We start from the raw sequence: 72089 nt of genomic DNA on the forward strand, positions 1-72089 counted from the left end.
AACAAAACAGGAGATGGCATTTGGGTTAGACATTACAGGATGACAAAAGGAAGGGGACTGACTTTGTGCAAGAAAACACTGTGTTAAGTCACTTGAATATGATACTTTGAAGGTCTAAATATCAAGAGCCAAGGACACAAAAAATGACTCAATACTGGAAGGAACAAAAACAGGAAATTATTTTTGCTCTGAAGAGGAAGAGAGAGAAAAAGGAGGGAAGGGGCAGAGAAATGAGGGAGAAGAGGAAGAAAAGAGAAAGAAGGAAAAGGAGACAGGAAGACGCTAAGGCAATATGTAATTAAGGGGACATGACTAAAGGACTTTGAAGAAGAGACACTCTTGAGTAATCCAAAGATATTTGTCTTCTTGGGATGAAGAGCTTAGTTTCACATATGAATGTACATTATGCTTTAAAAAACGAGATACTGAAATGATTTGTAACAATTCATATGAATGAATTTAGCAGACACAGAAGCTAACTGTGACAGTGAGAATATGGGCCTTAAGAAACTTAGAGAAATCTTGGGGCAGGCTTTACTCAAAGTACAAAAGGGTCCATTTGATTTAACCCTCTCAAGGAAAAGACTCCTACTGACATCCAGATGTTGCCCACAGCAATAGAAGAGGAAACAGCTCTAGTGTGCAAAGGAGGTTGTCCAGAGTCACATAACCAGTTAGTGAGACTTGGGCCAGTGTGATGTGCAAAGTCCTCCTGGAAGGGTGTTCTCATGGTAGTTCAAAGCACAGGTTCTAGAGTTAGACTAGATTCAAATGCTGGCTCTGCCACTGATTAGCTCTGTGATCTTGTGCAAACAACCTTTCTGTAGTTTAGTATCTTAATCTCCAAAATAAGTAAAAGTATATTTTCACATACCTTTGAGACAATATATGAGTCAACACATTTCAGTAATAGGTTCACAGTCCCTTATGATATCCAAAAAGCTCTGAAAACCAAAAGTTTTCTCATAAATTTGCAGGGAATTATTCAGTAGCAAACTCTGACAAGAGGGTATCCATCATCATTATTCCACTTGATGGGATGCAGAAATATTAGGGTGATTGATAGTAGGTGCTTCCTGAGACCCTGCAGAGAGGGTTATGTAATATATAACATAAACATTATATTTACTCTTCAAAATCTGAAAAATTCTGATTTCCCAAACATGTATAGTCTCAAGGTTTTTAGATAATGAATTGTAGACCTTTCCTTAGTACAATATCTGCCACAATTCTAGAGTAGCAGATAAACTGCCCATGTTCAATAGACCCTGGTGGGGGGCGGGAGCTCATGCAATGTTACTAAGTCCCTAAGTCCATTTCTAAAAAGGATGAATTAAGAGACAGTAGTAGGGGTTTCAAGATGGCGAACTAGAGGGTGGCTGCATTTCATGTTGCTCCAGGACTCAGGATTCAAAAGAGGAGATATTGAGAGACTTGGGACCAACTCAAAGCCGCCGGGTGAGTCTCTCCCGTTGGGGAGGTGTCCCGGATGGGGCGGTAGTCCCAGAACGCAGGGAACTTTGTGAAGTAGAGTTGCTCAGTGAGACACCCCTCCCCCCACTGGAGCAGTGAACTCAGACAACTGGGAGCATCGTAGAAGAGGCCACTCAGCACAGCGCTTGGACTCGGAGCAACCCACCGGGGGTCCGGGCGGCTGCCCAGAGGAGGAGGTGTGTGGGGAGCTGTTTGGACTCAGAGCAACTGCTCCTGAACACCGGGGGGCTGCCCGGAGGAGGAGGAGGAGTGCAGCGGGTCACTTGGACTTGGAGTGACGGCACCAGAGCTACAGGCAGTTGCCCAGAGGAGGAGCTGCGCGGGGAGCTCTTTAGACTCAGAGTGACCGATTCTGAGCACCGGGGGGCTGCCCGGAGGAGGAGGAGGAGTGCGGTGGGTCGCTTAGACTCGGAGGGACTGCATCAGAGCTCCGGGCAACTGCTCAGAGGAGGAGGCGAGTGGTGAGTTGTTTGGACTCAAAACGACTGCTCCTGAACACCGGGGGGCTGCCCGGTGGAGGAGCATGGTGGGTCACTTGGTCTCGGAGTGGCTGCACCAGAGCTCCAGGCGGCTGCCCGGAGGAGGCGTGCGGCGGGTCGCTTGGACTCAGAGCGACCGCTCCTGAACACCCGGGGGGGCTGCCCAGAGGAGGAGGAGGAACGGGGCGGGTCACTTGGACTCGGAATGACCGTACCAGGGCTACGGGCAGTTGCTGGGAGGAGGAGGTGCGCAGTGAGTTGCTTGGACTCCTAGTGACTGCACTGGAACACCGGGCGGCTGTCCAGAGGAAGAGGCATGCGGCGGGCCGCTGGGACTCGGAGCAACTGTACGGGGCTCCAGGTGGCTGCTCAGAAGAGGGGCCACACAGCCAGGTGATTAGGTGCAGAGCAGGGTCCCAGGACCTAGGAGGCTTCTTGGTGGAAGAGCCACACAGAGACATGCTTAGGGGCGGAGCGAAGGTTCCAGGACTGTGGGCAGCTTCTCTGAGGAGGGGCAGCCTAAGGAAACTCACCTGCGAAGGGTGAGGCTCCCAGGCCCAGGAGGTAGGTCTGGGCCCCTGGGAACGTTGCAGAGGAAGGCAGCCCAGCCAAGGCGGTAGTTGTAGATTGAGGGGAACCTCTAGGAGGGGAACTGACCAGCAAGACCTCCCCACCGGGTGAGTCTTCCCTGCCGGGTGAGGTTTTCCCACAAGGACAGTAAAACCAGAGACACAGGCCCAAACAGGCCTTGCCTCAGCCTGCAGCCAGTTCCCCTTTGGATGACCATTGGTCAACAAGTGGAGGCACCTCTGCCCACTAGCAGGGAATATACCCCACCTGAAGGCCACCACCCCTAGAGAGGCAGCTTCCTTGTGGAACACCGCATTATCAACTTCCTCCAAGACTTCAGGCTACTGAAGAATAAAAGGGGATATACTAGAAATCTTCAGGGACATTATAAGTCAATAGAGGAAATATGCAATATCTTAGTGGTCCACTGATACCTGAACAATATGAGAAAACAAGGGAAGAAAATGCCCCAAACAAATCTAGATGATACATCAATAAAATCCAATGACAGCATGGCAGAAGAAATGACAGAAAGGGAGTTCAGAATGTACATAATTAAAATGATCAGGGAAGCAAACAATGAGATGAAAGAGCAAATGCAGGCATTGAATGATTGCACCAATCGACAGTTAAAAGAGCAAATACAGGAAGCAAAAGATCATTTCAATAAAGAGTTAGAGATATTGAAAAAAAACCAAACAGAAGTCCTTGAAATGAAGGAAACAATAAACCAAATTAAGAACTCCATAGAAAGCATAACCAATAGGATAGAACACCTGGAAGACAGACCTCAGATATTGAAGAAAAAATATTTAACCTTGAAAACAAAGTTGACCAAACAGAGAAGATGGCAAGAAATCATGAACAGAATGTCCAAGAATTATGGGATATCATGAAAAGGCCAAATTTGAGAATTATTGGGATTGAGGAAGGCTTAGAGAAAAAACCAAAGGAATGAACAATCTATTCAATGAAATAATATCAGAAAATTTCCCAAATCTGAAGAATGAAATGGAAAATCAAGTTCAAGAGGCTTATAGGACTCCAAATACACAAAATTACAACAGACCCACACCAAGGCACATTATAATGAAAATACTGAACATACAAAATAAAGACAGAATTTTAAAGGCTATGAGAGAAAAGAACCAAATTACATTCAGGAGGAAACCAATACGGATATTAGCAGATTTTTCAATCCAGACCCTAAAAGCTAGAAGGGCCTGGAACAACGTTTTTCAAGCTCTGAAAGAAAATGGATGCCAACCAAGAATCTTATACCCAGCAAAACTTACCTTCAAATTTGACGATAAAATAAAATCCTTCCATGATAAACAAAAACTAAAAGAATTTACAAAAAGAAAGCCAGCATTACAGAACATTCTCAGCAAAATGTTCCATGAGGAAGAGATGAAAAACAAAGAAGCAAATCAGCAAAGGGAGGAATTATCCTAAAGGAATTGTCAAATAAAGGAGGAATCAAGTCGTGTCAAAAAAATAAATAAATAAATAAAATTAAGAAAATGAACCAAATGACCGGGAATACAAATCATATCCCAATAATAACCCTGAATGTTAATGGCCTGAATTCATCAATCAAAAGACATATACTGGCAGATTGGATTAAAAAGAAAGATCCAACAATATGTTGCCTGCAAGAGAATCACCTCATAGAAAAAGATACCCATAGACTAAAGGTGAAAGGACGGGAAGAACATACCATGCACATGGACTTAGCAAAAAAGCTGGAGTATCCATCCTCATTTCAGATAATGTGGACTTCAAGCCAAAGTTAGTCAGAAGGGATAAAGAAGGACATTTCATACTGCTTAAGGGAAGCATAAATCAGCAAGACATAACAATCATAAATATCTATGCCCCAAACAGTGGCTCATCCATGTATGTCAAACAGATCCTTCTCAATTTCAGAAACCAAATAGACCATAACACAATAATACTAGGTAATTTTAACACACCTCTCTCACCACTGGACAGATCTTCCAAACAAAAATTGAACAAAGAAACCATAGATCTCAATAACACAATCAATAATTTAGACTTAACATTTATAGAATATACCATCCAACCAAGAGTGAATACACTTTCTTCTCAGCAGCTCATGGATCCTTCTCTAAAATAGACCATATATTATGCCACAAAGCTAATGTTAGCAAATACAAGAAGATAGAGACACTATCTTGTATTCTATCAGATCATAATGGATTGAAGTTAGAAATAAATGAAAGAGTAAAAAACAGAAACTACTCCAACAACTGGAGATTAAACAATATGCTATTATATGAAGAATGGATAACAGAAGATATTAGGAAGGAAATTAAAAAATTCTTAGAGGTAAATGAGAACAAAGAAACATCATATCAAAATCTCTGGGACACTATGAAAGCAGTACTTAGAGGAAAATTTATTTCATGGAGCACATTCAATAAAAGAAGTAAAAACCAACAAATAAATGACCTAACACTACAGCTCAAAGCCCTAGAAAAAGAAGAACAGACCAACATCAAAAGTAGTAGAAGACAGAAATAGCTAAACTCAGAGCTGAAATCAATGAAATTGAAACAAAAGAAACAATACAAAAAATTGACAAAATAAATAGTTGGTTCTTTGAAAAAATAAACAAAATTGATAAACGTTTAGCCACAGTAACAAAGAAAAGATGAGAGAAAACCCAAATCACTAAAATTCGGAATGAACAAGGAAATATCACAACAGACACGATTGAAATACAAAACATAATTAGAAGCTATTTTGAAAATCTATACTCCAACAAAACAGAAAACCTCGAAGACATCAACAGGTTTCTAGAGACACATGAATTGCCTAAACTGAACGAGGAGCACATACACAATTTAAATAGACCAATTTCAAGTAATGAAATAGAAGTCATCAAAAGTCTACCAACAAAGAAAAGTCCGGGACCAGATGGGTTCTCAGCTGAGTTCTACAAAACGTTTAGAGAAGAGCTCATTCCAATACTTCTCAAAGTATTCCATAAAATAAAAGAGGAGGGAACCCTCCCAAACTCATTATATGAAGCCAATATTACTCTGATACCTAAACCAGACAGAGATACATCGAGGAAAGAAAATTCCAGACCAATATCCTTAATGAACATCGACGCAAAAATGCTCAACAAAATTTTAGCAAATCGCATACAAAAACATATTAAAAAGATAGTGCACATGATCAAGTGGGTTTCATCCCAGGGATGCAAGGTTGGTTCAACATCAGGAAATCAATAAATGTAACTCACCATATCAATAGACTTAAAGTCATGAATCACATGATTATTTCAATAGATGCAGAAAAAGCATTTGATAAAATACAGCACCCCTTCATGCTCAAAACACTAGAAAAAATAGGGATAGTGGGAACATTCCTTAACATTGTAATGGCCATCTATGCTAAGCCCATGGCTAATATCACTCTAAATGGTGAAAAACTGAAAGCATTCCCCCTAAAAACTGGAAAAAGGCAGGGATGCCCTCTTTCACCACTTCTTTTCAATATCGTCCTTGAAACTCTAGCCAGAGCAATTAGACAGACCAAAGAAATTAAAGGGATATGAATAGGAAAAGAAGAACTCAAACTATCCATATTTGCTGATGATATGATTATATACTTAGAGGAACCAGGACATTCCACCAGAAAACTTTTAGAACTCATAAGTGAATTCAGTAAAGTAGCGGGATATAAGATCAATGCACATAAATCTAAGGCATTTTTATACATAAGTGATGAATCTTCAGAAAGAGAAATTAGGAAAACTAACCCATTCAGAATAGCCTCAAAAAAAAAAAAATAAAATACTTGGGAATCAATCTCACAAAAGAGGTGAAAGACCTCTACAATGAGAACTACAGAACACTAAAGAAAGAATTTAAAGAAAACCTTAGAAGATGGAAAGATCTCCCATGTTCTTGGATAGGCAGAATTAATATTGTCAAAATCACAATACTACCAAAAGTGCTATACAGATTCAATGCGATTCCAATTAAAATCCCAATGACGTACCTTACAGAAATAGAGCAAGAAATTATGAAATTCATCTGGAAGAATAAGAAACCCAGAATAGCTAAAGCAATCCTTAGCAGAAAGAACGAAGCAGGGGGTATCGCAAAACCAGATCTTCAACTCTACTATAAAGCAATAGTAACAAGAACAGCATGGTATTGGTACCAAAATAGAAAGGTGGATCAATGGTACAGAATAGAGGACATGGACACAAACCCAAATAAATACAATTTTCTCACACTAGACAAAGGGGCCAAAAATATGAAATGGAGAAAAGACAGCCTCTTCAACAAATGGTGCTGGGAGAATTGGAAATCCATATGCAACAGAATGAAACTAAACCCATATCTCTCATCATGCACGAAACTAAACTCAAAATGGATTAAGACCAGACCTCAGAATCAGACCAGAGACTCTGCAGATTATAGAAAAAAAAGTAGGTCCAGATCTTCAACATGTCGGCTTAGGACCAGACTTCCTCAACAGAATTCCCATAGCACAAGAAATAAAAGCAAGAATCAATAACTGGGATAGATTCAAACTAAAAAGCTTTCTCTCAGCAAAGGAAACTATCAGCAATGCAAAGAAAGAGCCTATAGAGTGGGAGAAAATCTTTGCCAATCATACTTCAGATAGAGCGCTAATCTCCAGAATCTATAAAGAACTCAAAAAACTCTACACCAAGAATGCAAATAATCCAATCAACAAATGGTCTAAGGAAATGAATAGACACTTCACAGAAGATCTACAAGCAATCAACAAACATATGGAAAAATGTTCAACATCTCTAGTAATAAGAGAAATGCAAATCAAAACCACCCTAAGATTCCATCTCACCCCAATTAGAATGGCGATTATCAAGAATACAAGCAACAACAGGTGTTGGCGAGGATGTGGGGAGAAAGGTACACTCATACATTTCTGGTGGGGCTGCAAATTAGTGCAGCCACTCTGGAAAGCAGTGTGGAGATTCCTTAGAAAACTTGGAATGGAACCATTTGACCCAGCTATCCCATTCCTTGGCCTATACCCAAAGGACTTCAAATCAGCATACTTCAGAGATACAGCCACATCAATGTTCATTGCTGCTCAATTCACAATAGCCAGATTGTGGAACCAACGTAGATGTCCTTCAATTGATGAATGGATAAAGAAACAGTGGTATATATATACAATGGAATATTACTCAGCCATAAAGAATGATAAAATTATGGCATTTTTAGGCAAATGGATGAAATTGGAGAATATCATGCTAAGTGAGATAAGCCAATCTCAAAAAACCAAAGGACGAATGATATTGGTAATAAGTGGATGATGACACATGGGGGGGTGGGAGGGGTTAGAGTTAGGGTTAGAGTTAGGGTTAGGGAGGGGGCCAAGAATGGAGAAAGGAAGGACTGTATAGAGGGAAAAGAGGGGTGGGAGGGGTGGGAGGGGTTGGGGGAAGGGAAAAAATAACAGAATGTGTCAAACAACATTACCCTATGTAACGTTATGATTACACAAATGGTCTGCCTTTATGCCATGTACAAACAGAGAAACATGTATCCCATTTGTTTACAATAAAAAAAAAAAAAGAGACAGTAGTAATGTAAAACTCAACACAGCCAGTCACAGCTCTTTTCCAGTACTCAAACAAACATGATTTTCTGGTTCCAACAGTCTGTACTAGGCTTCTTGAAATAGTATAACTACTCAGTACTGGACATCAGTATACATGAATATACATAAAAGTCATTCAACAAATATTCATTCAGCACCTACTGTATGCTCAGTGTTGTAAGCATACTGCATGGTCCTTACAGGCTCACTATTGAGATGGGGAAGACAAGGATACAGTTAAGAAACAAAGTAGTATACAATAATGTGTTAAATTATGGTGACACATTCTAGCTGCTGAGATCCAAAGGGAAGGGATTCTTTATAGAGGTAGGATAATGAACTGCAGGCAGCTGACTACAGGTTATATGATCTTGGTAAAGTCTCTCTGAGCCTCTTCCTACATCTGTAAAACAGTATGGTTGGGAGGGCTAGCAATAATTGATTATATAATGCCACATATATAGTGAATAAATATATTTTTCCTGTCAGCCAACTCTTGAAGATTGGTCGTCACTTAAGTGGGAATGAATGTGAACCATCTGTGTCCTGACTAGAGTATAGACTATATCTGTTGAGGGAACTGCAGGAGATTAGTCTAGAATGTCGAAGTCAAGTGCAGTAGAATGAGAGGGTGGTGGGTTGGGAAAGGATATTTTGAAAACTTTTGAAGTGATGAGAAACAGAGAACTATGGATGATTTTTAAGGAAAAAAAATGACATGAGTATTCCTGAAAATTACTTTCAGAAAGTAGAGGCCCAGTAGGAAAATAAGAGCCAGGTAAACGTCTAACAAGCCAGTAAGGTCTGGACTGTCTATGGTGGGTGAGTAGACATGGCATCTTCAGAAAACAATTAACTCTCCTTATCAGCAGTCATATGACACCCCAATAGTCTCTATTTATGCTGATAGGCAAAGCACTAGGGACAAATAAAAGCTCAAAATTTGTCTTCACATAGTTTTCAAAAAGGGACTTACATGCACAGTCCTTTGAATACTGTGGCACATGAAAAATAGGGCATGTTCTAAACATAGCACAAATTCTGGCAGTGTAAGACAGTCAGGGTTAGGCTGTAGCTCAAGGTCTCAAGTGTCAAGAGAAAGCCACGCTGCCTTCCTGAGATCTTGAAACTCAAGGCATATTTCTGCAGCCACTTCCAACTCTTGCTTGTCCTGCCTGTTTGCCCCTTGGGGAATTTACAAAAGAAATCAGAGTATACCTCTTGGTTCCAGGGATGTAATGACTGTCATGTGAAGCGGAGACTTATCTTACTGGACTGACATGAGAAACCTGTTCTTCAAAGCATGGTTCCTGGACAGGTAACAACACAGGCAGAGGCACACACCATGTTTTATTTGTGCAAAATGTATAGCTCATTGAAACTCAGTGTTTTGGAAATTTAGGTGATTTTTCTCCAATCTTTTACTGTATGTATTATATATAGGATGCTGTTCATTCTGTTAATCTCCTTGAGGATAAAGGGCTGTCAATGCAACTGTGCATTTTATACTTACAGAAAATACTTAGCATATGGCAGGTACTTTTGATACACGGTAGTTGAACTTATAACAGCTGTTCACATGTCTTATAGAAATGACCTTAATAAAAAAGAAAACAATCAGCCATGCCCACCAAGGCCACAATACACTTCTCAAGGAAGCAAAGAAGGAACATCACAGGCACCTGATACTGTTTTGGAACAGTAACTTTAAAATGATTGAATATCTGAACTAGATTTTAAAAGTTGCAATTTATTCTGCAAGCAAATACTATGCCCAACTGTGTATGTTGTATGTGACAGACTGGTTGATGACATGCTCCCTTAGGAAGACAGATGAATGTGTTGCTAATAAAAATTACAAATAAATGAAATATTATAGTGGTTTCCAGTCTTTTTGCCACCAGATTCCTTTTACCTGCTCATATAAAATTTTATCTGCTAAACAATAATTTTTCATTTACTTAAACCCTACTTTCTTTTCAAAATTGTTCCATGTTAATTCCCAGAAGGAATTTGAGTGATTCCATCAAGTTCATAGTATTGTACTTCGACTAGGCTCTAAATAAAACCCCAAGCTCTCCCCAGGTTTTTTTTTTTCATTCCACTTCCATGCTCCCCAATTGCTTCTTCAACCTTTTAATTTTGACAAGGCCCCAACTCTACCCCACACCACATCCAGCACATTTCCTTCCCTCACTCTCCAAACTTATTTTTTAAAAAATGGATCCCCTCAGGTGAATTCAATTTCATCTCTGGCACAAGACTCTAAATCTGTTCTTTTCCTTTTCTCCCAAATTGAGGAAGATGGTTTCCAAATGCTAGGACCATTAATGCTAGGATTCATTTTTAGCTCATCCAGTAACTTAAATCAGTTATCAACCTGATCTTTATCCTCCACTCTCCTTCAACTGGTTATATTTTCAGATCATAAAAACATCAATTTTTCCCTAATCTCAATCTACAGCCCTCTTTTTAAATTTAATTTCTAATTGGCAAATAATAATCATATACATTTATGGAGTAGAGTGTGATGTAGCCCTCTTTATTTTCACAGTCTAATCATCTACTTTTATTGCTTTTTACAGATCAACATGAATAAAAAGAATTTCAAATAAAGGGTTGCCATTTGCTTTTTCAACTAAGATGTACTTTAAACAATGTATCCCCCAATCACTATTATTCATAAAAAGGGCTTAATAGGGCATAATTTCAGAATAAAGGTCTTTAACCTTTTAGCTTTACAAAGATACTATATTTTTCTTACATTCACCACTTAAATGTAGTAAAATTTTTGTCTGAATTGGCAGATTTAGGAGCTGATGACCTATACTCTCCAGATACTACTTAACCCTCTGAAAATGGTTTTTATCCCAGCTCTAGAAAGTGCTCTCGTAGAAACTCATTACTGACTTTCTAATGGACAAGTCCAGAGGACACTCTTCCACGTCACTTTCCTATAGCAGTTATCACTACATGCTGGGCCTTCCATGCTTCTGCTGTTCTTCCCTCAGATCCCTTTGTATCTTGCACATTCACTAAATAAGAGTGGTCCCTGGGATTCGTTCAGTCTGGACTTCTTTTCCAGTTTTATTCTTTCCTTGAAATTTAATCTTTCTCTTTCCAGTTCTGGTGAATTCCTAAATCAACTTTTAGCCCAGATCTCTTCGGTAAGCACCACATCCTTATCTCCAATTGGCTCTCGAGGCTGTCTCCTGGACAGATCAACAGACCACGTTCAAACAACTTCAACAATCACCTCATTCTATACTGTGGTCCCCAACCCCATTTCATCAGATAAGAGCATGAACCACCCAAACACACTCTAAACTTCTAATTTTTCTTTACCTTTACGTTTCAATTACCAACTGTTAATACTTTTGAAATCTGTCTCCTCACATTCCCACTGGCTTGGCTGAAGCACCATAACCTCTCAACTGTTCTATAAGGGCCTGTTGAGTATCTTCACATGGAAACCATAAATTCTTGAACAATTATTTTGCAGGTACAGTTTTCTGAGAGTAAGATCCACAGATCTAAGAAAGGTCAAGGGTATGGTCCCAAATCTCTTCCCTCCCATTAACCTCTATAATACCTGTGAGTTAAAATGCAGAACAGTCTCCTTGGCACAACTCTCTCCATCTGCCTCCATTAAGCACTGCATTTCCTCCCCTTCACATTCCTGAGACCCTAGGCTACCATCCTACTCTGTGGCTACCATGTTATCTCACAGACACTATTTATTATCTTCACTGGTTCTCATCTTCTAGATTCATCCCAAGCAACTCCTCTTGAAAGACAACATTTTCCTTCCCTCCTTTTCTAGTCTCTGCATTCTTCAATCATTTTCCTGAGAAACAAAACCACTTTTTAAAAAATTTTGGTTTTGTTGTTGTTGTTTGTTTGTTCTTGTTTGTTTTTTGAGATGGGTCTTGTCATCTTCCCCAGGTTAATCTCAAACTCCTGGGTGCAACTGATGCTCCCACTTCACTTGGTCACTTGCTATTTTTAAAAAGCAACGAATTGTACATATAATCAAGAATTGTCCATTGCTACAGTTTTGTCACTTCAGAGTCATAGCCAAGGATGTTAAAAACTATGCAAATCTAGTAGGACTATCTCATACAACCATGGTCCAGAATTACAACGAGGAAAATGTAAACAGCCAGGGCTTATAATTTCAGTGAAAAAGTAATGTTTTAGTGTACCTTCCATGAAAACACAATTTGCACTAGGTTTTTAAAAATACTGAGTACAGGTCTAAGAATCTCATTATTGGTTGAGATCCCATTAGCAGTCTGGGAACCACTGGTATAAAATAAAGAAAACTGACTATCCAGGAAAGGAGGATAATTCTGTGGAATCATGTGCAATTTGTTACTTTTTCATACTTTCCATTAGGTGACAAGTACTTAATGGCCATGGTATAGGAAAAAGGGTATTTGCTCAAACTGTTGGGAAGTTTAAGTTAGGGAGTTTTGATAATTTGGAATTCTATATTCAGAAATTAAAGAACCTGGACTTAACCTTATTTTGACCTAATCCAGAAAAAGTTAACTAGCCACAGGCAGAATGAGTTCCTTCAAATCCTTGATTCTTAAATTAAAAAAAAAAAAAAAAAAAAGAAAGAAAGTAATGTAATTGACAGGACTGGTTTTACACTAAAGTAACAAAAACTCCTACACAAAGCAAAAAACAAAACTGGTTTTAATGATTAAAACGATGACTTAACAGGTTTATAAAACAACCATTAACTAGGGGAAACCCTAGAACCAGAAATAAGAATTTTAAAATTGCATGCAAAATCTAGATACCATAAAACCCAAAGCAATACCAAAATATCTCGAGCTTCCTAGCATAAACTCCAGGTCTTTTTATTTCCAATTCTTGGTAATCAAAATATGTACACTTTCACATGCTCCTGGTTGTGCAGGAATAAGCTTATTCATATAGTATTACAAATATCTTTCACAGATGGGACAGCACAAAAGATCAATTATCTTCTTCCACTTTTTAGGCCCATCTTGGTGGGAAAAAAGGCACTCCCAAAGATTGCTTGGTAACACCTTTGCTAGGCTAGGTTTGTTAATTACTCACATGATCTTTGCATGTAAACTTAATGGTTCACTCACTTCACTGATCTGGGAATAACCAGGCACTGTAACAGCCTTCCATTAACTCACATGCCAAACAATTAACTCTCTTATTAAACAAATGACAAAAACTTTGTATACTGGTTTCAAAAACATCTGGGCTTTGTTTGACAACTTACATATGCTATCACTAGGCTTTGGCATGCACAGCCAAACATAATGGAATTGAAGGGACCACCATGAGATGGTGGCAAAAGATTCTCTGAATCATTATTCTCAGTTTTCTAACTCAGCTGCTCCCAGTTCCCTGGCACTCATTCCAACTTTGTCCTTCAGAGCACCTCCTTGTTCACCTGGGTTCAACTTCTCTGCTGAAAGATTTGTTAAAAGATACTTAGATAAATTAGTGAGTCTTTGTCCATGATCATGAAAACAGAGTAATTAGAAGTCAATTGCGCACGGGCACACGTCCACTATTCACAGGATCTTCAGAAACCATTTGCCTGAAGCCAAGGACAACTTGCTTTATCAGAAAATCTGACCCATATTGGGCCATACTAAAACTGCACTTGGGTAGCTAGTCTCAAATTAAACTGAGCCTACATATTTCTCTACATTTACTGCATCCATGCAGTATGCAATTTTTGATGCTGAATAAGAGAAATATGGCAATTGAAGGCTTCACCACAAGCATCACATTCATGGGTTTCTTGGGTTTTCACCTCTGCATGGATCTTCTGATGGTTGACAAGGCTGCGCTGTTGACTGAAACTTTTGTCACACTTCTCACATTTGTACGGTTTCTCTCCTGTGTGTATTCTCTGGTGTTGAATCAGACCTGAGTTCCGGCTAAAGGCCTTTCCACATTCCTCACATTTATGGGGCTTATTACCTGTGTGAACACCCTGATGTCGAATAAGATTACAAAGCTGACTGAAGCTTTTGCCACACTGTCTGCAGAGATAGGGTCTCTCACCAGTGTGGATTCTCTGGTGTTCTATGAGAAATGAACTCCGACTAAAGCTTTTCCCACAAACAGTACACAGATAGGGCTTTTCGCCAGTGTGGATTCTTTGATGCTGTACAAGATGAGCACTAACACTAAAAGTTTTCCCACATTCATCACATTTGTAAGACTTTTCTTTAGGGTAGACCTCCTGCTGTATAACAAGACTGCAATTTGGATCAAAAGTGTCCTTAGTTTCGCTATATGGATAAGTCTTCTCTCTGGTATGGATTCTCTGATGCTGAATAAGACCTGAGCTTCTACTAAAGGCTTTTCCACATTCCTCACATTTATGAGGTTTGTCTCCTGTGTGAATTCTCTGATGACGAGTAAGATTGCAAAGCTGACTGAAACTTTTCCCACACTCTTTGCACTGATAAGGCCGTTCACCTGTATGGATCCTCTGATGTTCAATAAGAAATGAGCTCCGACTGAAGCTTTTTCCACATTCTATACAAAGAAAAGGTTTCTCACCAGTGTGGATTTTTTGGTGTTGTATAAGGTATGTACTTAATCTAAAGGCTTTCCCACATTCACCACATTTATGGGGTCTTTCCCCAGTGTGAATTCTCTGATGTTCAACGAGCAATGAATTTCGGCTAAAGCTTTTCTTACATTTGGTACAGTGATAGGGTTTCTCACCAGTGTGAGTTCTCTGATGCTCAATAAGGTGTGACTTCCAACTGAAGGCCTTCCCACAGTCACTACATTTATGGGGTTTCTCACCTGTATGAATCCTTTGATGTTTAACAAGGCTCCTTCTCTGGCTGAAGCTCTGTTTGCATTGATTACACTGGTAGGGTCTTTCTCCAGTGTGGATTCTCTGATGTCTAATAAGGGTTGAACTCACACTAAAGGTTTTTCCACAGTAATTACACTCATAGGGCCTTTCCCCGGTGTGAATTCTCTGATGTTCAATAACAAATGAACTGCGACTGAAACTCTTCCCACATTCATTGCACTGAAAAGGTTTCTCACCAGTATGGACCCTTTGATGTTGAATGAAATGGGCCTTGCGGACAAAACCCTTTCCACATTCTTCACATTTATGGCATTTTTCTTCTGAGTTTTGTTTCTTATGGATAATATTAGTATTTCCTCTGAATATTTTCTGTTCCTGGGTTAAAGATTCCCGTGGTATTTCCCATAAGAAGATCCCTCTCTGTTTATCTAACCTACCAACAAGTTCAAAGGTTTCTCTACCCATGGGATCCTGGTCAATTTCACTTTTGATTCTTGTAACTATTACACCCTGTGGCTCCACTTCTTCCTCAATTTCTTCAATTTCTTGTTTTACAGTTGGTTCTTCATCCTTATCTCTGTTCAAAACATCTGGAATAATAAATAATAAATGTAATCCAAACATCAGCCACGCTCTTTAATGGCAAACAGAAACTATCAGAAAAATAAGAAAATCAAGCTAGATATGGTGGTGCATGTCTGTAATCCCAGCTACTTAGGGAGCTATGGCAAGAGGATTTCAAGTCTGAGGCCAGCCTGGACAACTTAGCGAGACTCTTGTCTCTAATAAAAAATAAAAAGGGTTGGGGATGTGGCTGTTATAGAGTGCTCCTGGGTTCAATCCTCAGTACAAAAAAAGAGTAATCAAGATAAATTAATCTACTGCACTATAAAACATAGTTTATTGCCTCAGAGTGTTACCGTGAAGATTAAATTAGCCCACATGAAAAACCATTTAGAACAGTATATGACAAAGAATATAACGTATATAAATATTACTCTTTCTTCTTATTTTTAGGAGGCAAGATCTTGCTAAGTTGCCCAGGTTGGTCTCAAACTCCTGGGCTCAAGAGATCCTCTTGCCTCAGTCTCCCAAATAGCTGGGATGACAGCTTGACTTAATATTATTATTTAATGGTGTTATCTGATGAAATAAACTGGCTCTTTTGGAGATAGGTACCAAGACTGTTCAGGTGGCAAAGAATGAGACAGTAGGAGCCAAGCAGAGTTGGGGTAAAGAGCTGTCAAATCAATACTGATACAAAGTAAGATGGGTAAACAAAGAAGACAAGTAGGGGTGGGATTAACCAGTCTAAGGAAGAAAGGATATCAAGGAAAGAAAACAGTAAGGTCAGAAAAATGTAGGATGAGAAAGCATCTGAGCAGAATAAATAGACCAATTGATAGGAGGAACACATAAAAGATTCTGGGAAAGATAAAAAAGATGAAGAACCAGGGGAAAGCTACAATTTATTCATTAATAAGAATTACTGACTAGCATGATGTAGTGAGCCAGGGTTCAAAGATAAGTCATATAGCCTCATACAAGATCAAATGGACATTGAGTAAAAATGGGAAAATAATATTGAGTAAAAATGGGGAAATAAAGAAGAAAATTTTAAGCAATAAATAGCTCCTATATAGATAAATGGGTCTTTTTTTTAAAAAAAAAGGTTGAAATGACATGAAGTTTTTTTTGTTTGTTTTCTTTAAAGTCTATGGTCTAGAAAGAAGAAATAAAGTATACAGGAACATGTTCAGAGAAATGGATGAAAAAAGTATGCAGCAGTTTATGACTTCACTTACCACAAATCATAACACATTCTTCCAAGTACAAATGATTCTCAACCTTCTGAATATATAAGACTCAAGGTTCATCACCTTATTTTCAGCTGACAATCTGTATTACATCTGAGAAATAAAAATCCTGCAGATGTTGAAGAAAATATAGCATAATAATCTAATAACACAGTGGTCTATAGGACCATTAATCCTGCCTCTGACTTATTTTCTGATTTTTCATCTTTCTTGCTGCCTGATAATGCCACCAGAAGATTCAATCACTATAAAATTTATTTTGACCTTAAATTTTTCATAAACCTCTTCTATTTTTTTATTACCAATTCTACATTACTGTCCATAACTCCACAGTGTTGCCAATAGATGCCACTATTAACATTTTTAACTGTTTGTTATGTGTTGGTCTCTTTCACTGATTCATAAAATCCTTGTGGGAAGGAAAGTCTCTGTAATATTTATCCAGTGGGGTATTGTTCTAGGGGTTTTACTCAAAGAAATAAGACAAAGTCAACATTAAAGATGATATTAATGTCTACCTAAACTTTCTGAATCAAATGAAAATATAATACCAAAAACAAGATTATAAAAATTAGTTATTATCAAGAAAACCAGTCAATATTCTTATCTTTTAAATGTGAAGCCATCTCTGAATTTTCTTTTGACTTACTTCAAAGCAGTTATTAAGCTATTTTATTGAAAGCAAAACAAACTTACTTCTCTTACTCTCCTAAGCAACTACTGGAACCTCAACTTCGCTACTTACAATGTTCCTTCTAGAATTCACTTTCAGTGGACACTAAAAGTCCTAGATTTCTCCTTTCTTATTGTTAACCAATCACCAAAATCATGGAGTCCTTTCTAGTATCCACCATGGCTTTTAACCCTCACAATCATGGAGCTATGTAATAATCTGTGGCCCTGAACTTTACGCTGCCCTCACATTATATTTGCCTGATTCCAGAGATGTTTAAGAAATGGTATTCTATTCATGTCATCACTTAGAGAGCCAGCAGTAACATATCACATTAAGATCAAATCAAAGCTCTTTATTATGAGACTGAGAACTGTTCATGACATGGTCTCTAATTCCAAACTCAACCCTCCTACCTACTTATCATACTTTTTGTAGGTAAACTGCTTGTGTTAGTTCTTCATGCCCTATCTTTGCATTTCCTATTTACTCAGTGTCCCTCAGCACTGCTTACTGAGCAACTCTTGGTTCTTTAAGATTTAGCTCAAAGCAACTTTCTCTAGAAGGTCTTTGCTAAGTCCACTAGACACATTTAGGTGTTCTATTTTTTTTTATTACCAATTCTGTATTACTGTCCATAACTACACAGTGTTGCCAATAGATGCCACTATTAACATTTTTAACTGTTTGTTATGTGTTGGTCTCTTTCACTGGTTCATAAAATCCTTGTGGGAAGGAAAATCTCTGTAATATTTATCCAGTGGGTTGTTCTAGGGGTTTTACTCAAAGAAATAAGACAAAGTTAACATTACTTAAAGATGATATTAATGTCTACCTAAACTTTCTGAATCAAATGAAAATATAAGAGCAAAAACAAGATCATAAATATTAGTTATTATCAAGAAAACCAGTCAGTAAACACTATAGAAATATAAAATGTTCTTCACAGTAGTTACAAAAAATATAAAACCTAGGGAATAAATATAGCAAGGAATGTTCTACTGAGGCATGGTGGTATACCCCTGTAGACCCAGCTACCCAGGTAGCTGAAACAAGAGGACTACTTGAGCCCAGGAGTTTGTGGCCACCCTGGGCAATACAGTGGGAATCTACTTCAAAAAACAAAGAGACAAAAATTAAGTAAAAACAAACAAATAAAACAACTAGTAAGTAAAAAATGTATGAGACCTGTAAAAATAATCTGTAAAATTTTTCTGAAAGACAAAAGGACAGTTAAATAGTCAACCAAGTGCTAAAGAGATTCAATATTATAAGAACTGCAATTCTTCCCAAATTAATCTATGAAACTAATAACATTACAATCAAAATCACATGAATCAATTAAAAAACCAATATATCTAAATTTCAATTGAAAGAATGTATGCAACTAGCTTGTTAAGCACACCCTTAAAAAAAAACTGAAGACTGACTTATGAAACATAAAATACAATATATTGCTAAAGTAAAGGAAATAATACACTGGCATAGAAACAAATAGGTTAACAGGACAGGAAGATGAAGAAAATAAGTGTAGGCTTCCATACAGAGTAGACTTGGAATGATTATCTATTACATCCAGCTTGGTGATTATGTGCTGTGCTTGTATATCTTCCCATCTTGTGGTCATTGATCATTTATCCACAGTAGGCATCTGACTCAAAGTGAATCTCTCTCCAGGAATGTGGAAACTGAAATTAAAATAGCTAATCTAAATGTGGCTAGAACTGTAAACTCAACTTGGAAACTAAAAGGGCAGAAGCATGTGGACAAATGACAAAAGACTATTCTGCTAAGGGGAAAGAAATAAAGCAAGAAGAGTGTTATGGACAAAATGGTATATACCCTTTGAAAATTCAGATGTTGAAACCATAAGCCCCAAGGTAATAATATTTGGAGGTGAAGCCTTTTGTAGGTAATTAAGTTTAGATGAGGTCATGAGGGTAGAGTACCCATGATGGGTTTACAGTGTCTTCAGAAACAGAAGAAAGGCAAGTGGCTCTCTCCCTTTCTTCTATTCTATAGAGTGGAAGCCATCTAAGTCAGAAAGAGGGCCCTCACCAGAAACTGAGTTGGCCAGTACATTGATCTTGGACTTCCCAGTCTGCAGAACTGTGAGATAAGTGACTTGTTACTGCAGCCTAATCTAAGACAAAATAATTCTTTATTTCTTGAGATTGATTCAATTTCTGCTTTCAGTCCTTTGAAGATATTCAGTTATAATCATGCTCATATATTATATAAAACATATCCCTATAATAATTCCCTTGTAGGTTTATGCTAGCTTGATTAATTTTAACAATTTTTAACTCAACAGTTCTAATAATACGGTTGCTGAGGGTAGAGAAAGAGAAGGTAAGAAGATGGTAAATGGGCAAACTTTAGGTCAGAAGAAAGGTTTCTTATGAAAGGTCAGAACAATAAATATTTTTCATTTTGTGAACTATATTGTCTGTGCTATTGTAGCATGAAAGTAATTAAAGACAATAAAGGAATAAGTATGTCTGTGTCAAAAAGAGGCCACAGGCCACAGCTGACCTGTGGGCCATATTTGCCAACCTTACTATCCAATGGAGTATAAAATGAACAGTTTTTCTGGTTAACAGAGTGGGAGAATGGGGAAGAACTGGAATTTCTAGGACCTACCACAGGTTCAATAACAATTAATTGAATGACTAATTTAACAAATAACTGGGGAAAGAATATAATTAAAGAAAAAAACCCAATGAGTTCAAGGTCTTGTAAATTCAGCAATTCTTAGTTCTGTCCAGTGTGACTCAAGTAGTCTAAAGAGTCAACTTATAGATAAACTGGCAGTGACTCAGAGACACCATGGCATAAAAAAAAAAAAAATTAACAGTTGAAGATTCAAGTGGTATGCAGGAAATCACAGAGGAGACAAGAAAGTTGGGCAGAAACTACATTAGGGAGGTCCTAGAAATGGTAAGAAATTAAGATTTTTGTCCTTTAAGCTATCCGGAACCATCAAAAGTTTTAAGTAGTTAACACAAATTCACTTTGGTGACAATACATAAAATATATTTAAAAAAAAGAGATTGGTAGCCATGGACTAGTTTAGGGCTATGGCAATAATCCAGTTAAGAGATGCAAAGTCTTAAATGAACTGTACTTATTCAGTCACACAAACATTTAAGAAGCATATAACATAGGCCTGGCTTTGTGATAAGAGCTGGAGAAATCAAATGAAAAAGGTAAAATTATTGTCCTTATGATGGTTAGAGAAATAACAAAGAATGATTATAGGATAATACGTTAAATACTGGAAATACAGAGAAAATAAGGCCCAGGAGATCTTAATGGACTTTTTGAGACTTGTCCAGTGTGAGTTACCAACATGGTCTTCAAAATACAGGGAAGATGATGATGAGAGTAATGTTAAATACTTATACTATGCTTCCTACGTGCGACTCAGTATTTTAAGTGCTTAAAACATATACCATCTCAGTAAATACTCACAATAACTATAAGAGGTGGGTGCTAGTTTAATTTCTATTAAAAAAAAAAAAAAAAAAAAGAACTGAGGTACCGAGATGTCAAGTAAGTCACCAATAGCCACAAGACTAGTAAGTGGTGGAACCAGGAGTTGAATCAGACAATTACGTTCCATCTTACTTTTGAGGTGGAGATAAAAGATTAGGGATGTATCACATAATGGCAGCTGATGCCTGAGTGTAGATAATATTATCCAAGCAAAGTGTTCAGAGAGGAAGTCAGAATATAAGTCAAAGGAGGCAAGCAATAAAGAATTTCAAATATTCATAAAGAGGTGAATAGAATAAGGTTCAGAAAAGAGCCTACTTCATTTGACAATGAGGTTATTATAAATCCCTGCTACACAACTTAAAGGGTGTGCTAGAGGCAAGACAACAGGTGTGGAGATAATGGAAGGTAAAATAGTACAGAATTCACATTAACTACTCTTAAAAAACTGGGCTATGAAGAGGACAAGTAGCAAGTTATAGGGAGCAGTAAAAAAGGGACTCTGGTTCAAAGATTTTTTTTTTTTTCTTTCTTCCCCCTTCTTCCTCAATTGAATAAGCCAAGAACAGACCTATCATGAGAATAAAGGTACCGAGAGAGAAGGACTAGAGACTGAAGGCTATTTAGGGGAAAAAAGATGATTGATAAGTTTTTGGAGAAAAGACAGGACTAGTTTTAAGTGTGAAATGAGGGCAGAGAGGATGAGGGTTCAGGTTTAGTGGCTTCTATTTTCTCTGTGAAATAGAAGGTGAGGTCCAGAAAATGATAGAAAACTTAACTTTTTGAAGTAGTCACAAAAGGAACAGGGAACTAGGCCTATGGAGGACAAGAACAACAACAAAACCCCAAAAAACAAAAACAGAAAAACACTAAAATCAAAACCAACCAACCAACCCTGCTGAAATGTAAACCAAGTGGGAACTAGGGGAAAAAAAACGCCGTGGGTGTGTGTGTGCGCACACATATACATACATATACATACACAAGTATACATATACACGTATACATACATACGCACACACACACACTCACAGACATCAATCCTTTTGGTTAGAGACTGTTCCCTTGAGTTTAGTAACTCAAACAGAAGAGGGGGAAAAAGTATATTTTTATAACAAATAATAGGATTTGAAGTTTTCAAATGGACATAATTTATTACCAAGGAGATAAGAGAGCATGCTGTTAATCAGATGAGAAGGTAGTATGGAAAGAACTGACAAATATCATGGTAAAGAAGAGGACACATAACGGGACAGGAAACACTACTATTAACAATGAAAAGATACAGAAGGGAAGGTGTAGGAGAGAGTGAAGGTAAGAAGTTGCAGTGAGCTCTATAAGGGCAGGAAGTATGTGCTTTAGTCACCATTGTTTAGCTGCAGTCAATATGCATCTAGTGATTGAATATGTGGTCAGAAAAAAGGGTGCTGGGGTTTAATACCTGCCTGTTATGAAAAATTTAAGGATATGATCAATGATATGAGTAGCTGAGTAAATGTGGAAAACAGGGTCTGTAAAGACAACACATGGTTCAGATCCACTGAGGTTCAAGTATTGACTGGGTCCTCAATGATGTGGGTTAAATAGAGAAGACTGGAATAGGTGACAAAATTGTATGTGAAGAACCAAAGAAAAAGTTGACAGAGGATAAGGAAGAAATTGAATGGTTAGGACAAGAGTGCTGAGGCCTCAAAGGAGGAGAGTTTGCTTGAAGGTAGAAGGCTAGTGCTTTGGGAACAGCACTGAAAAGTAGGAAGAACAGTAACTTCTCCCTTCCAGACTCCAGACAAAGGACAGAGAGGAGAAGTGGGAGAATAAGCAGCCCCCACTCAAAGGACTGCCAGAGAAGTGGTGTTCCTGGGCAAGTGCCAGGTTTCAGTTAAGGCAGGGATGGGTAAGGAACATTATGTGAAGAAGAACAGGGGCTCCAGAAGGCGCAGTGAAAAGGGGTGGGAGGAAAGCAGTGGGAGGATGAGCCAGGAGGGAAAGTACAGAGCAATATGGGAATAAGATTATGAAGTCAGGAAGCCAGAAAAGCTTGCATTTTGGTCACTGCAAGGAAGTTAAGGATAAGAGTCTCAAGGAAACAACTAAAAAAGGTTTGAATCAGAACTTTGGAACAGAGTTTTGGTACTGGTACTGGTCCAAACATTCTGAGTCTGATTTCCAGTACCTTCTTAGATGTTTTTGTTACAGAAACAACAGATTCTTACCCAGTGAGACCAGGTTCCCATAATTCTCCATCATGACATCTTTATAGAGGCTTCTCTGAGCTGGGTCCAGATAATCCCACTCCTCCTGGGTAAAAAACACAGCCACATCCTCAAATGACAGCAACCCCTGAAATAGTATGATTTCTGTAGTCAGTTCCTGTTGTCTCAAGGACAATTCTACCACCGAAAGTGGCAGAAGCAATTACTTATCAGGGCCAGGTGGTCTGGAAAGAACATAGTAACTCAGAATGCCCAAAAGTACCCAATTCTGGGAACTGACAGCAACAAACAGGCCCCTAGGACTAGGGGGTAGGTGGGGCTGGATTCTTGTCCTAGGAAGTGAAGGACCTAAGGAAAAGGCATTTTCTACTTTAATAAGTATACCCTAATATTTTAATTTAGAAAAATGCCCCAAGGCCTCTCCAAGCTTCCCTTACCTCACTGTCCCGCTCCAATTCTCTACTCGCATTCGCTTGTGACCCTATTGAATTCAATTCAATTCCATCAGGTTCTTTAAGCATCTACCTTGGGTCCAGGCATCGTGCCAGGTGCAGAAGACACAGAAGAAGGTCAAAAATGGTGCCTTACCTATAAGAACTCAAAAATGAGAGAGCTAGCTAGGAGCATTCCTAATTTTCTCCAGCCGATTTATCAAGTTGCTCAAGAAAGAAAAGGAGCCAGTGAGCAGTTTTTAAGTGAACCGCGCCCCAGAGCACCGGCGGGAGCTGGGGGGCTCCTTGCACGACAATGGCGGTCAGCAAGTTGGGGGGAGGGCGGGGGAAAGGCCCAGCTGGGGTCAAGGCGAAACAAACGGGATCCCTGGAAAGGGCAACTTACCTTTGGCTCCAGCGGGGGACTGGGGGAGGCCATTCTCCCTGCCAGAGAAGAGCAGGGGCCTCACGGAAAGGCTCTGGTGAGGCCTAGCCAGCTGCTGGAAATTAGGCCCAACGAAGATGAGGTTCCCTGGCTGGGTCTGGCAAGGTCCTGCCTCGGTCCCTGAGCGGTCACGTCCCCAGCGGCATATCGGACACGCACCCTGGCTGTCCCCGCAACCTCGAATCCCCTCCCCTGCCTGGCTGCGCAGTCTTTCAGATCTCGCTAGAGCCTCCCCTCGGTTGCCAATTCCTCTGCCTCACAGCCAAGCAGCTGTACGACCGCCCGCCCCCGGATCAGAAGGCGTCACCCGGAACCTTCCCGGGACGCCCCCGTAACTACAACTCCCATCATGCTTCGAGAGTTCACCGCGACCCAGCCTCCGGCGGCCACGACTATCGGACTACATTTCCCGGCGTGCAACAGGCGGGGCAACGACAGAGAAAAGGAAACACCGGTCACTAAACTTGCATCCGATTGGCTGGTTTGTGTGCGTCACGGCCAGCAGAGAGCAGCATTTAGGTAGCAGGCATTCCGCGAAAATGGCGGCGTTGTGCGTGCCCGGCGTTTCCAGAAGAGGCTTGACGTGGATAGTCTTTGGGACAACACGCAGAGAATTTTGGTCTGGATCCAGGTAAAATTGAAGTTTGAACGGAGGGTTACGTTCCTGAAAAGTAAGGAAAGAAACTGAGGAGAGTAAAGGGACGAATTCGGGAGGTAGTGCCATGCCATTAAGACGGGGCCCTGTACCTGAGCCGCATCAGGTTAAGGACCCAGAAAGGGCGTTAGGGTTCCGAGCTCAGAATCTTCAGTGCGGGTCTCCGCGAGGGGTGGGCCTAGTCACTTCCCCTCTCTGTCTTGGTTTTCCAGTAACGAAAATATTGTCCCCTTCCCTTTCCACCACACTCTTGTTTAAGCAGAGTATTAACCACGTGTGCTGGGCACCGAGTGCGGGGTCAGCAAATAGACGGCTCGTTAGGAATAACCAACTTCGACCCGAACGTGAAAGTCGGTGTATATCTAATGGGAGTCAAAACCTACCCCACACATGAAGATGAAAGTGCTTGGTAAACAAATCATGTTGCTTCACAAGCAGATTCAGAAACGAAGTGCCGTCTCCTGTGTTGTTCGTTTGTTGATTCACTGATTCTCTCAACAAATAGTTATTAAATTCCTTTCCTGATCTGGCATTTGTCTAAGCGTGTAGGATATAGTAGCAGAAGCAAATTTCCTTTTCCGCCCCAAAGTACTCTTGACACATGAGGAAATTGAAACCCACAAAAAGGAATTATTTTTCCCACAGTCACAATGCAAGTTAATGGCAGAGCCGGATCTAGAACCCTGGTCTCCTAACTGCCCATCTACTGTTTTTCCCACTGCACTGTGTGGAATCCCATGAAAGTAAATCTGACCTAGATCATGTTTGAGGCATTGAAATTTAAGGTGGTCCCCTCCTTCTTGTCCCACTCCTGTAATTCAGTGTCTCAGGAGGTTGAAGAAGGAGCATTGAAAGCTTTCTTTCAATGGAGTTTGTAGAGTTTTCTACTTACAAGACAATGTCGTCTCCAAACAGAAGCAATTTTACTTCTTCTTGATTTGGATGCTCGCTATTTTTTTTTTTTTTTTTCTATCCTAATATCTCTTGGTAGGATTTCCAGTACTATGTTCAATAGAAGTGGTGAGAGTAAGCATCCTTGCTTTTTACTAAATCTTGGGGGAAAAAAAAAAAACTTATTTTTTTCTGTTGTTTATAATGTTAACTGTGGTCTTCCCTAAATGATGTGTTTTGTGTCCAGGTAGGTTCTAACTAATTTTCTTCTTCTTTTTTTTTTTTAATCATGAATGAGCATTAAAAATATGTCAGATGATTTTTCTGCATCTATTGAGAAGATCATGTGGATTTTTACTTTCATTCTGTTAATGCAGTATATCACATTTATTGATTTGCACATGTTGAAGGAACTGCATTCCAGAGATAAATCCTACTTAGTCATAGTGTAGTCTTTGATGTGATGTTGAATTTGGTTTGTTAATATTTAATTCTGATTTTTTTCATCCATATTCATAGATGTATCATCTTGCAGTCTTTCCCCTTTATAGTTTTCTTGTAGTATCTTTGTTTGGCTTTCATAACTTATTTTTATAAAATAAATTTCAAAGTGTTCTATTTTTTAAGTTTTGCAAGAGTTTAAGAAGGTTAGTAACTGGGCTTGGTTACTCATGCCTGTAATCCCAGTAACTTGAGAGAATGAAGCAGGAGGCTCAAGTTTGGGGCCAGTTTGGGCAATTTAGCAAGACTCTGTCTAAAAATAAAAGGGATTGGGGATATAGCTCAGTGGTACAGCACCCCTGGGCTCACTTACTAGTAACAAAAAGAAGAAGATAGGCACTAAATTTTCTTCTTTGAATGTTTGGTAGAATTAACCCATGAAGCCATCTGGCTCCAGGCTTTTTATTTGTTGGGAGTTTTTTGATTACTACTTTAACCTCCTTATTGGTTATTGGTCTGTTTAGGCTTTCAATTCTTTCTTGATTTTGTCTTGGTGGGTTGCATGTTTCTAGGAATTTAATCATTTCTTCTGGATTTTCCATTTGTTGATGTGTAATTATTTTTTTTCAACTTTCCAGTAATTTTTTAAAATTTTTTTTATTTTTACAGACTGCATTTTGATTCATTGTACACAAATAGGGTACAGTTTTTCCTTTCTATGGTTGTACACAGTGTAGATTTGCACCATTCATGTAATCATACATAGGGTAATACTGTTTCATTCTGCTATCTTTCCATCCCCCACCCCTCCCACGCCATTTTTCTCTACAGCATCCAAAGTTCCTTCATCCCCCCCCCCCATTATATATCATCATCCACATATCAGAGAAAACATTTGGACTTTGATTTTTTGGGCTTGGCCTATTTCACTTAGCATAATATTTTCCACCTTCATCCATCTATCAGCAAATGCCATAATTTTATTCTTTATGGCCAAGTAATATTTCGTTGTGTATATATACCACAGTTTCTTTATCCATTCATCAATTGAAGGGCATCTAGGTTGGTTTCACAATCTAGCTATTGTGAATTGATCTGCTATGACAATGATGTGGCTACATCACTGAAGTATGCTGATTTTTAAGTCCTTTGGTATAGACCAAGCAGTGGAATAGCTGGGTCAAAGGGTGGGTCCATTCCAGGTTTTCTGAGGAATCTCCATAATCTCCATACTGTTTTCCAGAGCAGCTGCACCAATTTGCAATACCACCAGCAAAGTATGAGTGTGCCTTTTTCCCCACATCCATGCCAACACTTACTATTGCTTGTGTTCTTGATAATAGTCATTCTAATTGGAGTTAGTTGAAATCTTAAGGTGGTTTTAATTTGCATTTCTCAAATTACTAGGGATGATGAGCACTTTTTCTTATATTTGTTGATCACCTGTATATCTTCTCCTGTGAAGTGTCTGCCCAGTTCCTTAGCCCATTTATTGATTGGGTTCTTTGTATTTTTGGTGTAAAGTTTTCTAAGTTCTTTATAAACTTTGGAGATTAATGCTCTGTCTGAGGCGTGTGTGGAAAAGATTTTCTCCCACTCTGTAGGCTCTCTTCACATTATTGACTGTTTCCTTTGCTAATAAAAAAACTTTTTAGTTTGTATCTATCCCATTTATTGATTCTTGCTTTTATTTCTTGTGCTATGGTGTCCTTGTTAAGGAAGTCTGGTCCTAAGGCAACATGATGGAGATTCAGGCTTACTTTTTCTTCTATTTGGTGAAGGTTCTCAGGTCTAATTCCTAAGTCCTTGATCCATTTTGAGTTAAGTTTTGTACAGGGTGAGAGATAGGGGTTTAATTTTATTGTATATGGATTTCCAGTTTTGTAAGCATCATTTGTTGAAGAGGCTATCTTTTCTCCATTGTAAGTTTTTGGCACCTTTGTCTAGTATGAGATAATAGTACTTCTGTGGGTATGTCTCTATGTCTTCTCTCCTGTACCATTAGTCTACCTGTCTATTTGGTGCCAATACTATGCCATTTTTGTTACTATTGCTCTATAGTAGAGTTTAAGGTCTGGTATTGTGATACCTCCTATATCACTCTTCCTGCCCAGCATTGCTTTGGCTATTCTGGGTCTTTTGTTCTTCCAGATGAACTTTATGATTGCTTTATCTATTTCTATGAGAAATGTCATTGGGATTTTAATTGGAATTGCGTTAAATCTGTATAGCACCTTTGGAAGTATGACCATTTTCGTAATATTAATTCTGCCTATCCAAGAACATGGGAGATCTTTCCATCTTCTAAGGTCTTCTTCAATTTCTTTCTTTAATGTTCTATAGTTTTCATTGTATAGATCTTTTTCTTTGGTTAAATTGATTCCCAAGTATTTTATTTATTTTATTTTTTTGAGGCTATTGTGAAAGAGTTGTTTTCTTCATTTCCCTTTCAGTTGTTTCATCGCTTATAAATAAAAATGCTTTAGATTTATGCATGTTTATTTTATACCCTGCTATTTTGCTGAATTCATTTATGAGGTCTAGAAGTTTTCTGTGGAGTTTTTTTGATCCTCTAAATACAGAATCATGTCATCAGCAAACAGTGACAACTTGAGTTCTTTTCCTATTCGTATCCTTTAACTTCTTTGTTCTGTCTAATTGCTGTGGCTAGTATTTCAAGGACGATGTTGAATAGAAGTGATGAAAGAGGGCATCCCTGTCTTGTTCCAGTTTTTAGAGGGAATGCTTTCAGTTTTTCACCATTAAAAATGATGTTGGCCGTGCGTTTAGTTTAAATAGCCTTTACAGTGTTGAGGTATGTTCCTACTATCCCTATTTTTTCTACTGCTTTGAGCATGAAAGGGTGTTGTATTTTGTTGAATGCTTTCTCTACGTCAATTGAAATAATCATATGATTCTGACCCTTAAGTCTATTGATGTGATGAATTCCATTTATTGATTTCCGGATGTTGAACCAACCTTGCATCCCCAGGATGAACCCCACTTGATCGTGGCGCACTATCTTCTTAATACGTTTTTGTATGCCTTTTGCCAGAATTTTATTAAGGATTTTTGCATCTATATTCATCAGAGATATCAGTCTAAAATTTTATTTCCTTGATGTGTCTTTGTCTGATTTGTGTATGAGGGTGATACTAGCTTCATAAAATGAGTTTGGAAGGGTTCCCTTCTTTTCTGTTTCCTGGAATACTTTGAGGAGTATTGGAATGAGTTCTTTGACGGTCTTGTAGAACTCGACTGAGATTCCATCTGGTCCTGGGCTTTTCTTGGTTGGTAGGCTTTTGATGGCTTCTTCTGTTTCGTTGCTTGAAATTGATCTGTTTAAATTGTGTATGTCGTGGTTCAGTTTGGGAGGATCATATGTCTCTAGAAATTTTTTGATGTCTTCAATATTTTCTGTTTTCTTGGAGTATAGACTTTCAAAGTAGCTTCTCATTATGTTATGTATTTCAGTGGTGTCTGTCGTGGCATTTACTTTTTTATCGTGAATTTTAGTAATTTGAGTTTTCTCTCTCCTCTTTGTTAGTGGTAAGGATTTGTCTATTTTGTTTAGTTTTTCAAAGGACCAACTTTTCGTTTTGTCAATTTTTTGAATTGTTTCTTTTGTTTCAATTTCATTGATTTCAGCTCTGATTTTAATTATTTCCTGTCTTCCTCTACTTTTGGTTGTTCTATTCTTTTTCTAGGGCTTTGAGATGTAATGTTAGGTCATTTAGTTGTTGACTTTTTATTCTTTTCTTGAATGCACTCCATGCAATGAATTTTCCTCTTAGTACTGCTTTCATAGTGTCCCAGAGATTTTGATATATCGTCATTCTCATTTACCTCTAAGAATTTTTTTATCTCCTCCCTGATGTTTTCTGTCATCTATGCTTCATTCAATAGCATATTATTTAGTCTCCAGGTTTTGGAGTAATTTGTTTTTTATTTTGTCATTGATTTCTAATTTCATTCCATTATGATCTGATCGAACACAAGGTAGTATCTCTATTTTTTTGTATTTACTAAGGGCTGCTTTGTGGTATAACATATGGTCTATTTTAGAGAAGGATCTATGTACTGCTGAGAAGAAAGTGTATTCCCTTGTTGATGGATGGAATATTCTATATATATGCCTGTAATTATTTATAATGGTCCCATATGATACTTTCTGGATTTGAGGCATCTATTATTATATCTCCTCTTAAATTTCTGATTTTACTTATGTGAGTCTTCTCTCTTGCCTTTTCTTTTTCTCTTTTTTTCCTTTAGTAAGGGTTTTTCAATTTTTGGTTGTGTTTTCAAAATACCACCTCTTGGTTCCTTATAGTTTTAATATCAGGTCGTTTGAAATCTTTTTTTAATGTTGGTGTTTATTGCTGTAAATTTCTCTCTTAGTACTGCTTTTTCTGCATCTTGTAACTGTGTCACATTTCATTTTCATTTATTGTGAGATTTTTTTTTCATTTTTTTTTATTGTAAACAAATGGGATACATGTTGTTTCTCTGTACATGTTGTTTGATTCATTCTGTTATTTTTTCCCTCCCCCCCACCCTCCCACCCCTCTTTTCCCTCTGTACAGTCCCTCCTTCCTCCATTCTTGCCCCCCTCCCACCCCCCATAATGTGTCATCATCCGCTTATCAGCAAGATCATTCGTCCTTTGGTTTTTTGAGATTGGCTTATCTCACTTAGCATGATATTCTCCAATTTCATCCATTTGCCTGCAAATGCCATCATTTTATCATTCTTTATGGCTGAGTAATATTCCATTGTATATATATGCCACAGTTTCTTTATCCATTCATCAACTGAAGGGCATCTAGGTTGGTTCCACAATCTGGCTATGGTGAATTGAGCAGCAATGAACATTGATATGGCTGTATCTCTGTAGTGTGCTGATTGTAAGTCCTTTGGGTATAGGCCAAGGAGTGGGATAGCTGGGTCAAAAAAATTTCTATTGATTTACTCTTTGACCCACTGGTTGTTCAAATGTGTGTTGCTCGATTTCCACATATTTGTGGAATATTTGTTTGCTGATTTCTAGTTTTATTCATTTGTGGTCCAGAAAAGTTGGTATGATTTTGATCTTAAATTTGTTAAGACTTTGTGACCTAATGTGATTGATACTAATAATGTTCTGTGTACACTTAAGAAGAATGTGTATTCTTCTGTTGTTGAATAGAAAGTTGGGCATGTGTCTGTTAGAGCTATTTGGAATATAGTATTATTCAGTTTCTTTTTTTATTGATTTTCTGTATGGATGTTCTATCCATTATTGAAAACGAATTATTGAATTCTTCTATTGTTTTGTAGTCACCTACTCCTTTCAGGTTTGCCAATATTTGCTTTATTTGCTTAGGTTCTTTGATGTTGGGTGCATATAAATTATATCTTCCTGTTGAATTGACCATTTTATCATTATATAATAACCTTATTTTATCATTCTTATAATGACCTTATTTATCTCTAAAGAAAGTTTTTGACTTGAAGGTTTATTTTGTCTGATAGAAATATAACCATGCCTGCTTTCTTTTGGTTTCCAGTTGCATGCAGTATCTTTTTTCACTTTCAGACTGTATGTGTCCTTGAATCTAAAATGAATTTCTTATAGACAGCATATAGTTGGATCTTGATTTTAAATCCATTTAACCACTTACTCTTTGTTTTGCAATAAAATTTGTTTTTAGTTATGTAAATACAAAGTTTTGTATTTGCAGAAAACTTGGGAGGTACTACAGAGACTTCTATATAGCCAATAGTTTTCCCTACTAACAACTTATATAATTATTGTACTATTAACAAACCAATACTATTAGTGTATACATTGCATACTTTATTAATATTTATTTAAGTACTACTTAATGATCTTTTAGTCTTCTCCTTGTTGTGACAGTTTCTTAGACTTGTTTTTGATTGTTGTGAGAGTTTCTCAAACTTTTCTTGTTTTTGATTATCTTGACTATGTCTTGTTTGGGCTGTTTAGTCCATTCACATGAACTACATTTCATTCTGAGTATGATGAGGTGTGATTTAAGGACAATATGGAGCTAAGGGTATAGAGACTAAGTATAAACATCTCTTGAGAATTTTTGTTGAAAGGTGAGTGGTATAGCTGGAGGGCAGCATAGAATCTAGGATGAATTTTTTCTTTAAAAATGTGGGATATCATATCATATTCTTTACCCTGGCATTACTTTAGTAGGACCTTAGTCTGTTTTCTGTTGCTGAGAATAGGTAATTTATAAAGAATAGAAATTGATTATAATCATGGTTCTGGAAGCTGGAAAGTCAAAGGATATGGTGCCATCATCTGCCCTGCAACTGGCAAGGCCTTCTTGCTGCCTCAGAACATGGCAGTAGGTCTCATGTAGCAAGACAAAGCAAGCATGCTACCTTGGGTCTCTCTTCTTTCCACAAAGCCACTGATGTCATCATGGGATCCCCTACCCTCATGACCTGATTTAATTCTAATTACCTCCCAAAGGCCCCACATCCAAACACCATTAATATATGAATTTGGGGATTCATTGTCTTAAGACGTGAACTTCAGAGGGAACATCAGGGTAACTACTTTTCATATAAAGTAGGTAGTGAGGTTGATGAGCAATATGTAGAAAAAGGGATTAGTTGCTGAAAGAGAGTCTTTTAAGTAGGCAAAGAGGAATTATATTAAAAAACATTTTCTTCATGATTTCATTTTTGGTGCTCCTGCTTTCTGTGGGAATCAATCCCAGTCAGATGCTAACTCCATGAGAAACAGGATTCCCTAGGTAGTTCACAAACAAATCTTATATTAAGCATGTAAGTGGTATGTCAGGCAGATTCACTTCTATTGACCTATTTACTCAGAACTTATTTAAATAGCTATTGTGTTTTCAAAGAACCCCCAAATCAATTAAACAGATAGTCTGTATTAAGGAATTCATGGTTTGGTATAGTGATTCCCATCCACTGGGGACACATGGCAGTACCTTTGGTTGTCATGACTGGGGGCAGGCATACTACTAAAAATACTACAATGAACAGGGTTCATGTCCCCCAGCCCCAACAACAAAGAATTATCTAGTCCAAAATGTAAATATAGTTGAGATGGGGAAACTCTGATCTCGTTAGAAAAGTAGAATGTAAAGAAAACGAAAACTTGGGTGTGACAAACCTGTGAGAGCAATATAAAGTGCTGAGAAGATGAGAGGAACTTAATTACATTTGGGGAAATCAAGTTAAAGTTTCTTAAAAGACAACAGTTTTGTCCTAGAACTTATAGGATAAGTAAGATTTCTATAAGTAAAACATAATGAGAAAGGATATAACTTGAGCTAATACATAATGTCAGAAAAGTCGGAGTGTATTTAGTTTGAGATTAGTGGGAGGTAGGGTTAGAGAGGTAGATTGAGGTTAGATCTTCGAGGACTAGGAATCCCAGACAGAATGATTTCCCTTACTTCTTTACCCATTCCTAGGAATTTTTAGAGTATATAAAAATGTACTTAGCTTTTGTTTTCTGTTCGTGTCAACTCATTCAACTATAAGCATTCCAAGGGTAGGAACTTATTCTTTTTTGGTCAACACCAGTCCCAGAAAGTAGTAAGTATGCAAATTACTTGTTGATTTGGATTGGTGAACAAGATTCAGTCAGGTGTTTGTTAACTTCATTAATGCAGTGAACCAAAGATTCATATATTTGTTTTTGATCATTCCAGAAAAGAAAAAGAGCCAGTGGAGACTGAGACGGTAGAAGAGGTGAAAAAAGAGCCTATTCTGGTGTGTCCTCCCTTACCAAGCCGAACATACATACCTCCTGAAGATCTTCAGAGTCGTTTGGAATCTCATGTGAAAGAAGTTTTTGGTTCATCCCTCCCTAGTAATTGGCAAGATATCTCACTGGAAGATTGTCATATGAAGTTCAGTCTCTTGGCACATTTAGCTGATGACTTAGGCCATGCAGTGCCTAACTCCAGGCTTTACCAGATGTGCAGGGTTAGAGATGTTCTTGATTTCTATAACGTCCCTGTTCAAGATAGATCTAAATTTGATGAACTTATTGCTAGTGATTTGCCTCCCAATTTGAAAATCACTTGGAGTTACTGAGCAGTTCAGAAGATCAGCACATTGAAGTCATAGTTGTTGCCCTGAGCAAGGGGACTGCTTTTAGACTTTTTGTTACTTTACTTATCAGAACTCTTCTCCAAATCTATTTTTTCCATAGAGGAATGCATTATTTCCATCCTTCCAATATCATGAATTAACAAAGAAATGGTAGGATTTTCTTTTCACATTTGCTGAAACCATTTTTTTTTTTTTTTAAATGGAATCAGGTCATTAAGAATTTATGGAGTTTCTTCAGAGGACACTAACGGGCTTTAGATAGGAGGTCTTTACAAGTTCAGATGTGTTCTTTACCCTTCATAGGCATAAAGCAATAATTGCAAGAAAATGTTATAATCCTATTAGGATTCTTAAATCTAAGCTGTAATTATCATATGTAAAATGCATAAATAAGGAAACTTAATACATGTTTATAAAAGAAACCAGTCTATGTTGTATATTACAGAAAGTTGTTACTTTCACTGTTTTACTGCATGAGTAGAAATAGTAGAAAATATATAGTGCATTCTGGATTAATCTCTTGAAATTAAAGTAGATTTCTTCAAGTGTGTTGTATCTTTAAAATTTTTTAAGTGAATTTGCTTTTGTTCTTTACCTTATCATTCCCTTAAAATAAATATTATAACTTTGAAAAATCAGAACATGTGGCAACTATTAAGTGTTATGACTTTTTAAAAATAAGAGATATGCTAGATTTTATATTTAATTGCATACTCTCTTCAGAGGAGATGAGCTTACTTCAAACCTTTTTTCTGTAACTTTTAAAAAGTGTCATTAGAGTAAGAATCCACTGGTGGCTAATCTTTGTACTTTGATGTACTTAATTTATGGAACATACTCAAATAAAAAATTACCCGATGGTTCTAAGTGACAGAATTAAATGATTGAATTAGGAATTGTTTTCTGACTTTAGATAGGATTAAAGAAGATTGAGGCAGGAAGAAGAAATGTCTTATATTGTTTTATTTTGACTAATGACAATTCTGAAATAAAAATGATAGAAAAGGAAGTTGCATGTATTCTCTCCCTGAATGACTTCTTTGAAGAGGGAAAAATCAGTTGGGTATATAAATTTTAGCAGATTCATTTGAAAAATTATCTAACAGTAGAGTCATGCCCTATAAAATCAGCACAGGCACTACTACAGCATTCAAGAACTTGAAAAGTGTCAGTGTCTGGAGTTGAGACATTATAACTCATATAGTCATGTCTTCTCTGCTTCAGCTATGTGATAGAGTGATTCAGCATGAAAACATTTGAGTTTTTAAAAATTTTTTATTTTTAATTTTTCGTTGTAGATGGACACAATACCTTTATTTTATTTATTTTTATGTGGTGCTAATGACCGAACCCAGTGCCTCACACATTCTAGGTGAGCACTCTACCACTGAGCCATAACCCCAGCCCAAACATTTGAGTTTTATATATAGGATTTGGTTGTGTTTCTCATACAATGACAAGATGCAAATAAGAGATGGGGAGGTCAGTAGGGAAGCACTCTTGGTTACAAATGGAGAAGTATTTGTATAAACCAGAGTTCATGTTATTGTTAAGACAGAAGAAATTACTCCTTTTTAGTCTAGAGCAGAGTTTCTCAAAGTCTCAATGTGCATCTGTGTCATCTGGGAATCTTTTTTTAAAAATGTAGGTTATTTAGTAAATGTGAAGTGTGTCCTGAACTTTTGCATGTCTGAAAAACATAGTAGCAGGGCACAGCGGCACAATCTTGTAATTCCAGTGACTTGGAAGGCTGAGGTAGGAGGATTGCAAATTCAAGGTCAACTTCAACAACTTAGTGAGGCCCTCAGCAACTTAGACTTTGTCTCAGAATGAAAATTTAAAAAGGCTGGGAATGCAGCTTAGTGGTAAAGTCCAGGGTTCAATCCCCAGTACCAAAATAAATAGATAAATAAAAGGTTCATAGGTGATGCTGATGATGTTTTGAATAACAGGACCCTAGACTCTTATTAAAAGGAAACAGAAGAATCATTCCTTGAAACAACTGTTCTGATAAATTCAGCAATCCAGGAAGAAAAGATTCACAGCCATCAGTATTTGTAGAGGGCATCACTGGTTTATGAGTCAATACACTGACTTTCAGAATAATAACCTTTAGTTTTCCTGGAAAGAAACATTTGCTACTTTGTTTACTGAGATAATCAAACACATATAATAGATTTATATTTTAAAAAAATTTAATGATTGCTATTTAAAAGGGCTATCAGTTCACTAATTTTACTTAATTGGACCTTCTATAAGCTCAGTATGTACATATATAAAGCCTTCTAATAATATCTTTAGAAGTTCAGGGTCAATAAAAATGGTCTTGCATAAACTATATATTTTAAGTAGTATAAGACTTCCTCCTCATTTAATTTTAATATTTTTTTCTGACTATAGGATAGTACATTCTTTTTAGAAAATTGGGGGGAAAGTTGTCACTATTCCTCTACTCAGATAATCATCTAACATTCTGGTATATTTCCAAATGGGAAAATAAATATTTGTTAGGGTAGCTGGCACAAATATACATAAGAGATAGCTAAGTCAAGCAAAGGTTTATTGACAGAGAATATCTGCTAGGTCGCCTTTCTGCAAGGTGTAGCAGCCTGCTGAAAAAACTTCTGAACTGTATAGTCATGTACAATGAAGTAGTTAAAAAATAACCTTGGGATTGTTACTTGGTCTCTTTCTTGTGGTTTCAGTAGTTAGGGACTCTGGGGAGGGCTTCTTAAGATGGTGGGTGCTGATTTTCAAAATAGAATTACTTTGGCCTAAGGACTACCTTAGGCCAATATTTCATGTATTTTATACAAATACAATATTTCATGTATTTTATAATGTTTATGGCATCGTGTCCTCTGCTCCTCCACTTTATGAACATTTCCTTTTGCATTAAATAGTCTTTAAGAAAAATGAATTTGGTTAATAGCATATTATTCCATACTTTGATATTATTCAACCAATTGCCTATTATTGCATATTTGTTATTCCAATTTTTATTGTTTTCTGTTTTTGTTTTAAGCTGGTTTTTCTAGCTCTTTAAGTATTTATCTGCTATAAAAATTCCTTCTACTCATAAGCTATTTTTCGACCTACTCAGAAATAGAAATTAAATTAATTAACCCTAACCTAGGCATGGACAACTTGATCTCTGGTTCTGTGACTTGTAATCCTATTAACAAGTATTCTGTGAATCCTAAAGCACAAGCTAGTAGGTACCTTGAAAATGCATGAACTTAGTCTTACCCACAATTACTTGTATATCGTTTTATTTTTTCATTTGCTTATTTCACAGTACAAAAGTACTAGTTTTTACTTGAATGACTTGCAAATTTAAAAGTAGTTTCTAGCTTTGGATTCCACAAAATTCAGATGTTTAACCTACAGAACTCTTAACTTTTTTCCATCAAGAACTATCAACTTCAGAATATTTAATACAGATTAAACAGTAGTCAGTCTTCATCTGCATTCAAATTTTACAACGGTCCAATAATGACTATTATAGCAGTTTGTTACAGCTTAGGTCTTTTTTTGCAGGGGGTTAATAGGGATTGAACTCAGAGGAGCTTGCCCACTGAGCCACATCCCCACTGAGTTGCTTAGTACCTTGCTTTTGCTAAGGTTGGCTTTGAACTAGTGATCTTCCTGCCTCAGCCTCCCAAGCTGCTGGGATTACAAGCATGTGCCACTGCACCCAGCACAGCTTAGATCTTAAAATATCCTCAAAAGGCCATGTGTTTAAATGCTTAGTTGCTAGCTTTTGGCACTGTTGGAAGGTGGTGGAACCTTTAGGAGGTAGGGACTAGTGTAAGAAAGTTAGGTCCATTAGAGGTGTGTGCTTGAAGAAGATATTAGGAATCCAGCCCCTTCCTCTCTGCTTTCTGGCTGTTCCACTACATACCCCGCATCATGACGTTCTGCCTTAACATAGGCCCATAAACAGAGGAGCCAGCTGACCATGGACTTCGTCTCTGAAACCATAAACCAAAATAAAATCTTTCTCCCTTTTAAAATTGATTATCTCAGATATTTTGTCATAGCAATGGAGAACTGACTAACAATTTTAACACCTATCCAGGATTCAGTACTGATTGATTTATTTGTTCACTAATTACCAATTCATTAGTTATGCTACTTTATCTCCTTTACTTTGAAACAGTTGTTCAATGAAATTTTTTCAAGTACTGTATTCATTTATCTAAATTAACATGAAGGTGTTAACTTCCTGTTAATGTTTATTGGAGCAATGAGGATAAACTCTCATTTTGTGTATTTGTTATTTGTGTACTGTTTTGTTTTTATTGGATTAGTCTAGCGTAGAGTTTGCTAATTGTCTTTTCAAAGAACAAACTTGTCTTTTTTATTTCTTTCTATTTATTTTCTGTTTCATTAATGTGTAATGTGTACTTTATTATCTTCTGCTTCCTTTGAATTTGCTATGCTCTTCATTTCCTAGTATTTGAAGGTAAAAATCTTAGGCCATTGATTTTAGACTTTTATAATTTTCAAACATAGGCCATTAAAATTATAAAGTTTCCCTTTTCAATATTAGCTTTATCCTATGACTTTTTATATTGTCCCATTTTCATCCATTGTGATATATTTTATAATTTCCAGTGTGATTTCTTCTTTGACCTGTGAATTATTAGAATGTTTAATTTTCAAACAGTAGGGGGTTTTCTAGGTTTTTTATTGTTATTTCTAGTATCACTGTGATCAAAAGATAAACTAAATGATTTCAACATTTTTACCTTTATTCAGATCGATTTTATGACCCAGCTTATGACATGTCTTATTGCATTACTACCTATGCTTGAAGGTGTTGGCATTAGTGTTCTGTGAATAGCAATTTGGTCAAGATGCTTGGTAGTAGTATTTAAATATATGCCTTTACTGAATTTTTTCAAGTTGTTTTATCAATTACTGAGAGAGGGATGCTAAAATGTTTAACCATGATTGTGCAATTGTCTGTTTCTTTAATTCTGTTAGTTTTCGTTTTTTATGATTTTTATGATCATGTCACATGGATTTATGATATTTATTGCTTTTTTTTGTGTGTGTGTGTGGTGCTGGGGATTGAACCCAGTGCCTTGTACTTGACAGGCAAGCACTCTCCCAACTGAGCTATCTCCCCAGCCTAGATTTATGATATTTATGATCCTATCATTATCTTTTGTCTCTGAAACTCCTCTTGGTCTTGGAATCCACTTACTCTGACAGTAGTATTGCCACTTTAGGGTGTGTGTGTGTGTGTGTGTGTGTGTGTGTGTGCATGGTGCCAGAGATCAGGTTTCTTATACTTACTGTTGCATGGTATATATTTTTTCTCATTCATTTACCTATTAATTTTAACTACATTTATAAATGGTCTTACAATTCTGACTCTGGATAATCCTTTTTTTGCTGCTTTTGTTTAAAGATTTATCCTAAAAATGTGCTCTATAGTTTCAGTTCAGCAATGTAAATTTGTAAGGTTCAATTGTATATATTCTTTTATGACTCTTTTAAGCTCATGTTTGTAAGATTCATCAAGATTGTTGCTTCTAGTTGATTCTTTTTATTACTTATAATATTCTACCATATAAATTTGCCACAATTCATTCATTTTATTGCTAAGAGATACTTGTTTCCAGTTTTATAATGTCTTAAAAAATGCTGCAATGAACACTCTTATGCGTGATCACACATTTCTGTTGTGTTTATCTCTCAACATAGAATTGCTAGATCATTTATTAGATAAAGTCAAATTGCTTTCAGGTGAAGGTACCTATGTATATTCCCATAGCAGGATTTGAGTCTTGGTGATTTACTTCCTAATCAATTCTTATTTTCAGAATTATAAATTTTTGCTAATCTTATAGTTGTGAAATATATACCCCATGATTTTAATTTATTTTTTTTTCCTGCAAACAATTGCAGGAAAATTACATTGTAAATATACATTTGTTTCCTCTTCTGTAAAGTGTCCTTTTCAGTCTTTTTTTTTTAATACAATATGTAACAAGGGTATAGACTCCTCACTTTCACCTACAAATGTCTAATGGTTGGCTAAAAGCACCATTAAAGATTTGGCATCTCTGCCTCCATTTTGCATCCAACTCCTTTGCTCTAAGTCACTTTGGATTCCAGGAACAAGGTCTGATTTTATAACCATCTTGTGATAAGTTGAAGTTAACCTCCAGGCAACAGCAACCTTCTTATTGAAAACAAGGCCAATCCTGAGATAGTGATGAACTGACCACACCTGATCAAGATCACTTGCTTTTGGCCACTGTGAAAAGTACCCAGTTATTGTCTTCATTCCTTTCAATGCAACCTCAAAGACATTGACAGACCCTGGAAGACAGAGTTGAAGTTAAATTTCCTTCCATGCTTTTCACCATTACTATTCCTGTTTGCCTTTGGGGCAGGTGGCTCGACCTGATTTGTTGGATCCCCAGAGTGGAAACCTTAACTTTGGCCTAAGACACCAAGTAACAAATATTCTATTGAGATTTTTATAAATCAGTTTTTTTGGTAGGAAGTGCTTACATGTTCTGGTTCATAATCCTAAACCAGTTTTTTGTGTAGCATAATTTAATTGCAAATTAGTAGCTTATGTTTCCAGGTCTTTTAAAGGAGTATTTGGCTGATCAAAAGTCCTTAAAATTAATGAAGTTAAAAATCATTTCTTTTAAGTTTGTACTTTAAAATGCTGTCCATCACCTCATATAAGACCTAATACTTCAATGGAGATAATTCTTTTATTTTTTTGTTATTTCACTAGCTGCCTCAAAAATCTCTCTGAATTAGATGAGGAAGGAGAGGGAATTTAGAGGAGATTTGGTGTTCCCCAAACTCTGAAAGTTGGAATTAAGCCCTAGAAAAAATATTTTGCTATCCATCACTGTGACCACATTTATAGTTGCCAGCTGGTATGGCCTTGGGAAAGAAAGTCTTTGCGAACTCAGAGTTCTTCAGTAGTTCTTTATTTGTGAAGGACAGATACGCCCAAATAGTGTCAATAGAGATAAAACAAACAAAAACTTGTTTATAAAGAAAGTTAATATGTGAGTAAAATGTAGTGTCGATCCCTAAGAGGAAGAAATTTCAAGAGAACATGAAAAGAGGGAAAAGGGAGGGGGCTAGTTTCACTAAAGTTTAAAAGTTAATAGGAAACTAGAGTCAGGTGGTGGGTAAGCTGGTGCTGGTAGCTCTTGCAAAAGACATTTGAGATTTTGGCCTTTAGGGCAACGAGTAACTATCCTTTTCCTTTACTGCTGGAAAAGAAGACTCAAGAGGAAGAAAAAAATCAGGTATTTTGCTTTAGATTTAGGACTATTTCTTCTGGGCTGATAGGAAGTAGGTTAAAATCTCAACTCTTGAATTAGAAATACAAATCAGTGTTTGAAATTTAGCAGTTTATGAGGACAAATAATTTCTCTGCTTTTTTCATAATCTCAGAGAGTTGTGGAGTTCCCAAGAGTGCTCAGGTAAGAGTGTCTTCGGTCAGATTTTGCTTAGAAAGAATGTAAATAGGAACTTGCTATGAATGAGAATATTCAGTATGTTTTTAAGAAAATGAAAGGCTAGCAGAAAAGACTTTTCTTTGTCTTTTCCATCCCCCTCAATATTTTTTCCCTCTTTTTAACAACTGTTTTCTAGGATTTAAAAGAAACCCTTTTAGACTGGAAAGTTAAATTGTGGTCCTATTTTGTAAATATTTTGCTAGAAGGGCAATTTATTTCCTTCCTTCCTTTCTTCCTTCCTTCCTTCCGGGGACCAAACCCAGGGCCCTCTGTGTACCAGGCAGGTATTCTACCACTGAGCCACATCCCTGCCAGCAATTTTGTTTTAATGTAAGATAAATGACATGTTAGAATTACATTTTGTGAAAATATTTCTTGAAGCCTTAACTACATGTTACACCTATTTATACAACTCAGGAATGATTTCCAGTAGGTAAGTGTAATCATCATGATAAAAAACATATCAAGAAAACAAGTATGAGTCAATTTCTGTTTGGATACTGGATGACGTGATATTTAAATAGAAGCTAAATGGGTAATATATGGAAGAAATACTAGACCTTAAGCTTAGTTAGAACAGGTATTTACTTAATCTTCCAGTGACTATCACATGTAGATCCTTGATAAATTTTTATTGATCTCTTAATCAATTTGGCTAAGAGTTGGAGATATGAATTCCATTCCTGACTTTGCCATGTATTTCTGTTTGAACTTAAGTGTTCATTTTCTTGAATATTGTTACAAGTGCAATATGGTTCTTTGGATCTATAGACTCACAGAAGTGATTCTTACTCATTGAATTCTTATTCTCAGCTCTTCTGTCTCAATAGGCTCATTCTCACTAGCATTTTTTCATGTGTGTCTATACACACACAAGAACACACACACACACATGTGCATGGCCCTCAACTGATCATTTTTTTGGTTCTCACCTCTACTGATGTTTCCTGGAACACCTTCAAAATAAACTACTGGTTCTTGAGTTGTTATATCAAGGTCAGTCATGGAGAAACTCAAAATAACACACACAGCAAGTTCTTCCTTGACCAGCTCTTCAGCCTTCAGTGTTCTCATTCTTGATCAACTCAGCTGTCATACTCATTCTTCAACTCTACTACATTACCAGATTGTGCCTCTCCTGCACCATATTTTCTCTCTAATAAAAGATTACAAGGATGAACATGCAGTATATCCAGTGGCAGTTTCAGAACTGAACTTGCTTGAAATATCAATTGATAGTAAATAAATGAAATTTCTTTTAGCTTCCTCAATCCCACTAATAGAGGATTTGATTTTATACAATTAATTGAAGGAACTGGTTTAACAGTCTGAGAGAACGTTATCTTTGCATCTGATTCTGGAGTTTTGGAACTTGAAGTCTTCCAGGCAATTAGGAAGGAAAGGTGGACAGAGAGGAGAGAGAGGGCAGGTTTTTACCCACAAAGCATGAGCTTACAGTTCTTGCTGCCCCTGACCTTGTGTGTTAAGTGCCTGCAAGAGAAGGTTGTACTCTTCCTCACAGAACTAAATTCACAAGACTTAAAATATATTTTGTTTTCAATATCATTCTGTTAAAAATGTCTTCCCATTTCCTAGTGATTTCTTCTTTGACCTTTGGATTATTTTGGGCAGTCATTTTAAGTGCTCAGTACTCACTGTGACTGAAACACTGTTAGGTCAGTTTCTACCTTCAGCTTCCTTCATTCTAAGTTTCTACATCCAGTCTTCTACATTCTAAGCAAAAATCAGTATCCTGGTTTCTTTAGAAAGAGTATATGTTCTGAAAGAGTATATTCTGAAGTTTGAGGGTGTAGTGTTTTGTAAATGTCAATTAGGTCAATTAGATCAAGTTGGTTGCAAGTGTTTAAATCTTCTGTATCTTACTAATTTTTAAAAATGTGTTTAAATTACTATGAGTAAAGTGTTAAAATCCTCAACTCTGATTGTGAGTACTTTTTTGGTGCATGCATTTTGAAACTCTTGTTATTGCAGAGTACTTATGTGTTTAGAATTTTTTTCGACAAACTATTTCTTATCATTATTGAAACATCCTTCATTTTCTCCAACAACTATCTTGACATATAACTTGATACATGTTAATAAATATGTAATTATATAAAACATATCATCTAAATTGGTAAATATAGCCCCATTAGCTTTCTTTTGCTCAATGTTTGTGTTGTGTGCATTTTTCTTCCCTTTTACTTTTATATGTCTAAATCTCAACAGTGTTTCTGAAAAAGAACAATTTAAGTTTTGAACTGATCTGACAACATGTGTCTTCTAATTGGAGTCTTTAGTTCACATATATTTAATGAAATTGGGTTTAAATTTCATTGGGTTTAAATTTCCCACCTTGGTATTTTGTTTTCTATTAGTTCTATTTATTATTTGCTCCTTTATTCCTCCTTTCTTGTTGTGGCAGATTGTATTTCCTAAGATTGCCAATGACAGCACAAATATACGTACAAATATATGTACAAATACACATTTCATCCCACATCCTTTTTTTTTTTTTAATTTCAACAATGTGACTAATTGTCCCACTATAAGTAGAAGTCTACGTCCTTCCACTTGAATTTTAATGTGGGCTTGAACCAATATATAATGGCAGAGATTATAACTTACACCTATCTCTATCTTTCTTGGAATATTTGCCTTTCCAACACACCATTCTGTGAAGAAATTCAAACTATCCTATGCAGAAAGACCACAGTGAGACTCACATATACTGGAAATGATGTGAAAGAACTCCCAGATATGTGAAAGAATGATTCCCAGATGATTTTTATCCCCTTGCCTTTGAGTCTTGCAGTTAATATCAGACATTGTGATACAGAGATAAGATGGCCTCATGATAAGGCAGTGCATTGCAGTTTCTGAAAAGAGTGGCAGTCAAAGACTCAGGTCCACGAAGTTCTTCACATATTTGCATTTCTAGCCCAGGGTCTTTTATTTTTAAGTATCTATCTCAGATCTTTGATTAAGTCCAATTTCCATGTTCCTGTCAGGCACTTCTACTGAGGCCTCCTCATGCCCGGAGGAAGGGAAAGATTTAGACACTTTTCTCTACTCTGACTCATTACTTAGCATTTTCTCAATTCCTCAACTTTCCCCTCCACTTCCTTGCCCTAGGGGTCTATAAAATTGCCAGAGCCTTTTGTTTGGGACTCCCTCCGAAGTGAGATGGCCTCTGAGTCTGAACTGATCCCTTGACGTTTTTCTGCATTGTCTGAGCTCTTTCTCTAGTTTAGACTTTCGCTTTGACAACACAGTAAATGACTGATGCCTTAATTCTTTTGTTTTTAGCTTGTTGATTTAATTGGCTACTCTGACACCTGGCAGGTAGCTCAGCTCTCCCTTTCTCTCCCAGCTCAGCTGAACTCCTGACGGGTAGGTCCTTTAAGTTCTCTTAGTCTAACTGCAAATAATTTTTTATTACTTGAAAAAACAGTGATAGAAGAGTCTTACAACAAGAAAATTATGCTTATCCCAGTTTCACCTTTTTGTCATTTTATTTTATTTCTACATCTTATATGTTTTTATTATTTGGTCACTTTTACATTTTTGTCATTTTATTTCTATACCTTATGCTTTTATTTTAATTGCCTTAAAATACACACGTCTATATATATGAGGAAATTTTGAAGAAGGACTTTTACATTTGCCCAGATGACTACCAGTTTTTGCTCTTCATTTTCACCTTTCACAACAGATTAAGTTCTCCCTTTCATACAATTCCCTTCAGTATTTTAGCATTTCTTGGAGTGCGGGTCACCTACATAATTTCTCGGGGTTTTCCTTTAAATTATTTTCCCTTCATTTTTGAAATGTATTTTTGTTAGATAAGGCATTTTTAGTGTTTTGTTTAAATTTTATAAAAATGTATTTTCTTCTGGATTTTCATTGTTTCAAATGTTATTTATATTAGTCATTCTCCTAAATGTAGTGTTTCTATTTTTCTCAGCTGCTTTTAAAATTTGTTCTTTATATTACCAGTTTGACTGTATGTAATTGTCGTGGGTTTCTTGGCTTTTATCCTCCTTGGTCAAGTTTCTTGTAACTGTGGCATGGTGTTTTTCAACAAATTGGGGGGAATTTCACCCATTTTTTTTTTCAAGTATGTCTTCTGTGTCTCTCCTATTTCTAATTGGTATTTGATATCGTCCCACACATCTCCAGTGCTCTGTTCTTCTTTTATACTCTTTTTTCTATTTGTACTTTAGTTTGGCTACTTTCAGTTGAGTTGTCTTATGTTGGCAGGTCCTTTACTCTTCCATTTTCTGTCTCAATTCCAATATCTGGGCCATTTCCTTTTCTACTCTACCAATTGTTTTCTCTTGTAATCATAAGTCAATTTTAAAACTTCTGTCCCTCCCTCATAATTTTTTAAAGAATTGACTCCTGGATATTTTGTATAAAAATAAGGACTGAGAGGAGCATACTTGTAGTATAGCTACTCAGGAGGCTGAGGCAGAAGGATCACAAGTTCAAGGCCAGCCTTAGCAAATTAGGCATAGCCTGTCTCAAAATAAATAAAAAGGGCTGGGAATGTAGCCCAGTGGTAGAGCTTGCCTAGCTTCCCTTCCCTGAGTCTGAATTCCCAGTGCTAAATCATTAATAATAATGATGAGTTAAAAAAAATTTACCTCCAGGAAAGGATGTTTTCTTATTCTGTCAGAAAGTGGGAAGTAGGGGCTAAATCAGTTTAATCTGTGGTTGAGCTGAATCTGGGCTTTGCAGCTTTATGTGATCAGTGCATCATTGGTTTCCAATAGTTTTGGTTGTGGGATTGGATTTTTCTCATCAGAAGAGCCTGTGGTCTCAGCATTAAGGAACATCTGGATAGATCTTTATTTTTATGGCCATGCTGGCTTTTCAAACTGGGAAATTCTGATTTGCAGTTCTTCTGTTAGAAGAGGCACTATAGGGCTTTCTTTGCAGCTATGCTCCTGGCTTCCTGAGTATGGGGACATCAGTCTCTGCTCTTCTGCCCTCAGCCTCTGGTGTGCAACTGCCTTACTTTATACAAAGGCCTGTAGTGCCTCAGAGTTCATCTCAGCTCCCAGCATGCCTCCGTGCACTCAGACTTTGACACCCTGTCCTTGAGCATGTGATGAAGTCCTATAGAAAGTTGGCAGATGGAGAAAGACTACGGTTGGAGTTTCTCAAAATTCTAATCTGTCAAACTAGCCTCCACATATTCATTAAAAGTCCATTAAATGTTCCATTGATTTCTCACTTTTCTCTATGGGGTTTCTTTTTTTCTGCTTTATTGTAATTGAAAATCAGCATGTAGGAGAGAAAATTTCTTGTCTCCTACGAGTAATGTGTCACTTGCTGGTGTTCAATTCACTTGGATTCTTGGCATTCTCAGTAATCTAATGAGTTAAAACAAAAACAAAGGCAAAAACTAAAGAAATGAAATCTGATTTTGTAGTTTATTTAGATAGTTATGGTTGCTAGAGTAAGAAGAGTGGTCACTCTTGTGGTTTTCTCTCATTAACCAAAAGATTAATTATTAGAAGTGAGGTTATAAAAAGTTCAGCAAGACTTCTGTATCCCTGAAGGTCTTGACAGCTTCTAGTTTTGCTTAAGGACTGCTAAATCCTAAATACAAAGTGGTAGATATTTTTTCTGTAGGCAACAATGCACACATCAGATTTGTTTTTGTAAGATTTTACTCTATTTTGAAAAGGTCCTCCTATTTTAGTGCTATCATAGGTAAATTCTTCCATGCTATACATTCAATTTACAGGGTTTGGGGAGAGGATTTGTAATGGAGCCAGCTGTTCTATATAGAGACATATTCAATAAATCATTCTGTTTTCAATCCTGCCTCTCAGTTTTATAATTCATTATACCTTATTTTTCCAGAGTTCCCACATTGCAAATTGTGATATCTTCCTGAAGTACTGACATCATTCATGTGCATTTGGACTGCTGCTTCCTCAACCCTGATTCATTCTTATAAAACTTACCATCTTGTTTTCTGTCTTCTAGAAATTTGTTGAAAACCCTCAGGCATCTTGCATTAGAGATTATAACAGGATATATGCTAAAGGAGTGTTTAAACTGAATCTTAAGAGGTCTGACTACTGGTCCATTTCACAGTTCATTAACTTAATACCTTATTTCCTTCCTTCTTTCTTTCAGTTTTGAGGTTTTGTTGAAGATATTCCTAAAGAATGATCTGAGATTGCCACACAGCAAAAATGGTTCAGCTGACAGCTACTCCTCTAAGTGCACTTGTTGATGAGCCAGTGCATATCCGAATTACAGGCCTAAGTCCTTTTCAGGTGGTGACTCTTCAGGCATCACTGAAAGATGAGAAGGAGAACATGTTTTATTCTCATGCCTACTATAGGGCCAATAAAGTTGGCGAGGTGGATTTGGAACATGATTCTGCACTTGGAGGTGACTATGTGGGAGTTCACCCCATGGGTCTTTTCTGGTCCTTGAAACCTAAAAAGTTGCTAACTAGACTACTGAAAAAAGATGTGATGAATAGCCCTTTCCGAGTCCAAATAAAACTTTGTGACCTACAGTCTCCACTAAGAAATCAAGTTACTAGTACCTCAATGGTCAGCCTGACTTTGGAAAGGTGGTATGCGGCACCGGGTGTTACACGGATCCCGGTCGAGGAAGGCCGCCTTCGAGGAGCCCTCTTTCTCCCTTCAGGTGAGTTGGATTACTGTTATTATTATCCTTGCTTTTCTTCTTTTGAATCCTTAATCCTTCTAGCAATTTAGTTTTGATGTGGATAATAGATAGAGCTCTCTTTGCCTGCCTTAGAATCAGAGTTAGCTTTAGGTCATCAAAACAAGAATGTCATGCTATTCCACTGTAACTCTGAGTCTGGAACTTGTCTAAGGATATGACTAATACAGTTAATGGAATCCCTACGTTGTGGGATTTCTAAAGTTTTGGATTTATACTAAATTTATCTGCTTTAAACCTGACTATTCTGAAGATTCTCATCTTGATATCACAGAAGCTGTGTCCCAGCACCTTTGGAGGCTCTATCTATCATGTTGCATTTCAGTATAAGCATATTTATTGCATTGTTGTCACAACAAGCCGGTGGTATGTTGGATTGAAAGATTGCAACGAATGAAGATAATGCAAAGAAATTTTATTCCCATTAGTCCGTATATATTGCATATAGAATATTCCATAAATCAGGTAATATAGAATACTTCCTAATGGCTATAACACTTAGCAGAACAACTCATTATTTCCCATGATCTCTTCATACTAGTAAATAGTTTTAAACATCTATTGGTCAGAGTTTATTTTGGTTGTGAATGAAGCAAAGTTAGTTCCAAGAAGACTTCACCAGACCTAGGTTTCTGATCTGTTTGAGGTCTACTTCTTCAAACAGGTGCTTTCATCTGGGACATAGCCATCACCTCATCAGAATATGTTGCCTTTATTTAATCTTTCACTTATAGAACTGAGATGGTGTTTTAGTCATCTTTTTTCTCTGCTCTGACCAAAAGACCTGAAAAGAACAATTTTAGAGGAGGAAAAGTTGATTTGGGACTCAGGGTTTCAGAGGTCTCAGTTCATAGATGACCAATTCCATTGTTCTGAACCTGAGATAAGGCATAACATTAAGACAGAAGGGCATGATGGAGGAAAGCATCTCAGAACATGGCACTAGGAAGCAGAAAGAGACAGCTCCACTCTCTAGGACAAAATATATATCCCAAAGGCATGTCCCCAAGACCCATCTCCTTCGGCCACACACTACCTGCCAACAGTTACCATCCAGTTAACCCCTATAGGGGATTAATGCACTGCTCAGATTAAGCCTTTCATAACCCGATCATTTCACCTCTAAACTTTTGTCAGGGGCGGGCTCTGAGGGCCCCAGAGCCACACCATGGCCTGATCTCTAAGATGGTGCCTGGCAGCTTGCCAGACATAGCTGCACTCGTAAACAAGTTTTAGGAAGTAACTCTGGTTTGCTGTTGTACGTGAGGCGATCCTGGTATCTGCCTGGAGACTGTTCCTTGATAGGCTGACTTTCCTGGTAGTCTACTCTCTGATAGGCTGATGTTCTCAATATAAGTCTGAGACTTGTGGAATAAACACCCTTTTGGTTCCTGTGCTCAAGAAGAGTGTACGCGTTGTGATTGTCCCCGCGGGCGGTGGGCGATCATAAGTGGTGCCGAAACCCGGGATCTCGAGTTACAAAGAAGGAACTGATCAGGTAAATACAGGGAAAGTAAAGTACAGTCTGGCCAGGTTAAAGTTTGTGGGAAAAGTGACGAGTTAAAGTTCGCAGGAAAAGCGACGAGTTAAAGTTCGCGGGATAAGCGACGAGTTAAAGTTCGTGGGATAAGCGATGGAGATTGAGTGTAAGTGCTTTCGCTTTTGTTTTGCTAGTTAAAGTGCTTTGCATTCTGTTAGTTTAATAGAGAAATATGGGCACTGAAATGTCACGAATGCACATGGAAAGTCCCTTAAAGGATTTGCTCCGGGCCAATGGAATTCCTCTTGAAACTAAAACAGCCCGAACCAAATGCAGAGAGGCCATAAAACAAGGGGAAGAGGTTTTGGAGGAAATAAAAGAGGAAAGGTCTAAAGCATCAGAAAGGGCATCAATAAGATCAGAGACAGACAAGGAAAATGAAACTGGGTGTGAGGAACAACTTGTTAGGAAGAGAGAAATCAGTTTAGGGGAGGGTCCCCCATTAGGAGTCTGCCCTACATTATCCGCCCTTAAGGCCTGCTTCTCTCCAGGACCTCCCAAAGGGGGCTCCAAGTTTCTCCCCAAAGAGCCGCCGCCTAAAGAACCGCCGGCTCCTCCCGTTGAATCTCCTTCCAGAAACTTGCCACATAGTAAACAACATTGGGAGACCTTTAATGAGGAGCCCAATCCATCTCAATCCGCTCCTCCCAAGGTTGAGGAACCACGAGGGCAGCCAGCCTCTACACATAGGGAGGGCCCCGGGGAGGCTCATTGCTGCCATCTTGTAAAGCCCTTGCCCTCCTCCTTCCGGATGGCGGGAAATCTTCCCGGTGGCCATTTTATGATACTGGGCAAGAACTCACAGACTCTTAACCTCCATCCTCCCTTTATGGCCTTCCCAGTAAATGTTAAAATGTTAGTTTGGGAAGGAATGACTACCGATCACAAATTGGCCTGTGCAGGGATGAAAGATTGCTCCATAGGAAGGTGGATTGTGGCTACCAAAGATATTGGCACACAGCTTCTGCAAGCAAGCGGGCACATGGAAAAGGATTCCTTATCTTCAAGTCTCTTCTTTCTTGCGCTTCTCTGCTCTTCCTGCAAACTCGAATGCCTCCTTCTTCTCCCCCTCTTAATCCCTTCTCCTCCTCCAACTTTGACTTAGCTGTTTCTGCTTCCATTCCCCGGTCCAGCCCACCTAGTCCTCCTGCCACAAGGTCCCACGTACGCCGGTGGGGAGGGAGTAACCAGCCCAACCATCAGTGGCATGTCCTAGTAAGGAGTATGATATAGTAGCCCCAGTCCCCACAAGTATTGGGAGATAATTGTTTCACAATTTTCTGAGTCCAAACCTGAATTGATTACTAACCAGGATTAAGGGTTAAAATGCCCTAGGCATCAAGTTTCTGCTGGAACATTTTAGCCCCTTTCAGATCCAAATCTCAGTCAAGGTTTACATTGAAATGTAAATAGAGAAAGCCTGAAGGCTCAGTAGGAGACCTGTCTCAAACCCCCCCCCCCAAAAAAAAAAAAAAAAAGAGCAAAAAGTCTTACCTGAACTCCAGCAAAAGTAAATTTTATGGTGCTTTACTAAAGTACTTAACAGCCGCTTCATTTTTCCAGGACTCTTGTTTTTTTTGAATTCTACATTTTTTTTTTTTGAGCTCATGACTTTTTTGATCAGTTCTATTTTTTTTTTACTCAACTAGAGTTTTTGAACATCTCTTACATTGCAATGGAGATGCACCTATAAAGTTTCAAGGCCTTTGATTTTGTGTTATGTGTATGTTGTGCTGTCTGATGTCATGTTTTGTCTGTATCAAAACTGAGTGCTTCTAAAATTAAAATTTAAAAATGAATCCAAATATTTTTAATTCACATGATTTAAAAAGGTTCGATTTAAATTGGGTAAACTAATAGAAGTAAAATGTCTTGAAAATAACTTGCAAGTCTCTAGGTGGTCAAACTAATATAATGTTGATGTTTATAAAATGTCTAACATCAATTTTTCTAGGACTTTCCTCCAACAAGAAAAAGCTGGCAAATACTGTTCAGGACACTTGTCTAATATCTTGGGTTTTTTTAAGAAAATAAGTGAATTAGAATTGACATGCATGGGATTACTGAAATGTGTTTGTACAGAAAATTGTTTTGTGTCATCACTAAACTAAAAACAAGGTTACTAAGAGTTATGTCCTAACAGGTACAATTCTATACACAAAGGGTTCTAAAAGTTTCAACTGTGTTTCAATTAGAGTACTATAAATAACAAAATATTTAATCTTGTTAAAATAGAGTAATTTATCTAAATTCAGAAATTTCATAAGAGTTGTTTCAGAATGTGAACAAAGAGCTCAACAGATAGGAAAAAATAAATAAATAAAAGGTTCTAGATATGGAAATATATCTAGTGAAAAACAAAATGTTTCTGGGTAAGAAAGTGCTTATGTGATCAAATACATGAGGGTCTAAATAAGTGCTAAGAAAGTCTGTAAATAAACAAAAAGGGGGAATAAGGGAGACCTTCAGGTCCCCTAAAGATAAACTTTCTCTTTGCCTCTTTATTTAAAAAATTTTTAACTCTGGATAATGAGAGTCGCTGTGCCGCTGAGAGACATGGCAATCATAAACAACATGATAGAGCGACGGTAAAATGGAAGGATGTTCTTACAGGACAATGGAACGGCCCGGACCCGGTGCTTTACTGGAGCTGTGGCTCGGTTTGTGTGTTTCCACAGGGTAAAACATTGCCTATCTGGGTTCCTGAGCGACTAACTTGACCAGTGCCAACGCTACCAATAAGTAACTCAGACCAACATACTTCTGATGACCATGATGCTCGTAGCCCCCCTTGAACTAACTTACAACCTCTTTTTAGTCTCTTAGGATGCTATCTCTCTCAATGTTGGAATGCTTCTAGGTTCCCGCTGGCAGTCTTAATGTGTGTTCCTATCTTCCTACCAGTCCCAGTCTCTGTTACAGATGCGGAATTGCCAGTGTTGGCATCACAGTGGCCATGGTCACCACGGTAGCAGTCTCTGCAGTGGCAGCCGCAACCGCAGCAGCAGCATTGACACAACCATACAGACAGCAACAACAATCACTTGGTCGAAAATACAGCTGCAGCCTTACAGACTAAAGAGACCCTAAACCAACATCTAACAGCAGGCATACTCCTTGTAAATCAAAGAGTGGACTTACTACAAGAACAAGTGGATATCTTGCAAGAACTTTTGGGACTGGGATGTGTTTATCCTTTAAGAGCAGTGTGCGTCACCCCTATTGCTTATAATAACCTTAGCTCTGTGGTTATGTTATCTAAAAATCTGTCTACCTTACTGGTAATTGGTCATCTACGTTTGATACTCAGAGTCAATGCTACCAGGGTTCAAGTTGCATCGGTATCCGAGATGTTCTCTTTGTTAACAGTGGGCTGGAACAGTAGCTGTTCTGATTATTATCTGCTTAGGGATAGCCTATGTTATACGCAGCCAAATAAGAGCTCGCCAAGATGCCCGATGTGATCAACGGGCTATAGTACAGACTTTGACAGCCATTGAGACAGGCACATCCCCCCAAGTATGGCTAAGCATGCTGGACCAGTAGTCAAAGACGGGTAAGATCTGTGGAAATGCATACCAACCTAAGACAGGGTTTTGACGCCTAGAGGTCAGAATTCCAATGACGGGTAAGGATGTAATTTGCCATGGACAACCTAAGACAGGCATGGTCCCAAGTCATCTTTTCTTTATTTAAAGAATAAGGGGGAGATGTCAAGGGCGGACTCTGAGGGCCCCAGAGCCACACCGTGGCCTAATCTCTAAGATGGCGCCTGGCAGCTTGCCAGACATAGCTGCACTCGTAAACAAGTTTTAGGAAGTAACTCTGGTTGGCTGTTGTACATGAGGCGATCCTGGTATCTGCCTGGAGACTGTTCCTTGATAGGCTGACTTTCCTGGTAGTCTACTCTCTGATAGGCTGATGTTCTCAATATAAGTCTGAGACTTGTGGAATAAACACCCTTTTGGTTCCTGTGCTCAAGAAGAGTGTACGCGTTGTGATTGTCCCCGCGGGCGGTGGGCGATCATAAACTTTCTTGCATTTTCTCACATTTTAGCTTTTGGGGGATACCTAATATCTAAACTATAACAGAGGATTTGAGGACTCTTGATGTACTAAGGTTGATTTTTGGCAACAAAGAGTTAAAGATGGTATAGAACTAATCTTCTCTTTTCAAATTTACCATGACATATGTACTTATTTGGATAATTCTTAACTTTTTATATCTAGTAATTAGCATACAGACTTGTATGCAGGATCAGGAAGTAAGTAGCACAAACTTGTTTCTTTAGAACTCCACCCCTGTTAAAAATTTGTGTATTGATACAATTCTTCCATGTTGGGAATGATGTGCTGGTTCTGGATGTACTATTTGTGAACCCTTTTGACATTGCATATACTGGGTTTTCCACTTGAAGTGTTTATTCTGTGGGAACACAGAAGGATGAGTTGTGTGGGTCATAAAAAGATTGAGTTGGGTCTCAAAACATTTCTCTACTGCAACATTCTTTATAGATAAGGTACTCTTAATAGTTCTCCCCTTTCCTTCCAAGCAGAAGATGCAAAACTTATCCTTATTCATCTATTAAAGTGACATTTTTAAACCAAGACGTATTAAGTATCACTTCTTTTCTCAAAGTAATGTAAATACAATAATTTTAAAAAATTCCTAATACTTTTTTAAATCAAACCATTCCTTTTAAACATGGGTGGGACTGATCTTCATTAGATAAAATCATGTATCCAATGTATCCAACAATAGAATTATCCCAGTAAATCCACTGTAAATTTCTTTCAGTGTATGGACTCTGCTTTATTGAAAATAAGCTGCTTGCTATTCAGAAAGGGAGTATAGAATGATTCTCTTAACATGCCTCTTTTTTACCCAGCATTAGGATGTAGGGAATAAAGAGCATTACTTAGTGAGAGTTCATCATTTATATCTGCTTAGTTGGGAGATTTCATCAAAGTAGTCAGATTAGTGTAACCAAACAGTAACAAGCCAGGATGTTAGCAAAAGTAATCTTTAAAAAAAAATTCTTTTGAGTCATATACTTCTTTGAAAACCCAGTTAATTCTTTGGATCCCCCCACCCCTTGTGTTAGTCAGCTTTTCATTGCTGTAGCAAATACCTGACATAGTAAACTTATAAATAAAAGAGTTTTATTGTGGCTCACAGATTTAGAGGTTTCAGTACCTAATCAGTTGTTTGTTTTGGGCAAAGCAGCACATCCTGGCTGGAGTGTGTGGTGGAGGAAAACTGCTCACCATGTGGGAAGCAAAAGAGAGGGAAAGGAAGGGGCTGGGGTCCCACTATCCTCTTCAAAGGTGTGCCCTCAGTGACCTGAAGACCTCCTACTATTTCATCTTGTCAAGATTCTACCACCTCCCAATACTGTCACCCTTGGATCAAGCCTTTAAAACATGGGCCTTTGGGGGACATTCCAGTCCAAACTATAGCACCTCTCATCAGTAAAATGCACACTTAAACATATATTCTATTTTTGCATATAATTTTAGGATCTTCCAAGTTTTCCTGAGGTTTGTTTATGTACCTTTTATGGGTTAAGAAGTATTAGCCCAATTTTTTGACTTTCTTTACTCTAAAACTATGTAAATGGACACCTTGTCAATAGGCCATAATTCAGTCCCACTTACAAGGCTGAAAATTTGGGAATTCTATTTAAAATTTTATGCATTAATTTCAAAATTTCTAATGCTTTTCTCCCTTGTGGTTTCATATTCTTATTATCTTTTCCTCATTCTCTAAACCCTCTTTTTTTTTTTTTTTTTTTTTTTTTTTTTTTGGTTCTTTTTCAGGAGAGGGCCCTTTTCCAGGGGTGATTGATTTGTTTGGAGGTATTGGCGGGCTGTGTGAACACCGGTCCAGTCTCCTGGCCAGTCGTGGCTTTGCCTCGTTGGCCTTGGCTTACTGGGGCTATAAAGACCTACCTTCTCAACTACAGAAACTAGATTTAGAGTATTTTGAGGAAGCTTCCAACTTTCTCCTGAGCCATCCTAAGGTAATTTTATCTCTTTAGTAAGTTTTAGTCCCAGTTTTTTTTATAACCATAATATTCTGTTACTTCTCTTAACTTCCAATTAAGATTCTCCCTCAGTGAACCCAAAATTCTATTACATACCCATATTGTTCACTTGATTTCTTATCCAATTTCTTTTGCTCAGAAAAACAAAATGCCTAGGAAGTTAACCTGTGTCCATCAGAGTATTGAAAGGCATTGGTTTTGATTTAGACAGAAATGAGTTCTATTTCTAGCTTCATCTCATCTGGTTCAGGGAATTTGGGTAAGTTACTTAGTGTTTCTTCATCTGTTAAATAATATTGTAATGATACAACTTCATAAAGTTATGGTGGGATTTGAAGACTATTATAGAAACAAGGTTCTTATTATAGTACTTGGTAATCTAATATTATAATCAATCCAGTATTATTGTACTTGACAGTACTAAACACTCAATTATTATAGTTATCATTTTCTCATCACCATATTTACCTAGATGACTATTAAACATTTCTTTGAAGAGTGGGTCCAAGTCTTTAATTACTTGAGAGGACTTGAACATAATACTCTAGTACTAGTACTCTGATTGTAGTCCAATCTACAATCCTTCTTTGAATCTTAAAATGTTTACTTTGTTGCTATAATAGGGTTGGCACTTATTATCCCTTGTTAATTTTGAGGGGTGGGGAGGGGGCAGAGGGAAGGAAAGATAATAGAATGAGACAAACATCATTGCCCTGTGTACATATATGATTATGCAAATGATATGACTCTACTTCATGTACAACCAGAGAAACAATAGTTGTATCCCATTTGTGTACAATGAATAAAAAAGAAAAAACCGTCACAACTGCAACTACAGTGTTTAAATAGAAAGCATGCCCCACTGGGTGAAAGTTGCATACAATATTGTGCTATAAGCATTGTTTTATAATCTGCAGTTGTTGTTCAGATTTAATCCATATAATGACATATGTCACTATATGCTATTTTATGAGGAAGAAGACTATTTAAATGAAACAAACAATAAATATTTACTTAGAATAAAGTTTATTTACATGTATAAATAAAGAACTAAATTAAAATTAAATGTAACTAGTACATAATTTTTCATATAAAGATCACCGATATAGAATCAGGTTTGCAATAATAAGACAAGCAACAATTACTGACAATTTACTAATGTACTGAAATTTTAAATGGCTATTTATGATGCATAAAATGGAATTGTCCTTGAACAGTCAGATAGGCGATGTTATCATTATGATAGCCCTTTACTTGGCTTGGATGAGAAATAAAGAGATTATGTGATTCTGTTTTTCACTTTCTTAGTCTGGTTCCCCTTATACTTGCTGCATGACTTTTCCATCACTGTTTTTGCAATGTCATAAAGATAACTAGTTAATGACTACTGATCCAGGCTAGAAACCAGACTTTGTTCCTAGGCCCTGAGTACTTTCATTAAAGCTGCTTCACAATATCTCTTCTGCTAAATCAGAGATCTTTCCATTCCTGATAGGAATTGTTGATTTTAAGTGACTTTTGAAAACTTTGAATTCCCTGACCCCACAATTGGTGACAGAAGTTTTAGCAAGAGTTACTGTTCTTCTAAGGATCAGAAACAATTTAGATAAAAAGTACATATATTGAGTCACACTTTTTAGTTCTTTTATGTTATAAGTGCTTTTGCTTTATCTTCCATGGCCAAATGCACTGAGTTCCCATTTCTCCTTGCCATAACTATGGCTCTCTATCTTCTATATTAAGACACAGAATTTCAGAAAAGGGGAATAGGGGTTGGGAAAAGGGAAAGGTTAGTAAAGGATACTAAGTTTCAGTAAGACAAGAGGAATAAATTCTGGTGTCTATAGCATGGTGCCTATAATTAATAATGCATTGTATATTTCAAAATTCGTAAAGGAGTAGATTTTAAATGTTCTCAATACAAAGAAAGATAAGTTTGTGAAGTTTGAAGTGATGAATATGTTAACTGCTCTTTTCACAATGCATTCATGATTCAAAGCATCACACTATACTTCATAAATTTATAATTGTTATGTGTCAATTAAAAATGAAAATTAAAAAAATTTCAAATCTTTAAAAGACCCTTTAATTGATTCAAACCAACCTTTTAGTGTGTGGTATGGGAAATAGAGAGAATACGTTCCTCATTCCATTTGTTTAGTTTTTTCCCCCTTGTCCTATTTGTCACATTTCTATCAGCTTGCCATAAGTAGTATTCTCATTCATGCTTTTCTAAATAGTGGGGAAATCCCAAACATTTAATTGATAAAATTCCCTGAAAATACAGAAGACCAATTTAGAAAGAGAAAGATAAAAAGATGTTTCTCTCTGAAACTCTACAAGGAGCTAGGGCTCAAAAGAGAATTAAGGCTGTATTTTGTGCCACACAGAACCATCTTGTCTTGAACTCCTCCTTTGCACTCCTGTATCTAGCTGGTGACTGAGAGCTAGCTGTACATTCAACACACATAAGTTACTTGGAACCATGTAGTTTCCTTTTCATTTCCACTGGTGTCCCCTTTTGTTCAGATACCATCACTTCTTGCCTATGCTATTGTAATAAACTTTGGGTTTCCTGCCTCTATTTTTTCAAGTCAGAGTTGCAAGATTAGCCTTTTTGGAGCACAGCTGTTTGCTCAAGATCTTCTCCTTTACTACAGGATAAATGCCAGTCTTCCTAGAATGTTAGACAAACTTTCTATGATCTGAATTTTGCATATTTCTGCAGCTACACCTGAGCCTTGAAATTGTAGAGAATGATTCTGGTATAGGCAACCTAATAATGCCTGTTACACTCAGCAAAGAATACTGCTCCTTATTGGCTTCTATTGTTTACATGAAGTCTCAATTCCTAGTCCATTTCCTCTGAAAGTCTTTCGTTGATCCTGCATTTATTCCTTGGGTTGGTATCCTTGTCTGTCTACATTCTTATTAATTATTATAGACTTTATAATACTCTGATCATCTGTTCTGTTTTTCTCCTGCATTTCTTTCTGATAGGGAGTTCCTTGGTGGCAAGAGATTGAGCCTTTTCTCTCTGGGGCCCCCACTGCTTGACACAGGCTAGATGATCTAAAAATGCTTATTTGATGATTGGCAAGGATAAAGAAAACTGAACAAAACTCCCTTTTGAAATCTTTTGCAACGAAAGCAAGCTGAGTCCTCTATTCAAATTTCATGCTCTATCCTACTGACCCAACTTCTTTTTTAGTTTCTTCCTATAGGGTGCCTTTTCCTTTGAACTTTCAGAGAGCTCAAAATTTGTGTAACAAAGTTTATTAACCATTATACCCTGACACATATTATTCGCAATAGTACATGCATTTTAGTTAGTTTCCTTAAGACATTGATATTTCTTGAGGGCACTTTAGAACCAAACACAATGCTGAAGCTATAGTATTTAGTCAGTAAAGCTTGATACATTTTTGAAGGAGTATTTCCTTGAGTGCACATTCTATCTTCCAGAACTCTACATATGAGGTATATGAGTATGTGGGGGGATTTTTTTTACTTGCTTTGTTCCCATTGGTCATTGAAGTTTTTGGTTGTCTGAGATGGTGGGTTTTCCTAAATGAAGAGTAGAATAACATCTCATTTCTGTTATTTTTCAGGTCTTTGGTCAAGGCATTGGCGTAATCTCTACATCCAAAGGAGCAGAGATTGGACTGTCTATGGCTATTTACCTAAAACAAGTCATAGCCACCATACTTATTAATGGGACAAACTCCCCTTATGGCATTCCATATGTATACCGTGGTTATACCCATCAGTCCATACCCTACTCTCTACAGTTTCTATCCACCAATGCCTTGGGGTTTATAGAGTTTCAGGGCATTTATGAGAAAATTGGAGTTGAGGCTAGCCAGTATTTATTTCCCATTGAAAAGGCCCATGGGCATTTCCTCTTCATTGTGGGAGAAGATGATAAAAGTATCAATAGCAAAGAACATGCTAAGGAAGCCATAGAAAAGTTGAGGAGACACGGGAAGAACAACTGGACCCTGCTATCATATCCTGGGGCAGGCCACCTGATAGAACCACCCTACTCTCCACTGTGCTGGGCGTCAAAGATGCCCAATGCTTGCACACCTATCAGCTGGGGAGGAGAGGTTATCACACATGCAGCTGCACAGGAACATTCTTGGAAGGAGATCCAGAAATTTCTCAGGAAGCACCTCATTCCAGTGGTGACTAGTCAACTCTGAGAAGAATAGATATTTCTGGGAAACTGAGAAGAAAAGTCTCTTTACTAGCATCTCTTGATTTCATAGAGGAACATCTTTGATCTCTTATTGTTAAGAGGGAAGTTGTAATAACAAAAGGGCAGGAAGACTGGGAATGGTAATGTCTCGACTTTTGAAAGGTAAATGGTTTCCACTGAACCAAACATTATACACCGAGAATCTTATATATGTAGAAATAATCTTATGGCTCTACCTGCCCTGAAATAGTCATCATTTCAACAATTCTCAATCATAGCAATTGTCAAGGGAAAATTTACCAAAAATGAACCACAGACATGCAAACCAGATATAAAAAGAATCAGATGCTGACATCTATTTATTTCCTAAAACTCAAATATTTGTAATTTCCTCATTTAAAAATATGCTCATACCTCACTGTAGCTTTGTTGTTGGAAGGCCAGAACCAGGTGAAGAATGTATTATTTTAAGGCAATATGGAAGCTTATCATGGATGTAAGATTGTTGAATCAGTCTACAATCAATAATTAACAAATATAATAAAATTACTTTTATGTCTGAGCATGTACATGTTGGCATTCTCAACAATGAGAGAGCAGCAATCAGATTCATAGACTTGTAATTCAGGGAGGTAGCCATGATAATGGGGATTGTATGCCTCTAGATTAGGGACTGGCTATTTACCATCTGGCTACTTTTTCTGTAAAAAAGATGCTAAATATCTTTAGCTTTTAGTCAGATGCTAAATATCTTTAGCTTTGTGAACTATAAGTTCTCTGTTATTACTCCTTAGCTCTATTATAGCACAAAAGCAGCCATAGGTAATTGTGTAACAACTGATGGTGCCTTCGTTCCAATTAAACTTTATTTATGGACATTGAAATTTGTGTTTCTTATCTTTTTACATATTGCAAAGCAACAATTTTCTTTGTATTCTTTCTCTAAGCACTTATAAATGCAAAAAACATTCTTAAACCCAGTAGCAGCACACAAATAGGCTATAGGCCAAATATGGCTCACAGGGTGAAATTGGATGACCCTGGGTATAGAGCAATCCAAATGACCTTGTCCAGGGTCAAATTTGCTGTGTGTTCTCTAAAGGGAAAACTATCATAGTCCAACTATTCCTAATATACCTAATTACAGTGGATAAACAGTGATTGGTGGCTAATCAAGGTAAAGATGAACCAGTAGAAATGTATTTGAGATGATTGTGTAGGTATGATGCATAGCCAATGAGGAATTAGAATAACAGAAGTAAAATGAGGATACTTTAGTTGTGTCTGCCTAAACTCTTTTCCTTCTGTATGCTTTCTGATACTTCCTTTGTTTAGAATAAAATAATCCCATTTGGTTGAAAGAAAACAAATAGCTCCCTCCTCTCCCATTCAAAGAAGTGGTCAGATTTCACCTATATGGTCTATCAGAAAACCTCACACTGATTATGATAATCATGCAGTTGTAATGGCTTATAACCTCCACTACTATGTTATGTAATAATTTCCATAATGTGTAGAGTTTTCTCATTTCCTGTTGTGGGTTTTAGGAAGAATGTCTACCCATCAATCCCTAGCATACATTTTATAGAATTTTTTTAAAACCGAAAATGTTTTGGATTTTTTTCACATGCTTTTTCAGCATCACTAGAATTAATAAATGCAACAGATTCTTGGATTAACAAAATGTTGTTCCCAATAGTGTACAGTGTACATGTTTTTTTATTATTCAAATTTGGAATCCTAGCAGTATTACATAGAGGGATTCATAGTTATAACAGTTGCAATTGGCAGTCAAAGTTATAACATTTGCAATTGGCTTACACGAATCTTAAATTTGTGTGTTTGTATGTTCAGATAAATAGGTGTGAACTGTGATGCCAATTCTTTACATAAGCGTGTTGATGATATCGCTTTGAGAGTGAAACCGCAATGTTATTGATAGCAGTTTATATGATGAAATTAAATAATTTCTGCAATGATCATTTATCACAAACTATTTCATAAATTTATGACTTACTACTGAATGTAAGTATTACTTTAAGAAATGGACCGGGCACCATGGTGCATGCCTGTAATCCCAGGCTCGGGAGCCTGAGGCAGGAAGATTTCGAGTTCAAAGCCAGCCTCAGCAATTTAGTGAGGCCCTAAGCAATTTAGCAAGATCCTGTCTCTAAATAAAATACAAAAAAGGGCTGGGGATGTGGCTCAGTGGTTAAGTGCCCTTGGGTTCAATCCCTGGTACTCAAAAAAAAAAAAGGAAAAAGAAATACATTTATTGGTTATTTCAATTTCTTCATCCTCTCCAAAGCAAAATTGCTTCACATTAAAATGAATAACTCAAACCACAGAAAGGTGTCTGCTTAAAAATTACTGTCAAGAGGACAAAAATTATGTGAAAATCTTGATCATAACAACATAATCAGTGATTTTGCTAACATGATACTACAGAAAGAATATGTAACAATTTATTAATTATGAATATTTTTTTACTTATTTGAAACACTGCTGGCCTGTCAAAAGAATACCTAGACTTGTACTATAATAATACTATTGGGTTATTTTTGATATTTTAAGACTTCTAGTGATAGAAATATTATAATTTTACAAATAACTTGTTTGTTATTATGAAGGTGTATTTCAGATAGGAAGATAGAACATATTTTATTGAATTGTTTGTTCTTTTGACTTACTAATGCTAAATAGATATGATACTGTATGTAGATCTATATTTTTACTTTTGCTCCACAAATATAGGGAATAGATTTATACATTACATATGCCTATTGCTGTGGAGTCTCCCTAAAATTCATATGTTGAAACCTATCCTCTGAGGTTCAGAGATGGGGCATTTGGGGAGGTGATTAAGTCATGTCCTCATAGTGGGATAAATGCTTTATAAAAGAGGTTGAAGGGAGCTGTATTGCCTCTTCTACCACATGAGGATGCAGCAACAAGGTACGTCTATGTATGAACCCTTCATTCATCTATCAATGAACACTTACTAGTCACTGAATCTGCCAGCACCTTGATCTTACACCTCCCAACCTCCAGAACTGTAAGCAATATATTTCTGTTATTTATAAATTACCCATTCTAAGGTATTTTATTATAGTAGTAAGAATAGACTGACATTCATACCAAGAGATGGAGCAATATTAGAACAAATACCTAAAAAATGTGTAAGTAGTCTTGTAACAAGGTAATGGGTAAAGGCTGGGATAATTTTGAGGTATAATGCCATGAAAGGGGGCTTACAGGTGATTCTGGTGAAGGCTCAGTGAAGAGGAGAGCTGGAGGGACTGCTTCAATGTTAGAAATCACCTTAGAGCTCATGATCAGAATGTTGATGGAAGTTTGGATGATAAAGATCATTCTGATGAGCTTTAATATGTAATTGAGGAATATGTTTTTGGAAACTAGAAAAAAGACAGTCCATGTTTTAAAATGGTAAAGAACGTGGCTGAATTGAGTTTAACTTACAAGTGATGTAAATAGATATTTGGTGGAAGAAATCTCCAAGCAAAGTGTCGAGGGTGTGGCATTGTTTTTCTTGACTACCTATAGTAAGAGGTGAGAGGAAAATGAATGGAAGGTAGAATTTATAATTGGAAAAGAAGCAGAACTTCAAGGTTTGGAAAATCCTCAGTGTGACTGTGTTGTAAAGCCTGGAAAACCAGTCCAGTAGAGAACACCAAGGGCGTGGCTAAGTAATTGTTTGATAAGGAGATGAGTATATGTTTTAGTCAACTTTTTCACTGCTGTGGTAAAAGGATCTGACCAGAACAACTGTAGAGGAGGAAAGGTTTATTTCAGAGGTCTCAATCCACAGACAGCAGGCTCCATTCCTCGGGAATCAAGGTGAGGCAGAATATCACAGTGGAAGAGTATGACAGAGGGAATCAGTTCACATGATGATAAGAGAGCAGAGAGAGACTCCACTCTCCAAATACAAAATACATACTCCATAGCCATGCCCCCAGGGAGCCACTTTCTCTAGCCACACCCCACCTGGTTCCAATCACTACTCAGTTAATCCCATCACTGATTAGGTTAAGGATACAACCCAGTCATTCCTTCTCCAGACCTTCTTGTATTTTCTCACATGTGAGCTATTGGGGGATATCTCACATCCAAACCACAACAGCAGAGTTAGGCAGACACCAGGTGCTGTCCACCCTGACAATGGATTAATGCTGTCCCTTTATTACAGGCCCAGAATGCTAAGGCCTGGGGACAGAACCATGTCAAAAGAGGGGCCTCAGGTATCCCTAGAACCTTGGCACCAGGACATCTCAAGTCTCCATTTCCTCTATCTGGTACAGTGATGATACTCAGCTGCTCCAGGTGTGGTTTGAGTGGGTTCAGGTATAACTTGGTCACCCCCCTGGTAAGCAAAGAGAAGAGCATTAGTGATGCCCTTGCAGTACCATCTTCACCAGGGTGCGGAGTGCATGAGCTTTGACAGCCTGGTCACCTGCACCTGGATTTCAAAGGATGCCCCAGAGAACATCAGCCTAGGCAGATCTGCCACAGGGGCAGACCCAGCACAGACAGCTTTCAGGACAATGTCTATTGGAGCTATGAGGGTGTGGCTACCATAAAGAGAGATGCCTAGCAGAGCTGTACGGGCACGGCACAACCCGATGGCTCCAGACAGTAAGCTATCAACAAGCAACTCCAGTTTGGGAGAGCCACAGTCAAAAGACCCAATGTTGAAGAGTTGCTCTGTGGGTTGCTCTGAGCAAAGCCCTCAGGGTGGTGTCTGGAAGTTGGGACAATGAGTCAAGATTATTCTGGAGCTATAAGATGTAATGTTTGCCCTATTATATTTGGGGTTGAGTTGGAACCTATTATCTCTTCTTTCCTACTTCATTTTGGAGAGGAAATGTCTGCCCTGTGCCTGTCCTATCATTATATTTTGGAAATACATAACTAGTTTGGCTTCAGAGACTCCATGATGAAGGGGCATTTGCTTCAGGATGAATCACACTTTTGAGTCTGACCTATATCTATCTAATTCAGATGAAACTTTAGACTTAGAGTTGGTGCTGGACGTTTTGAGTTGACTTTGGGGCTACAGGAATGGAATGAATGTATTTTGCATGTGAGAACAACATAATTTTGGAGGGGACAAGGCCAAGATTCTGTGGTATGAATGTTGGCATCCCCTCAAAATTCATATGTTGAAGGATGATGATATTGAGAGGTGAAGCCTCTTAAGGGAATGATGGGATTAGTGCCTCATAAAAGAGGCTGAAGGGAGCTGCTTTGCCCTTCTGCCTGGTGAAGAGTAGCAATATGGTGCCATTTATGAAACAGAGAGCAAGTCCTTACCAGACATCAAATTTTCTGGTACCTTGATCTTGGACTTCCTAGCCTCCAGGACTGTAAGAAACAAATTTCTATTATTTGTAAATTACCCGTTTTAAGGTATTTTGTGATAGCAGCCTAGATGGACTAAGACACCCACCTTCCATACAAGAATTTTCAGTTACATGACTGCCTGGTTGCAAGGAAGGTGGGAAATGTAATTTAGCCTAGAAGGAAAAGAATGGTATTTGTTGAACTCATCATAGTCTCTTCCATACAATATTAGTATACAAGAAACCTTAATAACTTTCAAAGCAACTGGATTCTTTAATGGAGTTGCATTAAACTAAAATGTCAGTTTGCAAACTTTTTGATAATCTATTGTAGTGCATTCTAAAATTTCTAGTACCTTTTCTTAGGCCTATCAGATCAGAATTTCTGGGCATGGTGACCAGGAATCATTTATTTTTACCAGTCCCTCAGGTCAGTCTTTTGCAACCAACTCACATTACTCCAAAGATTGTTATTTGAGATCCATCATTTTAGGAGCTGCTACAGAGGAAGCTGATTAAAAGACTACTGACTTAAAAGAGGAAATAGAGAAGAACTGAAGCAAAAGAGAGTGGTGCTAGGAGTTGAGAGGAGAAGCTTGTGATGAAATTTTAGACTTCATTATGAAACATCTGGACCAAAAGGCAGACATCAGAGGCAGACTCCCCCAAGATCCTGTGGTAGCTTTTGCTTATTTGACAACAGGTGCAGTTCATGGTTTCTGTGGAGATAATTTCAACTTTCAACAACAGGGTGTTGGGTATTTTGAATGGTATAGATTTGCAAACAACAGGTGAACAGCCAGTGCTCTTAGGTCAGTGTCTACCCTCAGCAAGCATTCTGCTCTACAATACCTCTGTAGCTGAATTCAGGGTGAGCGTTTAGGGGGTCGCCTTGAATGCAAAAGTCAAGGTCCAGTTAATGTGAATTTATAGAAGAATTGTTTCTTGACTCAAGCAATTTTTCTCTTAGCTTTGTGCATGAGTGTAGGAAAAATGGGCTGGCATGGCAAAATTCTTCTCTGGACTGAATGACATAGTATTCTTGTGATGAAGAAAGAAAAGCAATAGACTGCTAAAGAGTATAGAATTTCTGTTTCCCGATTAGTAATTTTATCTGCTATGGGTGAACTTTTGTTCTCTTTAATTCTTTGGTTCCTGCTTTCTCATGTTGCTGCCTAGTTTGTTTTAGTCAGTTTTTCTGCTGCTGTGACTAAAAAGCACAATTGTAGAGGGGGAAGAGTTTATTTGAGGGCTGACGGTTCCAGAGGTCTTAGTCCACAAAACGCCGGCTCTATTCCTCAGGGTTTGAATTGAACATTATGATGGAAGAGTGTGGCAGAGAGAAGCAGCTCACAATCATCAGGAAGCAGAGAGAGAGAGAGACTCTACTCTCCAGATACAAAATATATACCCCCAAACCACACCCCAATTCCAATCTCCTCCAGCCACACCCCACCACTTCAGCTACCACTCAGTTAATCCCTATCAGGGAATTAAGACACTGATTGAAATAAGACTTTTACAACCAATCATTTCTCCTCTTAACCTTGCATTATCTCACATGTGAGCTTTTGGGGGACACCTCATATCCAAACCATAACATAGTTCTTAACTAACCTTTCTCCTAACAAGTCATGTTCCTCCAGTGTTATAGACTTGATCCCCTGCATCTTGGGAATCTGAAGGTCTGGGACCTGCTGAAATCCCTGGCTTTTATGTTCAGCTTCTAATAAGCCTGCTTCTATGTTGTTGAGGGCTCCTTCCCCAATTACTTCAAGGTTAACCCTGTGCGGGGCAGTTAGATTCTTGTTGCTTGTCCTCTGCTGATTTGTGTTCTTTGTTGTGTTGACAGCCTTCCATGTGCAGAGTCCTGCCCAGTGGTGCAAAGAAGTGGGAAAATTTAGAAAATCTATTCCCTTGAATGTTGATCAGTTTCCTGTCCTTATAAAAATTCAGTTTTCATCAAATTTTATAAAGAGAATTTATAAAAACTTTTTATAAAAAGAATTTATAAAAACTTCTAAAAATTCTTTTGTCCTATCTTATTCATACTCTCTGAGAAATTTCATTCTATTTTCCTTTTACATGTATCGCTCATTCTTTCATTAATCAAATATTTAGCGACCACTATGTGCTGGGCACTATCCTAGGAATGGAGACATACAGCCTTGAACAAGGTATACTTTCTGCCCTTGAGGCAGTTAAAATCTATAGTAGTGTAGCCCAATAGAACATTCACTGATGGTAGAAGTCTTCTATATTCACACTGCTCAATATGCTAACTATATGCAGCTACTGAACATTTAAAATGTAGTCAGTATAAGTGAGGAACTAAGTTTTAAATTTTATTTATTTTTAATTAATTGAATTTAGCCACATGTGGCTAGTGGCTATTGGATAGAGCATAAAAGGGAAAGACAAAGAAGATTTTTACAATATTATATGCTGAGTTTCTAATACAATGGTTGGATACACTATTAAATAGATTTGGGGTTAGTTAGAAAGACCAGCGTATTAATCCCTATTTATGTGAACAAGTTGGGATCCTATTGAGAATAAGACCACAGAAGTGGAATATGAGAAAAGCAGGAAAATGCCACACAGATGAAGCATGGTGAGAGGAGGCAAGGAGCTTTGAGGGCTTTGGATGTTGGAAACTTGCATAAATCACTGGAAATATTAATTGACGGATCTTCATCCCTCACTTCCTACCCTTACATTTTTGCATTTCCATTTTTGTTGTTGCTCCTCCACCCATAGGTGCCAGTCAATGTCCATTGCCTTAGAAAAAGATGGCAAGTCAAAAAGAGAAAAACAAAATATTTTCCTGGTTTTTAGAGTTACAGAAAATCTAAAGGCCAAAATGCATTCCAGAAGTCACAAATAAGTGTGTATTATTTGGTTAACACCTTATTGTTAGTGTTTATGTTTTTTTTTTTTTTTTTTTTTTCTCAAATCAAGGTATTGCTATGTTGCCTAAGCTCACCTTGAACTTCTGGGCTCAAATAATCCTCCTGCCTCAGCCTTCTCAGTAGCTTGGGCTATAGGTGTGTACCAACACATCCTGCAGTCTAATTTTTTAAAATGCAATTCAATTTTAAATGCCTGTAACCTGGGAAGGTACTCTTAAGTTCGTATTAGTCCTGTATTTCATTCATCCCTGGAAGCCAGGGATGTACAGATTTACTTCACATGCCTGGCCCCCTATAGGTATGTGAATTTGGTGTACATTGTAAAGCATGTTTAGAAAAATGCATAATGATGTATGAGCAGGGCTTCCCAGCACCAAGTCTTTCAGCACTGTAGAAGTCAGAGGAAAGTTACTTGGACTTTGGGGAAAACAAAGTGCCCTAATTAAAATTTTGAGGTTACATCTCTGCCACCCAGAGGAATAAGGGCTCAAGACAGAAGTTACTTTGAATCTAGAAAAATAGAGAAAGCATTACATTTTGTGCACAAATGGATTTTTGGACTATAATTTAGTTTTTCTTTTCCATTACTTATCCTGTCAAACTATTAGTATCAGCATGCAGCTGAGTGGCAGTACATAAAATTCATTTTTAAAAAAATTTTGATTCATTGTACACAAATGGGGTACCCTTCACTTGATGAATGGATAAAGAAACTGTGATATATATATATACACACACACATACACACACAATGGAATATTGCTCAGTCATAAAAAGAATAAAAATATGGCATTTGCAGGTAAATGGATGCAGTTGGAGAATATCATGCTAAGTGAGATAAGCCAATCCCCAAATCCCAAAGGCTGAATGATCTCTCTGTTAAGTGGATGATGATACATAATGGGGAATGGGAGGGAGGCAAGAATGGAGGAAGGATAGATTGTATAGAGGAAAAAGAGGGGTAGGGAGGTGGTGGTGGGAAGGAAAAATAACAGAATGAGACAAACATCATTACCCTATGTACATGTATGATTACTCAAATGGTGTGACTCTACTTCGTGTACAACCAAGACAGCCTCTTCAACAAATGGTGCTGGGAAAACTGGAAATCCATATGCAGCAAAATGAAACTAAACCCCTATCTCTCACCCTGTACAAAACTCAACTCAAAATGGATCAAGGACCTAGGCATTAGACCAGAGACTCTGTACCCGATAGAAGGTTTGTTTCATGGTTTTAGGTCAAAATGATATAATCCTCCTGGAAGAACTCCTTATGGGAAGTTTTACTATCATCTAACTTCTCACATTTATCTTGGTATAAATGGCAAAAGCTTAGATTTAAAATAATAATTGCCATTATAGGAAATTCATGGCAAATCAGGATCAATAAATAAACATATTTAACAGGCACTCCAGGAAACTTAGTAGACAAATAGTCAAGCATTCAATAATTAGCTGAGTGCTAAGAACCCACAACAAAATCTTAACTACATGGAAGATTCCCTCAAAGACTCCAGTTTTCTAAAACCTATAATCTTGCATTTCTCTTTATTCTTATCTGTTTTTTTTTTTTTAAATGGTACTGAGGATTGAACCCAGGGGTGCTATACCACTAAGCTACATCCCCAGCTCTTTATGTTATTTTTTAAATTTTGAAACAGGGTCTTGCAAAGTTGCCCAGGATGGCCATGAACTTGTGATCTGCCTGCCTCAGCTTCCTGAATCTCTGGGATTACCAAATGTTCTTCTTTTCGTGATCCAAGTTTTCTTTGATAGATGTCTGTGATTCCGGTTCATATGTCCCCAGGTTCTACTTTATGTTTATTTTACTCTTTATGTGTTATCTGTAAGTAAGTTCAAATCCTTTGTGAAAAGATATATATAGAGAGGGAGGGAGGTAGAACCGAGGAAGAATGAAAGGCAGAAAGAAAAGGAAGGAGGAAAGAACTAAAATATTCTCTATAATGGAGTACAATTTGAAATGACTGATCAAATGAATGTTGACATCTCTTTACCAAACACAACACGGGCATTTACCACTCTATTGGAAAGGCATAAAAGCAAAGGACATGATGTTTTATTTTCCCTTAAAAAGAACATATAATGGAGACTCTGCAAAAAAGTTGGAAATCTAACAGTAGTAGGTGTGGATTAGAGACAAAGAAACCACTACTGCCATCATAATAGGTGGTTTGTTTATGTAACTACCTTAGACAGGCTTGGGGCTGGAAAGCTGCACTGTTTTTCTGCTTTTGCTGTTTCCAAGCTCTTTAGCAGAAATTACCCTCCCCCGCTTGAATCCTAACAAACATCTTGTGAAACGGGTCACATGGACAGGTGTTTTTTCAACTGATGGATTAAAGTTCAATTTACTCAAAACCACAAAATTAAGATTTACTTGTGTTACAATGGATAAGGCAGAAGGTGGTGGTGTCAGAACTGGCTTGAATTCCCAGTTCTAGCAACTATTTAAGAGTCTCAGAGCATGTTACTTAACCAGCTTCCTCATCTGTAAAATGAGAATAAAATGAGGACTCTGGATGTTTTCCTCTTCCTTTTCCTAAAGTTCTGAGTATTTTGCACCAAGTCTCTAGAAGAGTTTAACTTTAATATCGTCAGACCTGACACCAGCCTTGCCTTGGGCCTTTCCTTGGAACTTACATCTCCAGCTCAGTCTCCTTTCCCACTTCAGGGCAGGAAGCTCCACTTGGTCTCCACTTGCCAGTTGCCCATGTTTCAGCTGACAGCCACTCCGCCAAGTGGCCTTGCAGATGAGCCAGTGCACATCCGAGTGACAGGCCTGCCCCCAGCCCAGATGGTTACCCTCAAGGCCACGCTGAAGGATGAGAAGGGGAATTTATTCCGGTCCAAAGCCTTCTACAGGGCTAATGAAGCTGGTGAGGTAGACCTGGAGCGGGCTCCTGCATTAGGGGGTGACTATGTAGGGGTCCATGCAATGGGCCTCTTCTGGTCTCTGAAGCCTGAGAAGGCTTTCCGGAGGCTGCTGAAGAGGGATGTGATAAACAATCCCTTTAAGGTCACTCTGGACCTGTATGACTGTTTGCTTGCAAGATTCAACCACAGCTCAGCCCAGGGCCAGCCAGATGGTGCAGCGCTGGTTCTTGGGCCCTGGGGTGCAGCGGAAGCAGATCAGAGAAGGTCGTGTGAGAGGAGCCCTTTTTATCCCTCCAGGTGAGAGGAATCTTTGGTGATATAGTAAACATTGTTGATGGGGAAAAAAAAATGTGTCTTCAGATAGAATTAATTTTGCTCACTCTTTACTTTCACGGTTCTGCTTGACCCTCTTTTCTCATCATTCCATTTTTTCTTCGTTGCTCTCAGGGGAAGGCCCTTTCCCAGGAATCATTGATTTGTTTGGGAGCATTGGGGGGCTAGTTGAATTTCGGGCCAGTCTCTTGGCGACCCATGGCTTCGCAGTGTTGGCACTGGCATATTTTGCCTATGAAGACCTGCCTGACAAACTGCTGGAGTTGGACTTGGAATATTTTGAAGAAGCTGCCAACTTTCTACTAGCTCATCCCAAGGTATTTAAAGCACTTTTCATATTATCTTACAAAATTATGGGGGGGAAAATCACAAAT

The 72089-nt window shown here is 37.7% G+C and overlaps 4 protein-coding genes across 11 annotated transcripts in view; 3 read left to right on the forward strand and 1 right to left on the reverse strand.

Moving 5' to 3' along the window:
* Positions 1-12860: 12860 nt before the first annotated feature.
* Positions 12861-24366, reverse strand: Znf189 (zinc finger protein 189). Of its 6 annotated transcripts, none has more exons than XM_047525600.1 (4): positions 24057-24366; positions 23657-23807; positions 23220-23304; positions 12861-15608 (listed from the first exon to the last, which is right to left on the reverse strand). In XM_047525600.1, exons 2-4 carry the CDS (start codon positions 23738-23740, stop codon positions 13888-13890), a joined length of 1890 nt encoding a protein of 629 aa, XP_047381556.1. In that variant the 5' UTR covers positions 23741-23807; positions 24057-24366; the 3' UTR covers positions 12861-13887. The 6 variants fall into 6 exon arrangements, with proteins under 6 accessions (XP_047381556.1, XP_047381555.1, XP_047381558.1 ...); XM_047525599.1 differs by having other exon boundaries at positions 23220-23346; XM_047525602.1 differs by lacking the exon at positions 23657-23807.
* A 219-nt stretch (positions 24367-24585) lies between these two features.
* Mrpl50 (mitochondrial ribosomal protein L50) lies at positions 24586-35200 on the forward strand. Its single transcript, XM_047525862.1, has 2 exons — positions 24586-24726; positions 33786-35200. The coding sequence occupies exons 1-2, from the start codon at positions 24635-24637 to the stop codon at positions 34171-34173; spliced, it is 480 nt and encodes a 159-aa protein (XP_047381818.1). The 5' UTR covers positions 24586-24634; the 3' UTR covers positions 34174-35200.
* Positions 35201-41316: 6116 nt separating this feature from the next.
* On the forward strand, positions 41317-61111 carry LOC124964957 (bile acid-CoA:amino acid N-acyltransferase-like). Of its 3 annotated transcripts, XM_047525752.1 has the most exons (5): positions 41317-41489; positions 41638-41666; positions 47859-48383; positions 55783-55985; positions 59621-61111. In XM_047525752.1, exons 3-5 carry the CDS (start codon positions 47918-47920, stop codon positions 60212-60214), a joined length of 1263 nt encoding a protein of 420 aa, XP_047381708.1. In that variant the 5' UTR covers positions 41317-41489; positions 41638-41666; positions 47859-47917; the 3' UTR covers positions 60215-61111. The 3 variants fall into 3 exon arrangements, with proteins under 3 accessions (XP_047381708.1, XP_047381707.1, XP_047381709.1); XM_047525751.1 differs by lacking the exon at positions 41638-41666 and having other exon boundaries at positions 41318-41489; XM_047525753.1 differs by lacking the exons at positions 41317-41489; positions 41638-41666 and adding an exon at positions 45072-45095.
* Positions 61112-70911: 9800 nt separating this feature from the next.
* Positions 70912-72089, forward strand: part of LOC124964800 (acyl-coenzyme A amino acid N-acyltransferase 2-like) — an 11669-nt gene continuing 10491 nt past the window's right edge. The window contains 3 exon segments of the mRNA XM_047525470.1: positions 70912-71544; positions 71546-71679; positions 71830-72032. Of these exon segments, the coding sequence (XP_047381426.1) occupies positions 71219-71544; positions 71546-71679; positions 71830-72032 (663 nt within the window). The 5' untranslated portion in view covers positions 70912-71218.

Source organism: Sciurus carolinensis, chromosome 14 (genome assembly GCF_902686445.1).
Source record: "Sciurus carolinensis chromosome 14, mSciCar1.2, whole genome shotgun sequence".
In the NCBI taxonomy this organism is placed as follows: domain Eukaryota; kingdom Metazoa; phylum Chordata; class Mammalia; order Rodentia; family Sciuridae; genus Sciurus; species Sciurus carolinensis.

Coding starts and splice junctions, on each gene's coding strand:
- Mrpl50 (XM_047525862.1), top strand. CDS start 24,635: ATGGCGGCGTTGTGCGTGCCCGGCGTTTCCAGAAGAGGCTTGACGTGG. Junction 24,727..33,785: donor GAATTTTGGTCTGGATCCAG/GTAAAATTGAAG, acceptor TGATCATTCCAG/AAAAGAAAAAGAGCCAGTGG.
- LOC124964957 (XM_047525752.1), top strand. CDS start 47,918: ATGGTTCAGCTGACAGCTACTCCTCTAAGTGCACTTGTTGATGAGCCA. Junction 48,384..55,782: donor AGCCCTCTTTCTCCCTTCAG/GTGAGTTGGATT, acceptor GTTCTTTTTCAG/GAGAGGGCCCTTTTCCAGGG. Junction 55,986..59,620: donor TTCTCCTGAGCCATCCTAAG/GTAATTTTATCT, acceptor GTTATTTTTCAG/GTCTTTGGTCAAGGCATTGG.
- Znf189 (XM_047525599.1), bottom strand. CDS start 23,740: ATGCTTAAAGAACCTGATGGAATTGAATTGAATTCAATAGGGTCACAA. Junction 23,347..23,656: donor AATTGGAGCGGGACAGTGAG/GTAAGGGAAGCT, acceptor ATACTATTTCAG/GGGTTGCTGTCATTTGAGGA. Junction 15,609..23,219: donor TGGGAACCTGGTCTCACTGG/GTAAGAATCTGT, acceptor TTATTATTCCAG/ATGTTTTGAACAGAGATAAG.